Source organism: Danio aesculapii, chromosome 21, assembly GCF_903798145.1.
Source record: "Danio aesculapii chromosome 21, fDanAes4.1, whole genome shotgun sequence".
NCBI lineage: Eukaryota > Metazoa > Chordata > Actinopteri > Cypriniformes > Danionidae > Danio > Danio aesculapii.
This window is the reverse complement of record NC_079455.1, coordinates 13494023-13562867: the sequence shown is the minus strand read 5'-3', so window position 1 is coordinate 13562867 and position 68845 is coordinate 13494023. Positions and strand designations below refer to the sequence as shown.

Below are 68845 nucleotides of genomic sequence, written 5' to 3'. Positions count from 1 at the left end.
GGTGTGCGGGGGTACACCGTGCTGTTGTGGCGGCTGCTGATAATAATTGGGCTGCTGATAATGACTGGGCTGCTGGCAACCACCCTGGGCACCGTTGGCCCATGGCTGACTTCCTTGCTGCTCTCTCTGTTTCTTTCTACAATCCCTCACTCAATGCCAGAGTTTTCCACAATAATTACAATTCTTCACAGTTTTGCCTTAGGCCAGTCCCCTTTATTGGGCTGCCCTCCTCTAGCGTTATCACTTTTCTTTTGTCCTTGTACAAACACACATACAGTATTTTTTCTGCCATCTGGAAACATGCCATCACCCTCTAATGTTCTAATCTTTTCGCAAGCAGCCCTGATAGTCAGGCTGTTTCTGTCACAGAGATGGGTTTTAAGAACATCTCTGCAGCCAGGCAGACAATTATTCAGAAATGTGGACAGGAAAATTGGATTAGCCACTCCCTCATTCAAATCCAATCCTCCCACGCTGACCCACACCTCAGCAAAACGTCTAAAGAAAGTGGGGACCGTCTCACCCTTTTCCTGCTTACAGGAGGTGACATGAGACAGATCACGGTTGGCTGTTCTTTTTTCCACCAAATAATTGGTTAATTGTGTGCGAAAGTCAGCGAGTAGTCTGTCCTGCTTGTCCCTCCAGGGCAGTGAAGCGCACACTCTCGCCCTCTACTTTTGTTTCTTTTTCATGACTGACTTTATCATTCTCATGGTTTAATGTGAGAATTTTGGCAGATATCTCAGCATCATCATAATCTTTGCCCATCTTAGCTTGCAATACAAATCTGTAGTCCGCCCCTATCAACTGGCAATGGCGCGAACTCCTTCAGCGCGCTGGGTGAGGGAGGTACAATGTCAATGCCTTTGGCTTTGGCCACCCAAACAGCAGCTACATTCTTTGGTGGGTCAATTACGGACCCTTCGCCTGGACCTGCGTCCTTGGGTCTACTACAATTATCCTCTTCACACACATTGTCCCTCTGCCATTGTTTAAATGAGGGATAACTCCCCGTGACTGGAGCGACTGGGCTCACTGGCGCTGAGGGTGCACATATCTGCTTTTCAGCTGATGCCTTGCTGGGGCCCAGTTCAGCAGGGGCAGTAGGGGTCGCATAGGGGGTGGAAGGCTGTTAAAGCTGCGTTTCACACCCTCTCTCTCCCTATCTTTACCTGTCGGGGGCTTAGGAACTGTTTTTAACACGGCTTTAGGAACATAGATATTCTTTTTATCATTCCAAATTGAACTCATCTTATACCATGTGCCATAGGCCTCCGTCATATATTTCATATCTCATTCAGAGTCTCCCATACCACCATAAGTCAGGTTAGAGGCAGATTTTAAATAACTGGGGTCGAATGTCCCTTCTCGGGGTAAATTCCGCCACTGGGATTGACCCTCAGTCCATCCTGCTAAATTTGCGATGGATGGTTCAATGTAAAATCCCCATCCACATCTGTTCATCCAATTCATAGGGGTCTCACTGGGCTCAGGCTTTGGATAAGTTTGGCCCATGATTAGAAGACTCACTGGTGATAATTTGTTTTGTCTAGTTTTTTATTAGTCTATATTTGTAAGCGCTTTATCCCACGGTTTTCAGCTACCGTGTGATCTTCCACATACTGTGCAACCCAAATTTAATCGGGTACAAGAACACAATTATGCAGGATAACCCATCATCTACACACTGTGCAACCCAAATTTAATAGGGTACAAGAACACAATTATGTAGGATAAACCATCATCTACACCGTCGTGGTGTAGGATAACACATCCACACAATCACTGTGTGGGATAACCTCTAAATCTACAAAATTCTACAGATAAAACAGGATATATCTATTCAGGCAGTGTGAATAAAATTCTCTTACCTGACCAGATATATCCCGGACGAGCCCCCAGAACTGTAGGAAAATCCGTTTTTTCCTCTGGTCCCTTCACTCTAGTATTTTCTATCACCAGTGAGTGTCTGCATCAAGACCGTCCAAGCTTGGAAAAGATGAGAAGAAAATCAGCTGAGTGGTTCAGTATGATTTTATTCTGACACAAGGGAGGGAAGAGCAATCTTATATACACATTGAGGATCCGCCTGTAGCTGAGCCCTAACACAAAAGAAAATTATCATAGAAGGAGGGAAACAACGATACAAAAACAGCTTACAGCAACCAGAATACGTGAGAATGTGTGCGTGTAGGTATGCGCGCATCTGTGAGCGAGTCAGATAGTGGCGATTTTGCGCACCCCAGATGGGACGGAATGTTCCAGCCACACCGAGATAAGATGAACAGAATATGCATACTCACACACATTTCTGCAGTGAAAAGACACAGTAGAGAGAACAGAAAAACAGGCTGTAAAAACAGTAGAATACACACACATAATAATCAAATCCTTCACCACCTCAGGCTAAACCTGGTCATTATGCGTGATGTTGACAAAGTTCGCTTTCTTAACTCACCCATATCCCAGGCTGGCCTGTTCAGCAACACCGTTGGTGAATTCGCCCAGGAATTCACGCCGGTGATAGAGCAGTCGGAGGGCGATGGGAGATCGAGCCATCCACATCCACTGCTTTTTGCCAAGGACGCTCGCCTGCAGCTTTTCCTCCGCTGCACCAGCCTGTGCCTCCGGCTAAGTGGCTGCGCCGAGCATCGCGCAGGCAACCAGCGTCCCCCGCCCCAGGGTGCCGCTAAGTTCGGTAAACGGACCGCGAAGCGTCCCTGAGACGGGCCATCTGGGGAGGACGGAATTTGCTCTTTCCCCGCTGGAGGGTGGGGCACTTCATTTAACGGCGTGAAAAAAAAAAAAAACGCCATCAAATCCTCAATGAAAGCATTTTTCCCTTCTCTGGATGTGACAGCCCGAACACTGCCAGTCTGCGACGCTATGCCTTCCAGCTCGCAGGATCGCCAATGGCTCATATGAAGCGCGAGAGAACGGTCTCCTGCTCTCCCGTGGGACCCCAGCGCTCGGCTCACGGAGCGCGAGAGAACGGTCTCCTGCTCTCCCGTGGGACCCCAGCGCTCCCCGGGTGAGCCCACTCACTCCACACTGGCCCGCCGCTGGCACGTCAGCGATCGTGCGGGTGGGACCACTTGCGGGGGCTCTGCCTGCCTGGTTAGCGTGGGCCAGCCCATCGCAATGACTCATCCGTGCGATCAGACTCGGCTATGCGATACAGTTCGCGAAACGGCCTCCCAGGTTCACGGGCGTGTATTTCACCAGGGTCAGCCCTGCGTCCGCCCCTGTCTTGCGAGAGGAGATTGCTGTCCTCCTGGCGAAGGATGCAATCGAGCCAGTCCCTCCAGCCGAGATGGAGTGCAGTTTTACAACCCGTACTACATTGTGCCCAAAAAAGAGCGGTGGGCTATAGCCAATCCTAGATCTGCGTGTTTTGAACCACGGCCTTCACAGGCTGCGCTTCAGAATGCTTACGCAGATGCGCATCACCCGATGCGTTCGTCCTTAGGATTGGTTTGCAGCAATAGACCTGAAGGTCGTGTATTTCCATGTCTCCAAAAAAACTGCGGTTTGTGTTCGAAGGTCGAGCATGGCAGCACGGGTCCTCCCCTTCGGGCTTTCTCTGTCTCCATTGGTTTTCACCAAGCTCGCGGGGGGTGCCCTCACGCCCCTTCAGCTCACGGGCTTCTGCATGCTCAATTATCTCGATTACTGGCTGATTTTAGCCCACTCTTGGGAGCAATTGATTATGCACAGAGACAAGGTGCTCTGGCACCTCCGCCTGTTGGGGTTTCAGGTCAACCGAGAAAAGAGCAAGCTGGCCCCCGTGCAGAGCATCTCCTTTCTCGGGTTGAAGCTGGACTCGATCACTTTGGAGGCGCGCCTCTCACGAGAATGCGCCGAGCTAATGCTGAACTGTCTGAGAGAGTTCGACAGGAAAAAGGTGGTCCCCCTGAAATCTTTTTCAGAGGCTCCTGGGGCACATGGCATCCGCAGCCGCGGCCACGCCACTCGGAGTGCTCCAAATGAGACCACTACAGCGTTGGCTTCACGATCGGGTCCCCAGACGCCCATGGCATGCGGGCACACACCGAGTGATAGGTAATAATTAATCAGTACTAATTATAATTAAGTACTGATAGCCAAGTCAGACTACAGAGCATTTTTATTGTTCAAAGGTTCCTGATAGTGGATCTAGATGGGGTCTGAAAAAAAAGTTGACAGTAATAGAAAAAAAGAGTTGACAGTAATACAATAACTTATCATAATCAGATAGAAATAATCATAATCAATCAAAAACATATCTCAAGTATTTTTTACTTTATTGTAGTACTATGTACTGTATGTATTTGTTGTAGTACTATGTGGTATGTATGTACATGAATATTACAGAATAAAAAGTAGGTAAAAGTTCATTTTATTTTACTGCTCTCACAGCCAGGCCAGGTTCTTCTCATTTACACTCACCTGAAACACCCCGCTCACAGTTAAGATTGCCCTCACCTGAATTCTGATAACTAACGCACCTGCACATCACTCCAGCTCCATAAACCCCCTTACCTTCCCTCACTCTTTGTCTGGCCACATCAATAGAGAGAACAAAATTCTCATGGTCGGTGAATCCTTATATGATTAATTATACTTACCTGTCTGTTTCCAGTTTATCCAGTTTTAGTACCCTCACACCAGAAGTTTCTGGGATGAATGTGCACTAATGACTACGACTCCACCAGACCCTGGCCCAGAACCAATGATCTCAGATCAAGGGAGACTCACCAAAGCAGAGCGGCTCTGTCGGCTGAATCGGGGTCTCTGTTTGTATTGAGGAAGAGTGGGCATTTCGGAGTATCATGCTCCATATGTCCTGCACACTCCACGGTGGGTGCAATTCATGTTGTGCAAGAAAACATGCTACCTTTCACCACTGTGACCCTTACTGCACCTAACATCTCTAATGACTCCGGTTCAGCCAGCAATTTATTTTCCAGTGCCCCCTGCCTTCAGATCTGCTGTAAGACCCGGTCATCCAAGAAAAGCTAAAATTTATGCATCAGAAAACCCTTAAATTGTCATCACATCAACAAAATAGTGGATTCCGTTCATCTACGGGTTGGATTATTCCATGAAGAGGATATCAAATTTTGGTTCTGGAGGGGTCCAATGCAGACATCATCTTAGGGCGCTCGTGGCTGGTAAAACAGCTTTTTTTAAAATCTGAAAAATGTGTTTTTCATAAGGAAACCATCCACTTCCTTGGATTTGTTATCTCAGCCTCCGAGGTCAAGAAGGACATGGGGAAAGGTGGAAGCCACAACTGAACACCATCAAGGAACTCCAGTGCTTCCTTGGGTTTGCCAACTTCTTTTGAAAATTTATTAAAAATAACATTAACATCTCCTGACATCTTACCAATCTTTTCCATGGCAAACCTAAGACTCCAGGCTGGACAGAAGAAGCTATGACTTCGTTCAAGACCCTAAAGAAGGCATTTATTCAGGTCCCCTCCTGGTCCACCCTGATCCAGAACTTCCCTTTACAGTTGAGGTGGACACATCCACCACTGGAGTGGGGGCCATCCTATCCCAGCGGCAGGAGGTACAATCCTTACTCCATCCATGTACCTTATTTTCCTGAAAGTTCAGCCTGCCAAATTCTAATTATGATGTGGGTAAGCATGAGCTACTAGCTATCAAGTTTGCCCTCGGACAGTGGAGGCATTGGTTGGAGGGGTCACTGATTCACAGTGTTCACCAATAATAAGAATCCTCAGCATCTATGAGAGGCTCTGCATTTGAATCCACGACAAGCGAGGTGGGCTTTGTTCTTTATGAGATTTAACTTCTCCATATCAGATATTCCAGGTCATAAAAAAACAGAAGCAGATGCCCTTTCCAGGCTACATAGCCCAGAAGAAACCTCAAGTGAACCTGAGCCAATCATCCCTCTGAGTCTAGTTGTAAGTCCCATTGAGTGGGAGACCTCTCCAGTCCCCGAGGAGAACAATCAATCTCGCCATGGTCTCCAGTTCATCACTCCGTTGCAACATGTCCCTCTAATTGACTCACACTCCTCACTGGGCACTGGCCACTGGCCACCCTGGGGCCAATGAGACCTTCACACTCTTAAAAGACCATTTCTGGTGGCTGGGAATGGCACACGACATGAGAAGGTTCGTGCAGGGGTGCAAGGAGTGTGCTATAGCTAAAACTCCGATCGTCTGCCTAAAGGTAAGCTTGTAACCCTGCTAGTCCCGAATTTCCCCTGGTCACATCTAGCAGCCGATTATATGACTGACCTCATAACTTCCGAAGGTAATACATATGTTTTGGTCATCGTAGATTCTTTTTCCCAGTTTTGTAAATTCCCCCTATTCATACCCCACTCACAGTGACCGTAATCAGCAAGATCCCCCTCACCTGAATTCTGATCACTCACGCATTTGCACGATATCCCTGCTCATCACTCTAGCTCCATATATCCCGTCACTCTGTGTCCGGCCTCGTTGTTACAGAGAAGGACAAAATCCTCGCTGTCAGTGAATCCTTATACGATTAGTTATACTTACCTGTCTGTTTCCAGTTTATCTCCAGTGTCTGTGTCTCCCCTCCTTCTAATGTGATTCCCTCCTGGTTGTGTGTTTCCCGATATCCTCTGTGTTCAGTATCCATTATCATTCTCGGGTTCTATTCCATTATCTGGTCCACTGCTCATCCTACCAAGATAAAGACTTTACCTATTTACATCATTCCGGTTCAATTTACATGATTTACATGATTCCTGGTCATGTCCCCCTTCTGTGACAACTGCACCATTAACAGTAACAGTAAATGCAAAGATGCAGAAGATGATCTTGATGACATGTCATCGCTATTGCTGCTATAACATACTAGCGGCAATATACTAAAAAAGCAATACAATCACATGCTAAACCAAAAAGTCTTCTGAAAATACTGCAATGCACATTTACATTAGTTCAGTGACTCATGAAAATCAATGACTCATGAATTTTCATAACTTTTCTGCCTCCAAACACTTGATTCTCCTCTCTTTAGTGATTGATGATCAAGAAAGCTTACTGGCTGTAAATTCTTATTACTGCAACCCAAAAATATGCTGCGCATATTTGTCCATATGTTTGCTACTCTGTTTATTGCGGTTGAGTTTTTGACAATTACATTGTTCTCTGAGGAAGCAGGACCTTCACAAGTGAAGTGAAGCTTGAATGAAGCTTGGCCAAAATTGATCCGCCAGCCTCCACCTCCACAGGGTCCATGCCATCATGAATAAGTCTGTATCAATTGAAGTTGGAAGATTGTCATACACATACACACCTTGTACTATGGCATAGAAAGAGGATCCCCACCTCTTCTCATTGTGTCTGCCAATTCTGTAATGGCCTAAAACAGTCCTTGCAAGTACTTTATGGAGTCTCAAGCAGACACAAGGTTGATCTTCCATTTTAGCAATAGCTGGCTTGTTGTAAGGAAGACTTCTGGATAGCTTCCTGTCTTCTTAATTTCCAGAAGTTCCTTCTCATCTCTGTAAAATCTCTCTCTGGTGCTGGGTGGCACAGCTTGCTATTGTTGATCTAGATTTGTAATTTTGAACTTTATTGATGAGGATGTAGTACTATGGTATGGTTTAATGATATAGACAATTATTTTTTGTTTTAAATATATTTTTAAGTAAAATTACTACAAACTTGAGCAAACATTGCATGTATTTGCATATACAGAGACAGTGACACAACCCTTTTTGTCCTCTTTCCTTGTTGCTCTGTAACCCATTATTGTACGTGACAATAATGAGCAATATTATTGTAGCCCATTATTGTGTCTGTTTATGTTTATTATGTGCCCATTATTAATTTTTATTTTTAGCTTGTACAAAACTAAAAACTAAACTGAGTCAAAACTAATATTCTCTTTTCTTGTAATTTATTTTCTCTTTTCCAGGTAATATGTGTATACAACTTATTTTTAATTAGTTTATATTTGACGTAAACAACTCCCACACAAAAAATATCTGATAAATACTGAAAATAACACGAGTACAGAGCAAACTTTGTACTGTTGTAGTGCTACAGTTTATCTTAGGTAAATATTTGTGTAAAATTTCACATTTCTAAAATACAGTGTTTTTAACTATGTTACTATGTTATCACTTCTTTCTACACCAGAGTTTCACAACCTTTTGTCTAATCTCTTTGGTTTGCAAACCATATACCAAGGGATTCAGTCCTGGTGGTACAATGTGAAACATTATACTAGCTAGTTTCCTGTTGTCAGAGTATTCAGGAAAACGATGAAGGAAAATAAAAACGGCTCCAGTAATAAACATAATTAAGTAAACAGCTAAATGAGTGCTGCAAGTTTTTATCGCTTTGCTGTTGAGTGCTTTGTTCTTGCTGGTAACACATACAGTAGCAATTTTGACATATGTTACAAATATAAATAATGCTGACAGACTGAGTACAATCACAGTATAAACGAGTCCAAAAACATTATTAATAGACACATTTTCACAGGACAGCTTAAACAATGAGGCATTGTCACAGAAAGGATTTTCAATTTTATACCTACAACGAGACAGGCGCAAAGAAAGTCCTACCATAATTGTCACAAAAAGAATGGCCAAGCTCCAAGCAAGTGCTGAGAGTGCAATAACCATTTTATTGGTCATTATTGCTGTATATCTCAGAGGATTACATATAGCCACATATCTGTCAAAGGCCATGATCATCAGTACATAGTGACATGCTGCTGTAAATACATGCACAAAATAAGCTTGAATAGCACATTCCGCATAAGATATGTAACGCTCTGAGGCATCAGTTAAAATATCCTGAAGTAAACGTGGCATTATGACAGTGGTCCCCATTATATCATTCAGTGGCAAGTTACAGAACAAAAAATGCATAGGATCGTGCAGTTTCTTTTCTGTTGAAATTAGAAATATTAGTCCTATGTTTGATACCATTGCAAAGACATAAGCCAAGAGAAACATGATGAAAACAGTTTGTGATGACTGAGGTGTGACTTTCAGTCCCTCCACAAGGAGAATGCTGTTTGTGAATGTCAGATTGTCCATAAGCACAGTACACAGGAGCTTGCTGTAAAAAGAATTGCAAAGTTGTTATTTACATGTTATCATCTACATATCATCATACATTATCACTGATTCACTCATTATTACTGAACCTAGGCATGTAAAGTGGAATGATGTAAAAAATATAGAAAAGAAAAACAGTATATTGCTTAACATATACAGTTTACAAAGTTGGTCTCTACATATAATGGAAATTAGCACCCAACTCTATAACTATTCAGTTCCATGTTATAAATGTAATAACAGCCACTTGCCAAACACTTCATAAAGTCCTCTGTATAATGATCCGATGTTTTAATGTCTGGTTTATATGGAATTCTGTAACACAGTCATCACCACACTGGGGAAAACACAGTATAGCAATTGTTGCTATGAGCAGTAAGCTTACTGATTGTTTTTAGGGACCGAGCACCAAACGGTGCAAGGCCCTATTGGAATTGCTCCGTTTCTTATTATTATTCTTCTCCGGAATGAATTGCAATTTTGAGGGTCTAAACATGCCCGAAAACTCACGAAAATTTGCACAAGCACCAGAAGTGGTGAAAATTTACGTCTGTCATAGGTTTCGGAAGTGAGCGTGGCAAAATGACTCGACAGCGCCACCTAGAAAAAGGAAATGGACAGGCTTCCGAGCTACGAATCACGCACATGCACGAAAATTGGCACACACCTCAAACATGCCAAAACCTACGAAAAAGTCTCTTGGAGCGAAATCTCAAACCCAACAGGAAGTAGGATATTTTTAGCTTCCTGCGGCGAAAAAGTGGCGTTTTTGCCATTTCCAGGCGTTGTATTTTAACGAACTAGAGTTTTCGTCGATTGGCTCGCAAACTTTGACGATTCGCCACGAAACAGGAAGTTGTTATAACTCAGGCATGCATTATCCGATCTGCCTCAAAATTCACACATTTGATAAGAGTCCTGACCTGAACACGTTTACATGCCAATATCCAGTTACAGTTATAGCGCCACCTGCTGGCAACAGTAAAATTGCCTATAACTCAACCACACAATGTTCGATCTGCCTGAAACTTCACATGGTTAATTAAAATCCTCTCCTGAAGACATCTACATACCAATATTGAGTCACAGTCATAGCGCCACCTGCTGGCAACAGTAAAATTATCTATAACTCAACCAAACAAAGTCCGATCTGCCTAAAACTTCACATGGTTGATAAGATTGCTCTCCTGAAGACATCTACATGCCAATATTGAGTCACAGTCATAGCGCCACCTGCTGGCAACAGTAAAATTATCTATAACTCAACCACACAATGTTCGATCTGCCTAAAAACTTCACATGGTTGATTAAAATCCTCTCCTGAAGACATCTACATACCAATATTGAGTCACAGTCATAGCGCCACCTGCTGGCAACAGTAAAATTATCTATAACTCAACCACACAATGTCCGATGTGCCTGAAACTTCACATGGTTGATTAAAATCCTCTCCTGAAGACATCTACATACCAATATTGAGTCAGTCATAGCGCCACCTGCTGACAGAATGTAGTTTGATTTATAACTCAGCCACACAATGTTCGATCTGCCTGAAACTTCACATGGTTGATTAAAATCCACTCCTTAAGACAACTACATGCCAATATTGAGTCACAGTCATAGCGCCACCTGCTGGCAATAGGAAATTACTTATAACTCAGCCAAACAAAGTCCGATCTGCTTGAAAATTCACATGGTTGATAAAATTCCACTCCTGAAGACATCTTCATAAAAATATTGAATCAAAGTCATAGCGCCACCTGCTGACGGGAGCAAGTTTGGCATAAATCTGTGATGTATTGGCCTAAATTATTTGCTGTTCTCTGTCATCCTACGGCCACCGGGCGGCGGTGAGCCCGGGTGCGAGGTCCCTTTCATCGCTGCTTGCAGCTTTAATTTTTTTTATTATTGTAGCAAAACCGGCAGTCCACTAATAATGAAATATATATGTTTTTACAATTTTGCCAGATTCCTTTCCTTCAAAATTTTACAGCAGCAAAAGCAGGACACACAAAAAATCAAATATAAGTCCTATTAAAATGCTATGCAAATCTGCAAAACTAGCTTTTGATGATATGCTTATGTGACCCCGCCGGTCCTACATCACCCAACTTGCTCCGAGCTGGTATCAAACCGGCAACCTTCCGCATGGAAGTTGGGTGCTCTACCAAGGAGGCTAAAGACCATGGCCTTTGGCATCTGTCGCTAGAGCACCTTTAGAGGTCAGAGGAGTAAGGTTTACCTGCACAGCACTTACTTGCTGGCCTCCGTTACACATATCAAGCTGCAAATAAATCAGAAAACCTTTAGGTATAGGGAGAAGGTTTTGGATTATATTTTTGATTTTTCTTCTAGTTGTTCATATTTCAAACATGATACTGTCACTACACCAGCCAGTGTTGGGTAAGCTACTTCGAAACTGCAGTGGGCTAAGCTATTAGTTACTCTACAGGGGTCACCAACACATTGCCTGCGATCATCACATTACTAATATTTTTTGTAGCTATTCTTTTTAAATCACACTTGCATTTGTGTAAATTTGAAAATGCCATTAAGTTAACGCATGCGATTAATTTGAAATATTTAATGCGTAAAAATTTTTTTTACGCAATTAACTTAGTCGCAGTTTTTTTTCCTGTTGTGGTCGACGTGTGTTTAACGTGCAAAGAAATATGGATAAGACCAAGGAAAGACTTTTAGAGGGAAAGTTTCAGTATAAAACAATTATTGTCGCATTACCAAGCTATTCAGCAATTCCTCCAAAGCTTCATGTAATTTTGGGTTTAACTGCAGTTAGGCAGTTTCACTCTCATTCTGCAACATATTGTTCTTGCCCCATGACAATTATTGGATGAGAATATGAAGTAAGGACTGCTGGAAGAGTGTTGTTTTAATGGAATTTGATACCGCATGCTGAATGGAAAGAAAAAACCTTCGCATTTCATGACTCGGGTGTCTGTGATACTTTAAGGTAATCAAAAATTGCTGTTTACACGGTAGACTCTTAATCAGAGTATTGTCTTAATCATATTAAAATCTGAGTATTTGTGTCCATATAAAGGTACTCAGTGAAAGTTCCAGATGATGTCGCAACCTATCACAGACAGTGCATTCCTCTGCATTTAAGGAGATTCCATGAGCCCTCAAATGTGTCATTAAGTTTGACGTGTTTCTCCCTTACACGCAACTTTTGTAAAGCATCTGCTTCACATTGCAGTGTCAGAATCCTTGCTTGTGAAACATAGCCATACTTTAGAACGCTTAGTTTAAGCAAATTTAATGAACGCAATCATGCGTGTTGATGAATCTGAAGGGATGCGATCACCGGGTGCGCTGTACTGTTGTGTGTGTGTGTGTGTGTGTGTGTGTGTGTGTTTCCTAGCAACTAGAACAAATGCCTAACATCAAATACCGGAAACATAGGGGTTTCGGTACCCAACCCTATTTGTGAGAGATTGTTCTCACTCTCAGGTCACATCATTCAAAAGAAAAGGGCCACATTGTCCCCTGATAATGTCAACAGACTGGACTGTCTTAGCAACTGCCTGAATGTAACGGAGGACTAAGCAAAACGGTTTCTACTTTATAATTAATGTTCTCAACTCTCAGCAATACAACTTTTCAATGAGTACAATTGTTTATATTCATTACTTTATTATTATTATTATTATTATTATTATCATTATTATTATTATTATTATTATTATTTTCCAATTACCATATTTGCAATGCATGTATTTTGAAATGTTTTGCAGTCCACTTAGAATCCAGCACAGAAATCATTTTTGTTTTTTTATTGGCATTGATTTGAAATTTGAAGGGCATTTACATGCCTGTGTTTTTATTTCTGTAATAAATATGGCTTTCAAGCCAATAGGCTGAGGATCTTGATGGTTTATTGCAGGTATCTTGCTTACTTGAAGAAATCTGTGTTACAAGTGAAACGAAATCAATAATATTTTGAATTTAATTAGTTTCTTTGTCTTGAGTGTACATTAATTTTACATTTGAATAGCCCAAATTACAAGTTTCAGTCTTTTAATGGTGATTAATTGCGATTAACCCCCCAAAAGCAACGGAAGCCTAATTTAGAGCTACACATTCCTTTTTTTAAGAAAAACAAGGCATTTTCAGATGGGAATGCAAAACTGTGTATAAAGACGAGAATGGATGTAATCTCCACTCTCTTCAATGACCAAATCGGGGCAACTACAGTGGTTAGAAGAGTGTCGGCTATGTTAAAAAGTCTGTAGATTTGCTTATAATTTCAGTAAAATCAAAACTAAAAAACTAGGTGTTACACATTTATAATACTATAGTTATTTATAGTAAAGGGAAATATTTAGAAAACTAAGTTATATTGTAAATACAGAATTTACAACTCTTCATTATTGAATTATGCTACATAATGTAGTATCATTAGTAATGACTATAGTATATTTAACCTTTTTTTACAGTAAACTATATGTAGTAAAAGTACCACAACAAATAAATTTGAGCACTTTCCTAAGATGTGGTTCAAAAACACTATAGTTGTAATGTGAAGTGGACACTGACAACAGGGGTGTGGATCCAAATGCAGGTTTATTAAATGGAATGGTCAGGCAACCAACAGTCAACACAGGAGCAAACAGATGTATACAGGCAATCCAGAGTCGTAGTCAAATAAACAAGCAGATGGTCAAAAGGCAGGCAGCAGACAAGAATAAACAAACAAAAACAAAGCAAGGTTCAAACATGGAAGGCAAGGCAAGGAAAACGCATTGTAATGTTCACAACACGATTGGTGCTACCCAGCCTTTTGTAGTGGTCAGACTTGGCTATGCGATTCAACTGTTCAAATATGGCCTTCCCTTTATGCTTTCCTTGTTTCTGTGTGAAACTCACAGAGGATTTGCGGGCATCTGCATTTTTGTCCATTAATTGGCTTGTTTTTGTGGTGTTTGAATCAGTTGATTATGCACAGGTACCTGGTGCTCTGACACCTTGACCTTGGGCAGAGCATCTCTTATCTTGGGATGGAGCCTGGACTGTTGTCTCCATAATGGAGTGCCTTACCAAGAGCACACTGGGTTGGTGCTGTCCTGTCTGATACAGTTCGGCAGGAAAACAGTGGTCTCAATTAAATTTTTTTCAGAGACTCCTGGGGCATTTGATGTTTGCAGCCGCTATCATGCCGCTCAAATTTTTCATATGAGACCACTTCAGCACTGGCTTCATGGTTGGGTCCTCAGAGGGGCATGGTATGCGGGCATGCACTGGGTGGTTATCACTCCGCTGTGTCGTCACACATTCAGTCCCTGGAAGGACCTTGCCTTCTACGTGCCTCAGTGCCCTTAAAACAAGGGCCCAGTCATGTTATCACTCTGACAAATGCTTCCAGTATGAATTGGGTGGCTGTGTATATCGAGCGTGCAGCTGCAGGTTCATGGAACAGATCTCAGTTGCATTGTCATATCAATTGCCTGGAGCTGTTGCCAGTGTTTCTTGCTTTTTACTGCTTTCTATGGAAACACGTTCTGGTTAGGATGGACTGCACGGCTATGGTAGTGTATATATCAAATATATGGGTGGTATGCTCTCCCGCCGCTTGTCTCAGCTCACTCGTCATCTGCTCCTCTGGAGTCACATGGCTGAAAATTACTGTGTGCCGTTCATATCCTGGGTGAGCTCAACCGTGCTCAACCGTGCTCATGCTCTTTGGAGAATGGAGACTGGCATGGTCCAGCTGATAGGGGCATGCTTAAGAAAATCACAGATCATCCTGTTTGCTTCTTGCGAGTCTGTCTGTTGCCAGTTGCTTTTTTCCCTGCCCCTCAGCATGAATGGGCTGGCTCTCAGCTGGCCCCAGGGCTTGTGCAATTGCATTTTCCCCAGCGAGCCTGCTCACACAGACCCTGTGCAATGTCAGGGAGGATGAGGAGCAGGTATTGCATGTTGTGCCTCCATGGCCCAACGGGACCTGAGTTTCTGAACTTACACTCCTTGGGACAATCCCTGCTTCATGAATTCCCCTGAGGAACCAGTTCCTCTGGCACCCGTGCGGGTTTCTGGAACCCACCTATGGGTGGTTTCTAGATGGAGCACGGAAAACTTGGCACGGTACAGCACGGTGACCTACTGGCATCGGTGGTCAACACCATCACTCACGAGGCTAGAGCACTCTCTATGAGGCATGCCTGCCCTGAAGTGGAATCTATTTGCTGTGTGGTTATATTATCCTTTCTTCAGGATATGCTGGAGCAGAGGCTGTCACCCTCCACACTAAAGGTTTTACGTTGCTGCCATCTCTGCTCTTTAAGACTTGGCAGGTGGCAGCCTACTGAAAAAAACATAACCTCATTATCCGGTTCCTCAAATGTGTGAAGTGGTTAATTCCAACCCCCTTCTAATGCTCTCTTTGGTCTCATTGGTATTGATAAAGAGAGTCAAATATTCGGGCCAGCCTTCTCACATTTTCCTGAGACCCAGGCCCAGCTATTTGTCCAAGGCATGTTCCTACCACGCCCTTGAGAACATGTAGTGAACCTACAAGCGCTGCCTGGGGTGGAGACAGAACCAGCCCTTTCATTGCAGTTCGAGCTCTGTGATTTGATGTGACTGCACTTATTCTGCTCTGTTCATTGAGTTCCCTATCTGGTGAACCTTAGAGACTTGGTAGAGGAGCCAGGTGCTTGGCCAGGTGCAATGTACTGAATGTAATGTTCTGAACTTAAACACTACAAACTGAACTACACTGTTCCTATTTACTGTGACCTTTTATGTGAAGCTGCTTTGACACAATCTACATTGTATAAGCGCTATACAAATAAAGGTGAATTGAATGTCTGGTATGCCCGCTTGGTCTACCAGCTTGCTGAGGATCGGGGCCAGCTATGCATGATTCGCACTGGTGATCCCATATGGGTCAGTCAGCCACAGAGCATTCCCCCTTCTCAGGTGTAACCATGTCTTCCCTACCCACTAACCAGTTCATTATATGTAGCACTCCCCCTGGATAAGGCTAGCCCATCTGCTTATATTGTCATCAGGTCTCCCCAGTGGGTAGCAGGTGGCCTCCACAACATCCCTACTCTTCGTGACTGGCACACTTTCTCAATCTACTGTTGTATTTCTAAAGTCTCTAGTCTACAGTTACCTAGGTAAAAGATAATGTAAGACCACCTAAAAATATCTAAATTATTCCCATATTCAAGGGCTATGACACTGGAAAGTTTCACACTTGGTGATGCTTGTGCACTCACGCATTGCTTGGTAAACTTTTCACCAATTGTGCAATGGGCACAGCTGCTGTGGCATTTTGCTTACACTCCCCCAAAGTGTGTAGACACCACTTTGGAGGGAAACATCCTGGTTTTGTCCGTAACCCACATTCCATGATGAAGGAAACAGAGACATTGACTACATTTACATGGACACCAATAATCAAATTATTTGCCTTAATCTAATTAAGAGAATATTAAGATTAAGGTTTACATGAGTTATTTTTTAAATGTTACTTTCATGATCCCGTTTTACAGTTATAACACATAATTAGATTAAAGTCATTGCGTCACCGTGCTGTCCGCATTTCCTCCAGAGTTTCATGTAATTTCGGGTGTTTCATTATTAATTTGTCAACTTTAACTGTGATTTGGCACTTTCACTTTCATTCGGGCATGCCTCAGGTGACAAACGAGATATTGGATGCAACTATGAACTGCTGGAAGACTTGATTTAATGGAAGTTCATACCGCATGCTGAATGGAAGACTTGATTTAATGGAAGTTCATACCGCATGCTGAATGGAAGAAAAAAAACTGCATTTCATGATGCAGGGGTTTGTGGTCTGCACTGACTCGGTAGGGGCAAAGAGTGTCAAACAGCCGCGTGTGTGTGTGTTTGACTATCCTGTCGCAAACGCGGCAAAAAGCCCTACATGAAGGTAATAGTTCGATTGAGGTGTTTACATGCCTGCAACGCACTTCAATAATGCGACTAAAATTGGCATACTCCACATGTCTTAATACGATTTTTCTTTAGTTCGATTATGACCTTAATCTGATTAATCAAAAATCGCTGTTTACATGGTAGAGTCTTAATCAGAGTATTGTCTTAATCACATTAAAATCGCATTATTGGTGTCCATGTAAACGTAGTCACTGTGTTTTTGTTGCCACAGCAGCTGGGTCTCCATCTGAGAGCTGAGTGTTTAGCAATTCTTCTGAGAAGTCTGGCTTGCTCTCTTGCATGTGCTGGCTATATACTCACTATGAAAAAATAACATGTGGGAGCTGTGCTCTGCCAACTCTTAGGCATTTATTGGCCCACTATATTACTCTACAGAGTGACTGGTCATCTAGTAATCTCCTAAAGTGAATAGACACCATGTCTATTACACCATTATGGAAGTAACCAGGATGTTTTGCAAACACTTTAAACAACTAAGAGGTTTTGAATATCAGCTTACCATGTATTTATTAACTTAAATATATTTTGCAAATATGTATATGAATAGTTCTCAGTTCCTATCCTATAATTAGCTCCAATAATTTTGCATTTGTTTATTAATTGATGCTAAATCTATGTTGTTGTTTTTACTAGCAGTTATGATTAGGAATAGAGCAATAGGCTAGTGTAACTGCATTGTTTTAATAAAGCATTCATGCATTGACCTCACACATATAACCTGTACTATGGCTGCACCTGCCAGGACGTTTTTAGCAAGCCTAGTAAGCTTTATTAGCTTGCCCAGATTTGTCTGATTGTGGTTGGAGCTAAACTATGCAAGATATGCCTCTCCAGGATTGCTTTTGAGCACCCCTAGCACAGCGTGTTCATGATTTTGAAGGCATCATATTCTTATAGCAAAAAGAACACAGAACAAAGGGAGTTTTAACACAAGCCAAAGAGATCATGGATAAATCATGGTACATCACTGCTGTCCATAAATTTAAGTAGTACCACTTCATGAACGCCTTCATGCTCAGAAGGCCAAAAGATGGGACATGTAGAATCAATGACCTAAGACCCTGTAGTCTGGGACTTGTGTGATACTGTACTCCCACCTCACTTCACCTTAGTGTAAATGTAAATAGTGAAAATACATCTAGTAATTGTTGGAGTTGCTGCAAGTCATGGCATAGGCAAGTTCATGACTCTCAGTGTCCAGGTAGGGAGCAATAAAGGAGGAAGAATGGTGGGTCCCAAGAATTGGATTTGGCAACCACTGAATATATTTTGTTGCACCCTATTCATATAAGTAACAAAGATAGCACTGTCTGTTTAACCTTTTACTTAAATGTTCATATTTTTATTGTAAGTAGATTGTTTTGCTTATGGTAAGCCAAAATCAACATATTTTTGGCATTTATTTTCCCCCATGTATTATGTGTATACAACTTATTTTAAATTAATTTAAATTTCATGTAAATAATTATCATACAAATACTGAAACAACAAGAGTACAGAAAAAAGGTGCAAAATGCAGTTACATTACTAGTTTTCTCAGCCATATATTATTTGTTTAATTTTTAACATTCAATAAATCTTTTAACTATGTTATAAAAGTATATAATCAGCTGAAGGACTCACTTTCTACTCCATAATTTCACAACCTTTTGTCTAATCTCCTTGTTTTGCAAACCATATACTAAAGGATTTAATCCTGGTGGTACAACATGGAACATTATACTAGCTAGTTTCCTGTTGTCAGAGTATTCAGGAAAACGGTGAAGCAAAATAAAAGTGACTCCAGAAATTAACATGATTAAGTAAACAGCTAAATGAGTGCTGCAGGTTTTTATGGCTTTGCTGTTGAGGGCTTTGTTCTTGCTGGTTACACATACAGTAGCAATTTTGACATATGTTACAAATATGGATAATGCTGACATAATGAATACAACCACAGTATAAACAAGTCCATAAACATTATTAATTGACACATTTTCACAGGACAGTTTAAACAATGAGGCATTGTCACAGAAAGGGTTTTCAATTTTATACCTACAATGTGACAGACGTATAGTGAGGCCTAACATAATCGTCACCAAAAGAATGGCCAAGCTCCAAGCAATTGCTGAGAGTACAATGACCATTTTATTGGTCATTATAGCTGTATATCTCAGAGGATTACATATAGCTACATATCTGTCAAAGGCCATGATCATCAGTACATAGTGACATGCTGCTGTAAATATATGCACAAAATAAGCTTGAACAACACATTCCACATATGATATAAAACGTTCAGATGTTTCCCTTAAAATGTCCTGAAGTAAACGTGGCATAACAACTGTGGTCCCAATTATATCATTCAGTGGCAAGTTACAGAACAGAAAATGCATAGGCTCATGCAAATTCTTGTCTGTTGATATCAGAAATATAAGCCCAGCATTTGTTATCATTGCAAAGACATAAGCCAAGAGAAACATGATGAAAACAGGTTGTGATGACTGAGGTGTGACTTTCAGTCCCTCGACGAGGAGAATGCTGTTTGTGAATGTCAGGTTGTCCATGAGCACTGTACACAAACTCTTTCAACAGAACAACAAACAGATATTAATTACATATAATCATGTACATATCATACATTATCATTTCTTAAACTGCACATAAGCCTTCCTACTAATGCTAAGTAGAATCCAGCTATATTGAATTTTACTTTAGAAATATAACTGCAGCATCTTGCCTCGCTCTGTGGAATGTCCTCCCTGAAATGATTAGGATAAAACAATTAATGGTCCTTGCCTTTTAACATGTGGTTTATATAGAATATTTAACACTGTCATAACTCAACTGGGGAAAGCCAATTTTTGCATTTGTTGCCATGAGCAGTAAGGCTGTGTGTTTCTAGCAACACATGAGGTTGCTGCCTAATAAGTCTGAAATGTTATTTATAGTTTTTAAAGAAGCAAGTAATGAAAGAATATATAAAGAGAAATAAAATGCCAATTAAAATGATTAGAAAGTCTGTAGCCATAGCCAGAAACACCCTGGAGTTTTGACAGTAGGCTATGCCTAACAGTCTAGGTTTAATGAAAAATGGTACTGAATAGGATGCAAACATTAAAGAAAGATGTATTTTAGATTATATGGATTATACTTCCACGTAAATTGGGTTGAGTTGTTCCTATTTGAATTATATTACTGTTAGTTTGTTGTATGTGTCCATTGATGTACATTCACCAGCAACAACCCACATGGAAAGAACCTATATGAGGATGTATGCGCAGATATGAAACCTATATGCAGTATATATGCACATATATCATAACATATGTGCTGTATATATGTGTATATACGCCACATATAGGCAGAATTGAGGTGCATATATGTGCATATACAGGCCAAATAGGTCTCCTGTATTGCTTCTTCATATCCACATATAAGCCCTTTATGTTCATACATGATATGTCCTATGTAGCTCATATCTCACTTTGGCATCTGTCATGCATGATGCCTTGCCTATAGGTCATATTTTCTATTATCAAGGCAATAACTACATAGATAGCAGAGTAGCATTAATTCACTGTTGAAATTCTATCAGAATCATTATTTTGGTTGAGGTTTAATATTCAGCATTGAATTAAATTATGAATTAACTTTGATAGTTCAATCACTTCCCATTGTTGTAAATACTTACATCGAACCAATGTTGATAATTTACACAATTCTTAACACTGAAAATTATGGAGACCCGGAAGGGACGTAATGGTGGGGAAATAAATTGGTGGAAGAAAAAAAAAAAACTGAGTGATAGGAAAATTCAATTCAATTCAATTCAATTCAATTCAATTCAATTCACCTTTATTTGTATAGCGCTTATACAATGTAGATTGTGTCAAAGCAGCTTCACATAAAAGGTCATAGTAAATAGGAACAGTGTAGTTCAATTTGTAGTGTTTAAGTTCAGTTCAGTTTAGCTCAGTTCAGTGTGGTTTAATAATCACTACTGAGAGTCCAAATATTGAAGAGCAAATCCAACGATGCGCAGCTCTATAGATCCTGAACCATGCAAGCCAGTGGCGACAGCGGAGAGGAAAAAAAAACTTCACTAATGGCGGAAGTGAAGAAAAAAAACCTTGAGAGAAACCAGGCTCAGTTGGGCACGATCATTTTAATTTCTCCGCTGGCCAAACGTCTTGTGCAGAGCTGCAGTCTCAGTGGCGGAGACTGGAAGCTGGCCTCAGCGAAGACTCGTCTGTCTCTGGAGCGTCACAGGAATCAGTCTCATGTTCTCCACTCTTCCATGACCATCACAGTAGCTGCTCAGGATACGGCCTGGTCCAGGATATGGAAACCTTGGGATCATCTCATCGTTGGTCTTGGATTGAATCAGTGACTCTGCATAGTCTGAGGGCCTCGGGAAGAGTATCCCCAATTGGAAATGGAGAATAAAGAAAATAATTAGCGTAGCTGCTGTTCATAGTGTATATCAACAAGATGCAGAACCTGTGTGGAAGCCCGCTAAGTGGTGCACTAAGTGTGTGCTTTACTGAACAGATAGGTCTTTAATCTAGTTTTGAATTGGGAGAGTGTGTCTGAGCCTCGGACGTTATCAGGAAGGCTATTCCAGAGTTTAGGAGCTATAAATGAAAAGGCTCGACCTCCTTTACTTGACTTTGCTATTCTAGGTACTACCAGAAGCCCTAAGTTTTGAGACCTTAAAGAGCAAGTTGGATTGTAGCGAGACAGAAGATTGGTTAGATAAACAGGAGCTAGATTATTTAAAGCTTTATATGTAAGAAGCAATATTTTAAATTCAATATGAAACTTAACAGGCAGCCAGAGTAAGGAGGATAAAATTGGGGTGATGTGATCAGATTTTCTAGACCTGGTAAGAACTCTGGCAGCTGCATTTTGTACTAATTGAAGTTTGTTAATAGAGGATGCTGGGCAGCCAGCAAACAGTGCTGTGGTGGGGAGAGCGTGGCTGAACACCCGAAAGGGGGAGAGTGAGAGTGGAGACACCGGCGGCTGGTCAGTAGCCCAATCAGAAATAATTAATAACACCTGTTTTCTCTAGTGATTGGGTCGGAGAGACGCCTTAAGGGAGCGAGAGAGACCAGTCGAGAGAGAGAGAGAGCGAAGCAACAACCACCTTGAGGAGTTGTTGTTGATGCCCGGAAAAGAAATAAAAATAAAGAAATATTGTTACTACCTTACGCCGACCCTGTCTTCTTCTTCCCTCACAAAGAACCGTACAACAGTGGTGCCGAAACCCGGGAAGAAGAAGAGATCTCGCTGCCAAGATGACCACTCCGTCCACCAGTCCATTTGCGGAAGTGATCCAGGCGCTCGCGGTCCTCCACCGTGAACAGCACCAGGAACTCCTGGATGTCCGGGCTGAGCAGGAAGAGAGATTTAAAGTCCTGGTGGAGGCCCAGCGCGAGGACCGTGAGCTCGTCCGGAGTCTGCTGGACCGGGAGATCCAGCCCGCCGTAACATCAGCCACCCACCCTCCCATAACACTACACAAGATGGGGCCCACAGATGACCCGGAAGTCTTTCTCGACTTATTCGAGAAGATGGCTAAAGCGTGTGGGTGGCAGCGGGCCAATTGGCCGGTACGAGTCATCCCGCTGCTGTCGGGCGAAGCCCAGACCGCCGCACAGCAGCTACCGGCCGAGGATCTCCTGGACTATGCTCACCTGAAGCGAGCCATACTTCAGCCCTTCGTATTTGCCCAGCAGCTCCGTGACGCCTGCCGCAGATGGCTGGTACAGGATGACCGGACCATCGCCCAGGTCGTGGATGCCGTGGTACTGGAGCAGTTCATAGCCCGCCTTCCTTCCCGAACATCGGAATGGGTCCAGTGCCACCGGCCAGACGATCTGGACACGGCCATCCAGCTGGCGGAGGATCACCTGGTAGCGAGGTCCAGGGTCGGCGAAATAACCTCTCTCTCTCTCTCTCCCCCTGTCCCATCTCTGTCTCTCTCTCCTCCCACTCCCAGGCCCAGATCGCGGGGACCGCCCATCCCGGCGCCCAGGAGGCGAACCCCAGGCCCGGACCCTCAGCGCTTCACGCCTCGCTGGGGCGCTTATCGGGATCGGGAGGGGGACGCCCGAACTATGGGCGGGTTTCAGGCCCCGACAGGTCTCTCTCCGGCCCAATCGGTTGGTCCTGCTGGCCCCGGGGGTGTAACGGGAAGGTCTGGGCCGGCGTGTTGGCATTGCGGGGGGGAGGATCATGCCCCAGAGAACTGCTCCGTAATGGAGGTGGGGGCATTGATCCGCCTGCCCGACGCGCCAGCCGTCGCCCCCGGTCGCAATGGGCTGTATCAAATACCAGTGAGTATTAAGGGGGATACCTATCAGGCCTTGGTGGATTCAGGCTGTAACCAAACCTCCATCCACCAATGCTTGGTGCAACGCTCGGCATTGGATAAGAGCCGCACGGTGCAGGTAAGGTGTGTGCACGGAGAGGTAAGACACTATCCGCTAACGGCTATGAAAATTCAATTCAGGGGGAAAAAGCATAATGTGGAGGTAGCGGTTAATCCACACCTCAAACACCCGCTAATCCTGGGGACGAATTGGCCTGATTTTAACAAATTACTGGAAATCTTAAGCGCGGGTGTGTCTTGGAAAAATAAATCGCCGAATAGGGGGCGGGTCGCTCAGCTGGGGGAATCCCAAGTGATGACGTCACGCGCTGACTCAGGGGCAGGGCCGGGAATTTCCCGGTGGAAAGACTTTCCCCTGGAGCAGTCGCGTGACGACACGCTGAGACATGCACTGGAAAGAGTGCAGGTCATTGATGGGAGAATCCTCCAGCCTGATCGACCCCTGTCCTATCCGTATTTTAAGATTATTAATGACAGGGTGTATCGAGTGACCCAAGACACTCAAACAAAGGAAGATACAACCCAATTATTAGTACCAAAGAGCCGCCGGGAAATGCTTTTCCAGGCGGCTCACTCGAATCCCATGGCCGGACATTTAGGTCAAGCGGCCACTCTAAATCGCCTCATGACCCGATTCTTTTGGCCGGGCATTCACGGGGATGTTAGCAGATGGTGCGCTGCATGCCGTGAATGTCAACTGGTGAACCCACCGGCCACATCAAAAGCGCCATTGCGCCCTTTACCAATCATGGAGATCCCCTTCGAGAGAATTGGTATGGATCTCATCGGGCCATTAGAGCGATCCGCACGCGGGCACCGCTTTGCATTAGTCCTAGTGGATTATGCAACGCGATACCCGGAAGCAGTAGCGCTCCGGAACATCTCAGCAAAGAGTGTTGCGGAAGCTCTGTTTAGTCTGATCTCCCGAGTGGGGATCCCCAAGGAGATCCTCACTGATCAAGGCACCGCGTTCATGTCACGCACACTACGCGAACTTTACGGATTATTGGGCATTAAATCGATTCGCACCAGCGTCTATCACCCACAAACAGACGGGCTGGTGGAAAGGTTTAATCGCACGCTTAAATCAATGATCCGTAAATTCGTTCACGAGGACGCGAAAAATTGGGATAAGTGGTTGGAGCCCTTATTATTTGCTGTGCGGGAGGTTCCCCAAGCCTCCACGGGGTTTTCCCCCTTCGAGCTTCTCTACGGCAGACAGCCCCGTGGGGTTTTGGATGTTGTTAGAGAGGTTTGGGAGGACGAGCCTTCACAAAGCAAAAACGAAATTCAATATATCCTGGACCTACGAGCAAAACTCCACACACTGGGGCGGCTCTCTACGGAGAATTTGCTCAAGGCCCAGGAGGAACAACGCAGGCGATATGATAAGGGCACTAAACTACGAAAATTCACAAAGGGAGATAAAGTCCTTGTACTGCTGCCTTCTTCCAGTTCCAAATTACTCGCCAAGTGGCAAGGGCCGTTTGTGGTCACACGACGAGTTGGCGATCTTGATTATGAGGTGGTGCGAACGGACAGGAGGGGAGCACGTCAAATTTATCATATTAATTTATTAAAACTGTGGAGGGAGCCGGAGGAGGTGATGCTGGCGGCACTTGTTACCAGCGAGGATGACCTGGGACCGGAGAGTGTTAGCCGGAATGGGGCAAACACCCTGGTCGCCGGGGGTGACCATCTTTCGCCCGCTCAGCTCACCGATGTCCGGCGCCTCCAAATTGAATTTGCAGACGTGTTCTCCACCCTACCCGGGCGCACTAACTTAATTCAGCACCACATCGAGACCGAACCGGGCGTGGTCGTAAGGACCCGACCGTATCGCTTGCCTGAACACAAAAAAAAGGTGGTTCAGGATGAATTAAGAAAAATGCTGGAAATGGGTGTAGTAGAAGAATCCCGCAGTGACTGGGCCAGCCCGATCGTTTTGGTACCCAAAACAGATGGGTCGGTCCGGTTTTGTGTGGATTATCGCAAATTAAATGCTGTGTCGAAATTCGACGCGTATCCAATGCCGCGGGTTGACGAATTGCTCGACCGGTTAGGCGCTGCTCGCTATTATTCGACATTGGATCTGACAAAAGGCTATTGGCAGATACCCCTAACTCCTTTATCCCGTGAAAAAACGGCCTTCACGACGCCGTTTGGTTTACACCAATTTGTGACGCTTCCGTTCGGGTTGTTCGGGGCACCGGCCACGTTCCAGCGCCTGATGGACAAAATACTGGCCCGTCACTCGGCATATGCCGCTGCCTATCTGGATGATATAATCATATACAGTAATGATTGGCAGCGGCATATGCAACATGTGCGGGCGGTGTTAACGGCGCTGAGGCGGGCCGGGCTTACGGCCAACCCGAGGAAGTGCGCGGTTGGGCGTGTGGAGGTGAGGTATCTGGGCTTCCACTTGGGCCATGGGCAGGTGCAGCCCCAAATTGATAAAACTGCAGCAATTGCAACTTGTCCAAGACCCAAGACCAAAAAGGAGGTAAGACAGTTTTTGGGTCTGGCGGGATATTACAGACGGTTTATACCAAATTATTCGGACCTCGTCAGCCCCCTGACTGATCTTACTAAAAAGGGGGAACCAGATACTGTCCAATGGTCGGAGCAGTGCCAACAGGCCTTCACCGAGGTTAAGGCTGCACTTTGCGGGGGGCCGCTATTGCACGCTCCTAACTTTGCTCTCCCCTTTCTTTTACAAACAGATGCATCTGAACGGGGTCTGGGGGCGGTTCTCTCCCAGGAGGTTGAGGGTGAGGAGCGCCCGGTGCTGTACATCAGCCGGAAACTGTCCAACCGGGAGGCTAGGTACAGCACCATAGAAAGGGAGTGTTTGGCGATACGGTGGGCGGTCCTCACCCTCCGGTATTATCTCCTGGGGCGAGAATTCGTCCTCTGTTCGGACCATGCTCCCCTCCAGTGGCTCCACCGCATGAAGGATACCAACGCGCGGATCACCCGTTGGTATCTCGCTTTACAACCATTTAAATTCAAGGTGGTCCACAGGCCGGGCGCGCAGATGGTCGTGGCTGACTTCCTCTCCCGGGCGGGAGGGGGGGGAGGGGGGCCGCAGGCCGGACGGCTGCCCGGCCTGAGACGGGCGGTGGGGGTATGTGGTGGGGAGAGCGTGGCTGAACACCCGAAAGGGGGAGAGTGAGAGTGGAGACACCGGCGGCTGGTCAGTAGCCCAATCAGAAATAATTAATAACACCTGTTTTCTCTAGTGATTGGGTCGGAGAGACGCCTTAAGGGAGCGAGAGAGACCAGTCGAGAGAGAGAGAGAGCGAAGCAACAACCACCTTGAGGAGTTGTTGTTGATGCCCGGAAAAGAAATAAAAATAAAGAAATATTGTTACTACCTTACGCCGACCCTGTCTTCTTCTTCCCTCACAAAGAACCGTACAACAAGTGCATTACAGTAGTCCAGCCTAGAAGTCATAAAAGCATGGACTAGCTTTTCTGCATCTGAGATGGATAGCATAATTCGTAACTTAGCGATATTTCTCAGATGAAAGAAAGCAGTTTTTGTGACATGGGATATATGATTTTTAAAAGTTAAATTGCTGTCTATTATGACACCCAGATCTTTTATAGTAGAGCTAACGCTAAATTTGTATCCCTCTAATTGTAGGTCGAGTTGTGAGATTTGCTGTGTACAGGATTTAGGCCCAATAAGTAATAATTCTGTTTTGTCTGAGTTTAAGAGAAGATAATTGTTGGTCATCCAGTCTTTAACATCTTTAATACACTCAGTTAGCTAGGACAGATTAGACGTCTCGTCAGGTTTGAGGCACCCCGTATTTTACTGGGCTGATTTGTGAAGGCTGTCCATTAATATTCACAAACTGGTAACGGTCAGCTAAGTGTGACTTAAACCATTGTAGGGCCTGTACCTGGACACCTGTAGACTTTAAGCGATTAATAAGGATACCATGGTCAATGGTGTCAAATGCCGCACTAAGATCGAGTAGAACTAATAGCGAGATGCACCCTTTGTCAGCAGCTAAGAGTAAATTGTTGGTTATTTTCACTAATGCAGTTTCTGTACTGTGATGAGCTCTGAAACCTGACTGAAACACTTCAAAAACATTGTTCGTCTGCAGAAAGGAGCATAATTGAGCAGAAACAACTTTTTCTAGTATTTAATAATAAATAAGCTTATAATAATTATAATAATTATAATTATAATAATAATTTAATAATAAATAGGCCTATAATTAGCTAAGTTGCTGGGGTCCAATTGTGGTTTCTTAATAATAGGTTTAATAACAGCTAACTTGTAAGGATTTGGAACATGGCCTAAAGATAAAGAAGAGTTGATAATGTTAAGAAGAGGTTCTCCTATAACAGGTAGCAATTCTTTCAGTAACTTTGTTGGAATTGGGTCCAATATACACGTAGCTGGTTTAGAGCTATTTATAATTTTGTCTAGCTCTTCCTGTTCTATGATTTTAAAGCACTGTAGGTTATTTATATTCAGTGGCGTGTTTACTGGATCTGAAGTATAAGGCGGTGCAGAAAGTTTAATATCTCCTATTTTCTGTCTAAAGCCTTCTATTTTATCACTGAAAAAATTCATGAAGTCATCACTACTAATTTGCGGTGGAACATTTTGTTCCAAAGATGACCGGTAATTTGTTAATTTAGCGATGGTGTTAAATAAGAATCTAGGATTGTTATGATTATTTTCTATCAGTTTGCGGAGGTGCTCAGCCATGGCAGATTTTAAAGGCCTCCTATAGCTGGACATACTGTCTTTGTACGCAATTTTCAGACTTCTAAATTAGTTTTTTTCCATTTACATTCCAGGGCACGGGTTGCTGTTTTGAGAGCGCGGGTATGACTATTATACCATGGTGTAGTTTTATTCTCTCTAGCCTTTTTTAGTTTGATGGGTGCCACAGTATTTAGAGTGCTAGTAAAGATGGCATCCATACTGCTGGTTACTACATCAAGGTCATTTGCGTTTGCGGGTGCATTTCGAAGTAGAGAAAGATCAGGTAAGTTATTTATACATTCATCTTTGGTGGATGGAACAATAGTTCTACTAGGGCGATATATCGGAGCGGATCTGCTAATTTCAGGTAAACACAGCTTATATAGTAAGAGGTAGTTGTCTGTAATATCATTACTTTGTGGTATAATGTCTACATCAATGACCTCAATTCCATAAGACAGAATTAGATCTAGTGTATGCTTTAGGCGATGGGTTGGACCAATAACATTTTGCTTTATCCCTAGTGAAAGTAGTAAGTCCATAAACGCGAGCCCTAATGTGTCGTTAGCATCATCTATGTGGATGTTAAAGTCTCCTACAATTAGTATTTTATCAGTTTTAACTAATAAGTCAGAAATAAAATCAGAAAACTCTTTTAGAAAATTGACATAGGGTCCTGGGGGTCTATATGTGGTGATTAGAGCAAGAGATAACATAGGTTTTTGCATAGTGTTTGGAAGAACAACATTAAGCGCTAATACTTCAAAGGAGCTAAACATAAGTCCGTTTCTTTGATTAACATTAAGAATATCACTAAAGATTGATGCAACGCCACCACCACGACCAGTTTGACGAGCCTCTCGTTTATATAAGAATCCTGGAGGAGTTGCTTCATTTAAACTAATATAGTCATTTTGTTTCAGCCAGGTTTCAGTGAGACAGAGTGCATTAAATAAGATTGTTATCTGTTATTATTTCATTTATGATAAGCGCTTTAGGTGCTAGTGACCTGATGTTTAGGAGACCAAGCTTCATGAAATTTGTATTTTCACTTTTTAGTGGTTTTTCTGGTTTAATTCTTAATAGATTATTTCTGGAGCACACAGTACGTTTGTTTCTTGATCTAATAATGCGAGGAACAGACACAGTCTCTATGGGGTTAGCTAGGTATGTTTTACTGATATTTATGTGGGACGAATAGGAGTCTGTATGGCTAAATTGTGAATTTTGTGAATTTTTACTTACTAGTCAGATAGAGACAGAGAGTCAATGCAAAGACGCAAACAGACATTTTGCGCTGCTGTTAGCATGAACGAGGTGGAATGAATGACATGATTCACACGTTGAAGCAGAACGAATTCAGAGTTTTGCGCGTTTGACACGCTTAATGTGCAAATCGTTCGAGTTGGAAAATCTGAACTTTAGCGAACATTCGTGTCACATTAACCATTTGGGAGCTTGCTCTAGTATGGGTGTGATTATGACTCAGCACCTATTTTTGGTGTCCTGAGGGGAAATCCTCCTGTTGACACTGGACAATAGTTCATAAAACTGGGCTTGGCTCAGTCTAAAGCACTGCTGAAAACGCTACGGTTACTAAAGTAACCCTTCGTTCCCCGAGGGGGGGAACGGAAATGCTATGTGGAAACTTCCACTATGGGGATTTCGTCAGAATCCAATCATCTGAAAGAGTATAAAAACGGGCCAATGAAATGCCAATGAGTTGGCAGCGTCAGCGTGCACAGCTGGCGTCAATGACAATCAGTCATGCTATAAAGACGCAGCCAGTGCCATGCTCGACATCCTTTTCTAGCTGAAGAGACTTTCACGCTCAACAGCTAAGGGACAATCGTTGTGGCGAAGGAACATAGCATTTCCGTTCCCCCCCTCGGGGAACGAAGGGTTACTTTAGTAACCGTAGCGTTCCCCTTCGGATGGGGAACTCCAATGCTATGTGGAAACTTCCACTATGGGGAAATCTATGGAAAACGCCACAACGAAAGAACCTTACTGCGCCCCTGGCGAAGGGTGTGCCACGCAGTAGAGCAAGCGCACCTACAACGCCCCGAGACACAGTCTTCCAACGTGTCCCCTGGCCCTCACTTACCTGTTCAGAAACGGTTATATTTTTCGGGGAGTCGCAATAACCCAGTAAAAAGGTTTTGATACGACAGTACGTTGGGAAAGCGTTCAGTCCCGATAGGGAGGACGCTGCGGAGCTCACCTGCTACCCAGAGGGGAGACCTGGTGACAATCTATGGACCAGCCCAGAGATGGGGGGGGGGTCCTAGCATAAGGATGGTTAGCGGGGAGGGAAGACACGAGCCTGCCCTAGAAGGGGGGACTATACCGTGGCTGAGTGAACGTATGGGATCGCCAGCGGGGATCACACATAGCAGGCACCTATACCCAGAACGCGGGCTGACCAGCGGGCATGCCGACAACGTAACGGGCCAACACCTGACTCCTCCGCTGAGTCAGGTGCTGGGGGCCTCGGAGGAACTCTGCAGGGTTCGCCAAAGAAATGGGGAACTAAACTGACAAAGCTGAAAAAGCGCACGTATCTCCGGGTTAGGGAGAGTGGCGCAGCAAGCGTGTTTCGACACCTCAACCGAATCGTTTCCTCAATCACCAAGGGTTGCCTAATACCCTTGAGGAAACCGGCTCCACTCGCAGATTGTAACCTTGCAAATGTATTGGGTGTCACCCAACCCGTAGCTCTACAAATGTCTGTCAGAGAGGCGCCGCGTGCTAACGCCCAGGAGGATGCGATGCTTCATAGTGGAGTGCGCTCTCACCCCCGGGGGACACGGCTCACCCTGGCCCAAAGGCGAGGGAGATGGCATCCACTATCCAGTGGGCCAACCTCTGTTTAGATACGGCACTTCCCATCTGCCGACCACTGTAATGGACAAAGAGCTGGTCAGAGGATCTAAGACTCTGAGTGTGGTCCCCATATATTCGCAAAGCGCGAACAGGACACAACAATGAAAGGGCTGGGTCTGCCTCCTCCGTGGGCAGCGCTTGCAGGCTCACTACCTGATTGTTAAAACGACGTGGTAGGAACCTTGGGCACATAGCCGGGCCGGGGTCTCAGGACAACGTGAGAGTAGGCCGGCCCGAATTCTAGGCACGAGTCACTGACCGAAAATGCCTCCAGGTACCTAACCCTCTTAACCGATGCCAACACGACCAGCAGAGCTGTCTTCAAGGACAGAAATCTCAAGGATACTGAGTCGAGTGGTTCGAAGGGATCCCCACGTAGGCTCGTAGCACTACCGCGAGATCTCAAGAGGGTATGAGAGGGGGGCGGGGGAAAACATCCGCCTCGCACCTCTGAGGAACTGGATGATGAGGTTATGCCTCCCCACGGTGCCGCCATCCCCGCATCATGATGAGCGGAGATGGTGGCCACGTAAACCCTCAGTGTGGAGCGCGACAGCCTTCGCTCCACCTGTCCTGAAGGAAAGAAAGCACAACACTGATCTGGCAAGATCGGGGGTCTTCTCGGCGAGAAGCGCACCACTCAGTGAATAGTCTCCACTCCAGGGCGTAGGCATGCCTCGTAGAGGGTGCACTAGCCTGAGTGATGGTATTAACCACCGCCACCGGTAGGTTACCTAAGTCTTCCTCGTCGCGTCTTATGGACCCCACGTGGAGGTTCCACAGAACTAAGCGAGGGTGCCAGATGGTGCCCTGTCCCTGAGAGAGTAGGTCCTCTCTCAAAGGGACTCGCCAGGGGGGGCGTCGCGAGGAGGGAGAGTTCTGATATCCAGGTCCGGTTGGGCCAGGGGCGCAACTAGCAAGACCTGCCCCTCGTCCTCCCTGACCTTGCACAGAAACTGCGCGAGTAGGCTCACTGGGGGGAGTGCATACTTACGCATGACTCGGGGTGGAGTCGCCATTCTCCCGGGGAAGGAGCTGCCGTGAGAGCCCATTGGCCGCACGGTAGAGCCCATCCGCGGTGTGAATAGCAAGCAGCGACTTCAGCCGCGTATGACTCCAGAGGAGCAGACGGCGAGCGAGCTGAGACATGCAGCGGGAGCGTATACCCCCCATCCGGATGGAATGCGCTACCGCGGCCGTGCTGTCCGTCCTGACCAGCACGTGTTGCCCCCTCAGCACCGGTAAAAAGCGGCGCAGAGCGAGAAACACTGCCAACAGCTCTAGGCAGTTGATATGCCAATGCAGCTGGGTTCCCCTCCACAGGTCCGCAGCAGCATGCCCGCTACACACGGCCCCCTCACCCCATACTGGAGGCATCTGCCGAAACGACAGCCTGCCTGGACGCCTGACCTAGGGGCACACTGGCCCGTAGGAAGGAGGGGTCCTTTCCAGGGGGTGCGGGTGCGGTGACACAGCGCAGTGACAGTCACTCGGTGTGTGCCCGCGTGCCATGCGCGTCTGGGGACCCGATCGTGAAGCCAATGCTGTTGTGGTCTCATATGGAGCAATCAGAGCGGCGTGGCCGCGGCTACGGATGCCATATGCCCCAGGAGCCTCTGAAATAATTTCAGGGGGACCACTTTTTTTCCTGTCGAACTCTCTCAGACAGTTCAGCATTACCTCGGCGCACTCTCGTGAGAGGCGCGCCTCCATAGTGATCGAGTCCAGCTCCAACCCGAGAAAGGAGATGCTCTGCACGGGGGCGAGCTTGCTCTTTTCTCGGTTGACCTGAAACCCCAACGGGCGGAGGTGCCGGAGCACCTTGTCTCTGTGCATAATCAATTGCTCCCGAGAGTGGACTAAAAATCAGCCAGTCATCGAAATAATTGAGCGTGCGGATGCCGGCGAGCCGAAGGGGCGCGAGGGCACCCTCCGCGAGGTTGGTGAAAACTCGCGGAGACAGAGAGAGCCCGAAGGGGAGGACCTTGTATTGCCACGCTCGACCTTCAAACGCAAACCGCAGAAACTGCCGGTGGCGTGGAAGTGTGGAGATATGAAAATACGCGTCCTTCAGATCTATTGCTGCAAACCAATCCTGAGGACGAACGCATCGCTTGATGCGCATCTGCGTAAGCATTTCGGAGCGCAGCCAGTGAAGGCAGCGGTTCAAAATGTGCAGATATAGGATTGGCCATAGCCCATCGCTCTTTTTTGGACACGATGAAGTGCGGGCTGTAAAACCCGCGCTCCATCTCGGCTGGAGGGCCGGCTCGATTGCGTCCTTCGCCAGGAGGACAGCAATCTCCTCTCGCAAGACAGGGGCGGACGCAGGACTGACCCTGGTCGCCCGTGAACCTGGGACGCCGTTTCGCGAACTGAATCGCATAGCCGAGTCTGGTCGTATGGATGAGCCATTGCGATGGGCTGGCCCGCGCTAACCAGGCAGGCAGAGCCCCCGCAAATGGTCCCACCCGCACGAACGCTGACGTGCCAGCGGCGGGGCAGCGTGGAGTGAGTGGGCTCATCCGGGGAGCGCTGGGGTCCCACAGGAGAGCAGGAGAGGAGATGTTCTCGTCTCGCACTCAAACTCCAGGAGAGGGGCTGGGAGTGGAGAGAAAGGAGACCGTTCTCTCGCGCTCCATGAGCCATTGGCGAAATGCACCGATCCTGCGAGCTGGAAGGCATAGCGTCCCAGACTGGCAGTGTTCGGGCTGTCACATCCGGAGGAGGGGAAAAGTGCTCTTTCACTGAGGATTTTGATGGCGTTTTTTTTTTTTTTACGCCTTTAAATAACGTGCCCCGCCCTCCAGCGGGGAAAGAGCAAATTCCCTCCTCCCCAGATGGCCCGCCTCAGGGACGCTTCGCGGTCCGTTTTACCGAACTTAGCGGCGCCCTGGGCGGGGGACGCTGGTTGCCTGCGCGATGCTCGGCGCAGCCGCGTGGCCGGAGGCGCAGGCAGGGGCGGCGAAGCAAAGCTGCGGGCGGGCGTCCTCGGCGAAAAAGCAGTGGATGTGGATGGCTCGGCGGGGGGGAGCGGTCATACAATCCCGCCGATAGAGACCTCGCCCATCGCCTCCGACTGCTTTATCACCGGCGTGAATTCCTGGGCGAATTCACCGCCAGTGTCGCCGAACAGACCAGCCTGGGATATGGGTGAGTTAAGAAAGCGAACTTTGTCAACGTCACGCACATCACCAGGTTTAGCCTGAGGTGGCATTCCTGGATCACGGATGTGATCATCGTCCTTCCCAGGGCACACACAGCCGACTTTTTTTTTTTTTTTTTTTGTAAGAGCATAGTCGGTTGCGGTGCGGAGCGCATGCTCAGTCCTGGGTCAGAACCATCCTCGCGCAGCCGGGCCAGCGCCTGCGCTTGGTAGCGCTGGTAGGTGGCCATAGCGTGCACGGTGAGGGGGAAGGCGCACGCAGCACACTGCGTGAGCCTACTGTGCCCATCCAGGAAGAAGGGGATGGGGAGGCTTAGAAGGTCTCGCCTTCATCCTCCACATCCACCCCTCTAATCGGTCCGGCCGCGGGGCTGGGGGATAAACCATCTCCAGAGCCACGGCCGAAGCAGCCTGGGGAAGCACAGCCGCAAAGTCTGCTGCTGGATTCGACGCCGCGCTCAAAGTCCCGGAGGGAGCGAGCGGGTTCGAATCCTCGTCAGACCTTGACAGCCCAACCTCCAAGGATGGTGAGGATGGAAGCGCACGCAGATCGGGCAGAAAAAAGTGCCCTCAGGACTGCGTGAGTTCACTGTGCACTTCCGGGAAGAAGGGGATGGGAGGCTTTGAAGGTCTTGCCTCCTTATATCCTCCACATCACACCCATCTAGTCGGTCCGGCCGCAGGGCTGGGGGATAAACCATCACCAGACCCACGGCCGAAGCAGCCCGAGAAAGCACGGCCATCACGTCTGCTTTTTAGATGCTAACGCCGCGCTCTCCACCCCGGAGGGAGGGAGCGAGCGGGCTCGCATCCTCATCAGACAATGACAGCCCATCCTCCGATGCAGCGATGGACATCTGACCCCCGGTGTCATCAGGTGAGAGAGCGACCATCCAAGGACGGAGCGCTTCTCTTCACCTGAAGCTTGGATGGAGCGCGTGGAGGAGCGAGAGGTCCACGGCCCGGGGGCGGCGGATTTACTCTCACTGAAACCCTCAGATCTGCCCGAGTGCCAACCGCAGTGCGGGGGACAACTGGGGTGGGTGGCTCTTTTGCAAGAGCGAGCCGCGATCTTAACTGCGCAACAGACATGACATCAGTGATGGCATGCACTGCCCGCGAGCACCGCATTAACATGCTGGACCCCCAGACATGAAACGCTGTGCTCGTGCCCATCATCCGGGGATAGGAAATCACAGCATCCAGAAACGCACGGTCGGAGTGACGTCTTGAAAAAGACGCGCTGCACGACCGTGTTGCTCTTTTAGGAAAGCTTTTTTCCTATATACAAACCGCTCTTGGAGGACCGGACCCAAAGGACGCCAGACAAGGGAGAAATACCCAGCTCGACCATCTGCCACTGCGTATACGCGCTCTGGACCGGGAGAAGCTGCTTCTCGATCTCTCTCTGTAGACACAGGTTGGAGATACCCTCAAAGACTCTCTCAGAAGCTTCGTGAAAGGCTCTGAAAGCGAAAGGATGTCGAGCATGGCACTGGCAGCGTCTTTATAGCATGACTGATTGTCATTGATGCCAGCTGTGCACGCTGACGCTGCCAACTCATTGGTATTTCATTGGCCCGTTTTTATACTCTTTCAGATGATTGGATTCTGACGAAATCCCCATAGTGGAAGTTTCCACATAGCATTGGAGTTCCCCATCCGAAGGGGAACTTCTATCATCCAGGTATAGTTTCTGAAGGAGTTTATAAACTGACAGAGCTTGGTGCACATCGTAAAGGATCCAGTAGTCTAAGACACATGCCAAGTAAATCTACAGTTTTTCAGCCATCCCACAGCATATACACAGCTACTCTCTCAATAAAATCCATGTTAGCCATAAGCAATGAGACTAGAGTCAGCGGGCAGACAGAAGCCCTGCCCATAATGCAAATCTGCATCTATTGTGAAGTGAATATGATGTGCGAATGAAGCAATTAAACTCAAAATGTCCTGCTCCTTGCCCAACAGGCGTCGTCCAAGCTCTTTGCCTTGCCAGCCCCAGTCTGGCTCCAGCCAGGCTTGCTGGCTTCAGGCCAAATTGGAAACACCTGGGCTTGCTGCCGGTGTTCCAGACCTGCTGGACCTAACATGGTCTGACTCCTCCAGCTCCACCCTGGTCCCCTGCCATGAATCTTGTTCCTACTGTCCTGCCCTACCAGGGTTTCTGAACATTGTGACCCTTCATACCTTTGCACTCCCTTCCCTTCCTTGATTGTTTTGCTGGGTCTGACCTGGCTACCCTTCATCCCTTCCTGGTTTCTTGTCTATTCACTTTTTTGTCTTGTGTTGTCTGTCACTATTCTTTAATTACAGGGAAATTATCCAGATTTCACTATTCTTTTCGATCAATTCATTTTGTTAGTTTAATAGCATGCATTTGCTTTTCAAATTATTTTCCAAAAGTTTGACTTCTCTTTCTTCAGTCTCCTTAATTGTTTGTTCACAATAATATAGTGATCTCATTCCGTCATTTTCTTTTCAGCGTAGTCCCTTTTTATTAATCCGGGGCGCCACAGTGGAATGAACCGCCAACTTATCCAGCACGTTTTTATGCAGCGGATGCCCTTCCAGCCACAACCCATCTCTGGGACACAACCATACACACTCATACACTATGGACAATTTAGCCTACCCAATTCACCTGTACCGCATGTCTTTGGGGAAACCGGAGCACCCGGAGAAAACCCACGCGAATGCAGGGAGAGCATGCAAACTCCAGACAGAAACGCCAACTGACCCAGCCGAGGCTTGAACCAGCGACCTTCTTGCTGTGAGGCGACAGCATTACCTACTGCACTGCCTCCTTGTTGCTCTGTTATTTATTATTGTACGTTACATTATTGTAGACCATTGTATTGTTTGTTCACTTGTACTTCTTTTATGTTTTTACTGTTTTAAATGACTTCTTTCTTTTTCGCTTGCAGTGAGTCAAAACTCATATTCTCTTTTCTCATTTTTTTTCTCTTTTCCAGGTAATAAGTGTATACAACTTAGATTTAAACTAGATTATATATGAGGTAAACAACTCCCACACAAAAACATCTGATAACTTCTGAAAATAACATGAGTACAGAACAAAGTTTGTACTGTTGTAGTGCTACAGTTTATCTTAGGTAAATATTTATGTAAAATTTCACATTTATAAAATACAATGTTTTTAACAATATCACTATGTTATCATTGACTTCTTTCTACCCCAGAGTTTCACAACCTTTTGTCTAATCTCTTTGGTTTGCAAACCATATACTAAGGGATTCAAACCTGGTGGTACATTGTTAAAACATTATACTAGCTGTTGTCCCGTTGTCAGAGTATTCAGGAAAACGATGAAGGAAAATAAAATAGGCTCCAGTAAGAAACATGATTAAGTAAACAGCTAAATGAGTGCTGCAGGTTTTTATGGCTTCGCTGTTGAGGGCTTTGTTCTTGCTGGTTACACATACAGTAGCAATTTTGACATATGTTACAAATATAGATAATGCTGACAGAGTGCAACTATATTATAAACGAGTCCAAACACATTATTAATAGACACATTTTCACAAGACAGTTTATTGTGCATTGTCACAGAAAGGATTTTCAATTTTATACCTACAACGAGACAGGCGCAAAGAAAGTCCTACCATAATTGTCATGAAAAGAAAGGCCAAGCCCCAAGCAAGTGCTGAGAGTACAATAACCATTTTATTGGTCATTATGTCAGGGAACACAGGCGGACACAAGTGCAGGTTAGAAATAATTTATTATTTCCACCGTTCACAAGCCTCAAAAAAAGAAAAAGCAAAAGACAGCCGGGGTGAGCCAAAAGTGGATACAAACAATAGAGTTTATATGCTGTTACCCGGTAGGGGGCGTGCTGACGGGTGGCCACGTGGGGAATGCGGAAGTGGAGCTTTATAGAGGGAGAGGAAGCCGGCAGTCAGATGAAGCCGGTAGGCTCCATGAAGCTGAAGAAGTCCGGCCTGGGAACAGAGGAGGTTAAGGAGGAGCAATATGCAAAGTGGATGGTTCTGGCGTGGAGCAGCACAACAAGACAGGATAGAAGATCCACGACAGGAGACGAGACGAGACGAGATGTAACGAGAGTGGCTTGGTGTGGGTGCACTCGCAAACAACAATCTAGCACAGGACTACACACAAGAGGGGAATAAATAGGGCAGGAAAGGAATCTCTAATAGAGTGCAGGTGAGTGAAAAATCAATCATAATAGATGGAAAATGGGATAACAAGATGGAGGAGCGATAGGGAGAGCGATCAAAATGAACATTCACGTGCGCTCGCCACATGTAAACAGAAATGGGAGACATACAGCATGATCAGACCAAGGATGTGACTGTACCCCCCCCCCCCCCCTCTACGAACGCCACCAGGCGCCGCATGGTGGTGCCTACCTTGTTGTTGACGGAAAACCTCAACCAGCGCCGGATCCAGAATGTCCCGAGGTGGGACCCAGCTCTTCTCCTCCGAACAACAGCCCTCCCAGTCCACTAAATATTGAAAGCCCCGCTTCTAATGTCCAGTAATTTCCACACAGTGTAAACTGGGGAGCCATCCACTAGACGTGGGGAGGGGGAATAGGGGCAGAGGGAAGAGGATGTGAATACAATACAGGCTTAGCTCTAGACACATGAAAGGTAGGGTGTACCCAACCAAGCGTAGGAGGAAACTTGAGCCGTATCGTCACCGGACTCAAGACCTTGGTGATCCGGTATGGGCAAATGAACCTGGGTGCCAACTTGCGTGAGGCTACCCTAAGAGGCAGGTCCTTGGTAGAAAGCCATACTCTTTGACCACATCTGTAACGAGGAGCAGGAGTCCGGTGATGATCAGCAGCTGCTTCGGTCCGTCTTTTAGCCTGGGCCAAGGCTTTCCTGGCTCTCCTCCAGGTGCGTCAACAACGCTGGACGAAAGCAAGGGCAGACGGAACTGCAGCTTTGGGTTCCTGTGTGGGAAACAAAGGAGGTTGGAACCCTATGCAGCATTGAAAAGGGGACATACCTGTGGCAGATGATGGAAGGGAGTTATGGGCGTACTTGACCCAAGGTAGTTGTTGACACCAAGAGCCAGGATTGTGGGATGTCAGGCAGCGGAGAGTTCGTTCTAAATCCTGGTTTGCTCGCTCGGACTGCCCAATGGTCTGGGGATGAAATCCTGAAGACAGATTTGTAGAGGCCCCGATCTGTCGACAGAATTCCCTCCAAAACTGGGAGACAAACTGAGGGCACCTATCAGAAACCACATTGACCGGAAGACCATGAATCCGGAAAACATGATCAATCACCACTTGAGCAGTCTCCTTGGCTGAAGGGAGTTTGGGAAGGGGAATAAAATGGGCCGCTTTGGAGAAGCGGTCCACCACCGTGAGAATAACAGTGTTTCCTTTAGATTCTGGTAAGCCGGTGACAAAATCAAGGGCCAAATGTGACCAGGGGCGGGATAGGATGGGAAGTGGGTGGAGCAGACCTTATATTCAAGGTTCTTGTGATCCGTCCAGACCAGGAAAGGCTGAGCTGCGCCTTCTAACCAGTGATGCCACTACCCCAGGGCTAACCTGACTGCCAACAATTCCCTATTATCTATGTCGTAATTTCACTCAGAAAGATTCAGGCGATGGGAAAAGATGGCACAAGGGTGCACTTTTCTATCCAGGCATGACCACTGAGATAGGACCGCGCCTACTCCAATGTCCGAAGCATCCACCTTAACAATAAATTGCCATTCCGGATCTGGAATAGACAGGACAGGAGCAGAGATAAAACGGGACTTTAATTTATCCAAGGTCTCCTGAGCATCAACCGTTGTAGCAACCTGGCGGACATGTTGAGTGTATACCTGTAAAGACGGAGAGAATATCAAGATATCATCAAGGTACACAAAGACAAAACGATTAACCATGTCTCTCAACACATCATTAACCAAGGCCTGGAAGACCGCCGGGGCACTGGTCAGACCAAATGTTAAGACCAGGTACTCGAAGTGTCCCATAGGTGTGTTAAAGGCAGTCTTTCACTCATCCCCCTGAAGGTGGCGGCGCAGACGTTCTTCAACCCATAGGGCCATACTGATCAGATCGTCAAAATCTTGAGGAAGGTCGATGGTGGCCAACTCGTCCTGGATTTCCTCTTCAAGCCCCGCACGAAACATGGACCTGCAGGCCCCTTGATTCCAGTCACAGGAAGCCGCCAAGGTCTTAAATTGGATGGCATACTCTATGACTGACCGGCCCGCTTGGCATAAACGAGCCAACTGGTCCGCTGCCTCCTGCCCCTGAGCAGATCTATCGAACAATCTCACCATCTCTAGTCTGGAATCTTCAAATGATGCACAACAGGGAGCTTGAGTTTCCCTAAACTGAGGTTCCCCAATCACGGGCTTTTCCTGCGAGCAGCGTGAGAACGTAGGCCCCCTTAGTTCTTTCAGCTGCATAGGTGTGTGGTTGTAAGGCAAACATCACTGAGCATTGAGAAAGGAAGACTCTACATGAATTGGGGTCCCCCTCGTAAGGCATCAAAACTCTCAGTAGAGGGCGCTGATAAGTCTTCAACAACAGAGACCGGCTCCTGTCATTAGACACAGCCAAAAGGGAGCGCACCGTTCACAGTCCTCAAAAAAGGAGAAAGCAAAAGACAGCCGGGGTGAGTCAAAAGTGGATACAAACAATAGAGTTTATATGCTGTTACCCGGTAGGGGGCGTGCTGATGCGTGGCCGCATGGGGAATGCGGAAGTGGAGCGTTAGAGAGGGAGAGGAAGCCGGCAGTCAGATGAAGCCGGTAGGCTCCATGAAGCTGAAGCAGTCCGGCCTGGGAACAGAGGAGGTTAAGGAGGAGGAATCTGCAAAGTGGATAGTTCTGGCGTGGAGCAGCACAACAAGACAGGATGGAAGAGCAACGACAGGAGACAAGATGAGACAAGAGTAGCTTGGCGTGGGCGCACTCGCAAACAACAATCTAGCACAGGACTACACACGAGGGAAATAAATAGGGCACGAAAGGAATCACTAATAGAGTGCAGGTGGGAGAAAAATCAATCATAATAGATGGAAAATGGGGTAACGAGAGGGAGGAGTGATACGGAGAGTGATCAAAATGAACATTCACGTGCGCTCGCCACATGTAAACAGAAATGGGAGACATACAGCATGATCAGACCAAGGATGTGACACATTATTGCTGTATATCTCAGAGGTTTACATATAGCCACATATCTGTCAAAGGCCATGATCATCAGCACATAGAGACATCCTGCTGTAAATATATGCACAAAATAAGCTTGAATAGCACATTTTGCATAAGATATGTAACGCTCTGAGGCATCAGTTAAAATATCCTGAAATAAACGTGGCATAATGACAGTGGTTCCCATTGTATCATTCAGTGGCAAGTTACAGAACAAAAAAATGCATGGGATTGTGCATATTCTTTTCTGTTGAAATTAGAAATATTAGTCCTATGTTTGATACCATTGCAAAGACATAAGCCAAGAGAAACATGATGAAAACAGTTTGTGATGACTGAGGTGTGACTTTCAGTCCCTCCACGAGGAGAATGCTGTTTGTGAATGTCAGACTGTCCATGAGCACTGTACACAGGAGCTTGCTGTATAAAAAATTGCAAAGTTGTTATTGACATGTTATCATCTACATATCATGATACATTATCACTGATTCACTCATTATTACTGAACCTAGGCATGTAAAGTGGAATGATGTAAAAAAGAAAAACAGTATATTGCTTAACATAAAAGTTTTACTGTATAAAATCGGTCTCTACAGATGAGGCGAATTAGCACCCAACTGTAAAATTATTCAGTTCCATGTTTTAAATGTAATAGCAGCCACTTGCCAAACACTACATAACGTCCTCTGTATAATGATTGGATGTTTTAATGTGTGGTTTAAATAAGGAATTCTGTGACACTGTCATCATCTCACAAGGGAAAACACAGTATATCGTTTGTTGCTAATGAGCAGTAAGCCTACTCATTGTGTTTTTTGTGGCAAAAACTGCAGTCCACTAATAATGAAATATATATATTTTTACAAATTTGCCAGATTTTTCTTTTAATCAAGAAATTAAATACTTTTAAAGCATCAAGCAGGACACACAAAAAGACAAATATAAATCCTATTAAAATGTTATGCAACTTTGCAGTACTCGCTCTTGAAGAAATGCCTATTAAGCTACAAAGGAGTCCGAAAACCTTTAGGTATGGGGGAAGACAGGTTTTGACTTATATTTTTGATTTTCTCTCTAGTTGTTCATATTTCAAACGTGATAATGTCACTACACCAGCCATGTATAGACAGTATGAAACAGTGTCTAGATGTTTTTTGTTTATTGATTTTGCAGGTAAGATAAATTATATTTTATCAAAGTTTATGCTTAAGTCTATGAAAGGATTAATTATACCTGCACCGGTTGGGCTGTAAGGACACTTAAGGCAGAATTCAGTTTCACATTTTACTATTATAATTAAGGACTGCTAGCTAAGTCAGACTACAGAGCATTTCATTGTTCAAAGGTTTCTGACAGTGGATCTAGATGTTACTCAAATAACAATGAGTAAACAGTAATAAAATAACTTATTATAATCAGATAGAAAGAATCATAATCAATCAAAACCATTTCTCAAGTATTTTATACTTTATCCTAGTATTATGTACTGTATGTACTTGTTGTGGTACTATGTGGTATGTATGTACATGAATCTTACAGCATTAAAAGTAGGTAAAAGTTCATTTTATTTTACTGCTCTCACAGCCAGGCCAAGTTCTTCTCATTCACACTCACCTGAAACACCCCACTCACAGTCAAGATTGCCCTCACCTGAATTCTGATAACTCATGCACCTGCACATCACTCCAGCTCCATAAACCTCCTTACCTCACTCTGTGACTGGCCACGTCGCTAGAGAGAAGAACAAAATTTTCATGGTCGGTAAATCCTTATATGATTAATTATACTTACCTGTCTGTTTTCAGTTTATCCAGTTTTAGTACTCTACAGCAGCCAGTCTCTGGGATGAATGTGCACTAATGACAACAACTCCACCAAACCCTGGCCCAGAACCAATGATCTCAGATCAAGGGAGACTCACCAAAGCAGAGCGGCTCTGTCGGCTGAATCGGGGTCTCTGTTTGTATTGTGGAAGAGTGGGGCATTTCCGAGTATCATGCTCCACATGTCCAGCACACTCCACGGTGGGTGCAATTCATGTTGTGCAAGAAAAATTGCTACCTCTCACCACTGTAACACTTACTGCACCTAACATCTCTAATGACTCCGGTTCAGCCAGCATTTTAATCTCCAGTGCCCTCTGCCATCAGATCTGCTGTAAGACCCGGTCATCCAAGAAAAGCTATAATTTACAGTCCATCATCAGAAAACCCTTAAATTGTTATCACATCAACAAAATAGTGGATTCCGTTCATCTACGAATTGGACTATTCCATGAAGAGGATATCAAACTTTGTTTCTGGAGGGGTCCAATGCAGACATCATCTTAGGGCGCTCGTGGCTGGTAAAACACAATCCTGTGCTCTCTTGGAGTAAAGGAAAGATTTTGAAATGGAAAAACACAATTTTTCCGACTGCATTCCTGAATGTCCTGTCAAGAAAATTATTAACTTCATGTCTGTGTTTACTTATTCTCTAGAAAGACTTGTTGATCAGTGCTCTGAGAAGATTCCTCTCTGCTATCAGGAATTCAAATACATTTTCTGCCCCAAGAGAACCACCCAGCTTCCACCTCACAGACCATGGGACTGTGCAATTGACCTGATTGAGGGTTAACCAGTGCCCCACGGACATGTCTACCACTATCTATACCCGAACATAAGGCCATGGAGGAGTACGTAAAAGAGGTTTTATCTCAAGGTTACAGCCACCCTTCTACACCTTCTGCTACACCCAACTTCTTCTTTGTGGCCAAGCAGGATGGGCGCTTTGACCCTGCATCGACTATCGAGCTCCTAATAACATCACAATTAAGAACAGATACCCACTTCTCCTCATCCTAGCAGCACTAGAACCTCTATGTGAAGCTAGCACATTTACTAAACTCGATATCCAAAGTTCTTAGAATCTCATCAGAATACAGTAGATTGACAAGTGGAAGACAGCGTTCATCACCCCTGGTGGCCATTATGAATATCGGGTGATGCCCTATGATACGTATTAGTTAACGCTCCCTCAGTCTTCCAAGAATTCATGAATGAGGTACTTTGTGAGTTTTTGTTTAAATCTGTTCTAGTGTACATTGATGACATCTTGAGCTATACTAGAAGTTTAGCAGAACATCAACAACGTGCCAGATAAGTCCTGTCCTGTCTTTGTGATCACAATCTTTCTTTCTTAAAAGCTGAAAAATGTGTTTTTCATCAGCAAACCATCCACTTCCTTGGATTTGTTATTTCAGCCTCCGAGGTCAAGAAGGACATGGGGAAAGGTGGAAGCCATCTCTTCTTGGCCACAACTGAACACCATCAAGGAACTCCAGTGCTTTCTTGGGTTTGCCAACTTCTTTTGGAAGTTTATCAAAAATTACATTAACATCTCCTGTCATCTTACAATCTTCTCCATGGCAAACCTAAGACTCTATGCTGGACAGAAGAAGTTATGACTTTGTTCAAGACCCTAAAGAAGGCATTTATTCAGGTCCCCTCCTGGTCCACCTTGATCCAGAACCTCCCTTTACAGTTGAGGTGGATGCATTCACCACTGGAGTGGGGGCCATCCTATCCCAGCGGCAGGAGGTACCATCCTGACTCCATCCATGTACCTTATTTTCCTGAAAGTTCAGCCTGCCAAAGTCTAATTATGATGTGGGTAACTATGAGCTCCTAGCTATCAAGCTTGCCCTCGGACAGTGCAGGCATTGGTTGGAGGGGTCCAAACATTGATTCCAGTGTTCACCAATCATAAGAATCCCCAGTATCTATGAGAGGCTCTGCATTTGAATCCACAACAAGCAAGGTGGGCTCTGTTCTTTATAAGAGTTAAATTCTCCATATCATATATTCCAGGTCATTAAAAAAGAAGCAGATGCCCAGTAAATGCAAAGATGCAGAAGATGATCTTGATGACATGTCATCGCTATTGCTGCTCAAGTTGATCAACATACTAGCGGCAAATACTAAAAAAGTAATACAATCACATGCTAAACCAAAGAGTCTTCTGTAAATACTGCAATGCACATTTACATTATTTTAGTAACTCATGAAAATCAATGGCTCATGAATTGTCATAACTGTTCTCCCTCCAAACACTTGATTCTCCACTCTTTAGTGACTGATCATCAAGAAAGCTTACTGGCTGTAAATTCTTATTACTGCAACCCAAAAATATGCTGCGTGAATTCATCCATATGTTTGCTACTCTGTTTATTGCGGTTGAGTCTTTGACAATTATACTGTTCTCTGAGGAAGCAGGACCTTCACTTCAAGTGAAATGAAGCTTGAATGAAGCTTGGCCAAAATTGATCCTCCAGCCTCCACCTCCACAGGGTCCATGCCATCATGAAAAAGTCTGTATCAATTAAAGTTGGAAGATTGTCGTACACATACACACCTTGTACTATGGCATAGAAAGAGGATCCCCACCTCTTCTCATTGTGTCTGCCAATTTAAGTCTGTAATGGCCTAAAACAGTCCTTGCAAGTACTGTAAAATAGTGATTTATGAAGTCTCAAGCAGACACAAGGTTGATCTTCCATTTTAGCAATAGCTGGCTTGTTGTAAGGAAGACTTCTGGATAGCTTGCTGTCTTCTTAATTTCTAGAAGTTCCTTCTCATCTCTGTAAAATCTCTCTCTGGTGCTGGGTGGCACAGCTTGCTATTGTTGATCTAGATTTGTAATTTAGAACTTAATTGATGAGGATGTAGTACTATGGTATGGTTTAATTATATAGGCAATTATTATTTTTTAAAATATATTTTTAAGTTGAAGCAGGAAATGATCCCTGGTTTCTACAAACTTGATCAGACATTGCATGTGTGTGCATATACAAAGACTGTGACACAACCCTTTTTATCCTCTTTCCTTGTTGCTCTGTAACCCATTATTGTATGTGACAATAATGAGTAATATTATTGTAGCCCATTATTGTGTCTGTTGGTTCACTTATGTTTTTACTGTTTAAAATGACTTTTTTTTAGCTTGTACAAAACTAAAAACTAAAATGAGTCAAAACTAATATTCTCTTTTCTTGTAATTTATTTTCTCTTTTCCAGGTAATATGTGTATACAACTTATTTTTTAATTAGTTTATATTTGACGTAAACAACTCCCACACAAAAAATATCTGATAAATACTGAAAATAACACGAGTACAGAACAAACTTTGTACTGTTGTAGTGCTACAGTTTATCTTAGGTAAATATTTGTGTAAAATTTCACATTTCTAAAATACAATGTTTTTAACTATGTTACTATGTTATCACTTCTTTCTACACCAGAGTTTCACAACCTTTTGTCTAATCTCTTTGGTTTGCAAACCATATACCAAGGGATTCAGTCCTGGTGGTACAATGTGAAACATTATACTAGCTAGTTTCCTGTTGTCAGAGTATTCAGGAAAACGATGAAGGAAAATAAAAACGGCTCCAGTAATAAACATAATTAAGTAAACAGCTAAATGAGTGCTGCAAGTTTTTATCGCTTTGCTGTTGAGTGCTTTGTTCTTGCTGGTTATACATACAGTAGCAATTTTGACATATGTTACAAATATAGATAATGCTGACAGACTGAGTGCAACTATAGTATAAACTAGTCCAAACACATTATTAATAGACACATTTTCACAGGACAGCTTAAACAATGAGGGATTGTCACAGAAAGGATTTTCAATTTTATACCTACAACGAGACAGGCGCAAAGAAAGTCCTACCATAATTGTCACAAAAAGAATGGCCAAGCCCCAAGCAAGTGCTGAGAGTGCAATAACCATTTTATTGGTCATTATTGCTGTATATCTCAGAGGATTACATATAGCTACATATCTGTCAAAGGCCATGATCATCAGCACATAGTGACATGCTCCTGTAAATACATGCACAAAATAAGCTTGAATAGCACATTCTGCATAAGATATGTAACGCTCTGAGGCTTCAGTTAAAATATCCTGAAGTAAACGTGGCATTATGACAGTGGTCCCCATTATATCATTTAGTGGCAAGTTACAGAACAAAAAATGCATAGGATCGTGCAGATTCTTTTCTGTTGAAATTAGAAATATTAGTCCTATGTTTGATACCATTGCAAAGACATAAGCCAAGAGAAACATGATGAAAACAGGTTGTGATGACTGAGGTGTGACTTTCAGTCCCTCCAAAAAAAGAATGCTGTTTGTGAATGTCAGATTGTCCATGAGCACTGTACACAGGAGCTTGCTGTAAAAAGAATTGCAAAGTTGTTATTTACATGTTATCATCTACATATCATCATACATTATCACTCATTCACTCATTATTACTGAACCTAGACATGTTAAGTAGAATGATGTAAAAAATATAGAAAAACAGCAAATTGCTTAACATATAGGTTTTACAAAGTTGGTCTCTACATATAATGGAAATTAGCACCCAACTCTATAACTATTCAGTTCCATGTTATAAATGTAATAGCAGCCACTTGCCAAACACTACATAAAGTCCTCTGTATAATGATCGGATGTTTTAATGTCTGGTTTATAAGGAATTCTGTAACACAGTCATCACCACACTGGGGAAAACACAGTATAGCGTTTGTTGCTATGAGCAGTAAGCTTACTGATTGTTTTTTTTTTTATTATTGTGGCAAAACCAGCAGTCCATTAATAATGAAATATATATGTTTTTACAAGTTTGCCAGATTCCTTTCCTTCAAAATTTTACAGCAGCAAAAACAGGACACACAAAAAACAAATATAAGTCCTATTAAAATGCTATGCAACTCTGCAAAACTAGCTTTTGATGATATGCATATGTGACCCCGCCAGTCCTACGTCACCCAACCAGTGACCTTCCGCATGGGAGTTGGGTGCTCTACCAAGGAGGCCAAAGACCATGGTCTCTAGCATCTGTCGCTAGAGCACCTTTAGAGGTCAGAGGAGTGAGGTTTACATGCACAGCACTTACTAGCTGGCCTCTGTTACACTCACGCCACGAAACCTCACTCCCATCCAGGTCACGGCACCAATGTGAGCCCGCCGGTCCTACGTCACCCAACCCGCTCCGAGCTGGTATTGAACTGGCAACCTTCCACATGGGAGTTGGGTGCTCTACCCTGGAGGCTAAAGACCATGGCCTCTAGCATCTGTCACTAGAGCACCTTTAGAGGTCAGAGGAGTGAGGTTTACCTGCACAGCACTTACTAGTTGGCCTCCGTTACACATATCAAGCTGCAAATAAATCAGAACACCTTTAGGTATAGGGAGAAGGTTTTGGATTATATTTTTGATTTTTCTTCTAGTTGTTCATATTTCAAATATGATAATGTCACTACACCAGCCAGTGTTGGGTAAGCTACTTAGAAACTGCAGTGGGCTAAGCTATTAGTTACTCTACAGGGGTCACCAGCACGTTGCCTGCGAGCATCACATGAGTTGCCCGCAGGCCTGTTCTAAAAATAGCTCAAAATAGCACCACTTACCAGTAAGCTGCAACTAATATTTTTTGTAGCTATTCTTTTTAAATCACACTTGCATTTGTGTAAATTTGAAAATGCCATTAAGTTAAGGCATGTGATTAATTTGAATTATTTAATGCGTTAAAAAACTTTTACGCAATTAACTTAGTTGCAGTTTTTTTTCCTGTTGTGGTCGATGTGTGTTCAATGTGCAAAGAAATATGGATAAGACCAAGGAAGGACTTTTAGAAAGAAAGTTTCAGTATAAAACAATTATTGTCGCATTACCAAGCTATTCAGCAATTCCTCCAAAGCTTCATGTAATTTCGGGTTTAACTGCAGTTCGGCAGTTTCACTCTCATTCTGCAACATATTGTTCTTGCCCCATGACAATTATTGGATGAGAATATGAAGTAAGGACTGCTGGAAGAGTGTTGTTTTAATGTAATTTGATACCGCATGCTGAATGGAAAGAAAAAACTTCGTGACTCGGGTGTCTGTGATACTTTAAGGTAATCAAAAATTGCTGTTTACACGGTAGACTCTTAATCAGAGTATTGTCTTAATCATATTAAAATTGGAGTATTAGTGTCCATATAAAGGTACTCAGTGAAAGTTCCAGATGATGTCGCAACCTATCACAGACAGTGCATTCCTCTGCCTTTAAGGAGATTCCATGAGCCCTCAAAAGTTTGACGTGTTACACGCAACTTTTGTAAAGCATCTGCTTCACCTTGCTGTGTCAGAATCCTTGCTTGTGAAATATAGCCATACTTTAGAATGCTTAGTTTTAGCAAATTTAATGAACGTGAATGTGCGTGTTGATGAATCTGAAGGGAGGCGCTCACCAGGTGCACTGTACTGCACACGTTGTACTGCACACGTTGTCTAACCACCCTGGTGTCTAGAATCCAGCACTTCTCAAACGAGATAGGCTTCTTCGCCCTTGATTGTAATCGGTGGGGGGGTCCTCTGTTCCGATCCCTCCTCGGCCTCCACCTCTCGTGGACCACCCGCGGGTTTGAGTAATGACATGTGAAAAGTGGGAAAAATACGAAAATGATTAGGCAAAGCCAACCTGAGTGACACAGGAGGGATCTGTCGTACAATTTTGAATGGCCCTACATACCTGGGACTGAGTTTGCAGCAAGGTAACTTCAATCGGAGGTCTCATGCAGATAACCAAACCTATTGCCCTGGTTGATAAGTGGGTCCGGAACGACGATGGCGATTGGCCTGAATTTCTCTTCTCCTGACTGCTCACATTAGATGTGTGTGAGCCTGATTCCAAACCTCCTCACTGTGTTGTAACCAGTCTGTGACAGCAGGTAACTCTGTAGGTTCTCCCGACCAGGGGAACAAAGGTGGTTGATGCCCGAGAGGTGAACTGGGAACCACGATTGGTTACATAATATTCTGGTAAGCTAAAGATCCGAAACACTTGGTTACATAATGCTTCAGCGGTCTCAAAGGCAGTGGGTAGTTTGGGCAATGGAATCAAACGACACGCCTTGGAGAACCTACTGTCAAAATTACTGTATTGTTCTGTGATACGGGGAGATTGGTGATGAAGTCTACTGCAATGTGAGACCATGGACGTTGAGGAGTGGGCAGGGGTTGTAATAGGCCAGCAGGTGTTTGATGTGATGCCTTGGTTATTTGGCAGATATTACAGTTTTGAATGTATGTGATCACGTCCTTGGAGAGAGTGGGCCACCAGAACCAGGATGTGACTAATTCCAGAGTTGCTGTGATAACCAGATGACCTGAACTCGGAGTGTCGTGAATGTGGGTCAGTAATCGTGGACGTATATCGACAGGTAATAAGGTAAGATTTGCAGGACAATTAGGAGGAGGTGGTTCTTCTTGGTTGGCCTCCTGAATTTCGGTGAGAATATCCCCCTGTACCATGGCGAGCAGTAGTTTTGTGGAAAGGACTGTTTCATCACTTGGTGCTAACCTGTCATCTGTTAGCCTAGAGAGAGTGTCCAACTTACAATTTTTGCTTCCTGGCCTGTAGGTAACTACAAAGTTGAATCAGGTGAAAAATAGAGCCCAGCGAGCCTTCCTTGGAGTTAGCCATTTGGCAGAGCGAAGGTATTCTAAATTCTTGTGATCGGTAAGGATTGTGAACTGATGAGTTGCTCCTTCCAGCCAATGTCGCCATTCTTCCAGAGCCAATTTCATTGCTAATAGTTCGCGATTACCCACATCATAATTTCAACATGCACTGGTCAGTTTACGAGAGAAGAATGCACAGGGATACATTTCAGGTAGTTTGCCCTGGTGTTGGGATAACACCGCCCCTACTCCTGAGCTGGACACATCTACTTCCACAAAGAAGGGTAGATCCGGGTTGGGATGACAGAATGGGTGCTGTGGTGAATCGGTATTTGAGCTCGGAGAAGACGTGCTTTACTTCGGGAGACCATGATAGTTTAACTGTACTTCGTTTCATCATGGCTTATAACGGGGCTGCTACGGAGCCTCTGATGAAGCGTCGGTAGAAATTTGCGAAACACAAAAACCGATTCTTTCAGGGTTTTGGGTAATGGCCATTGTTGTACTGCCTGCACTTTAGCGTCATCCATAGTAATTCCCTCTGCACTGATTATGTAGCCCAGAAAAGCGATTTGGGTTTGATAAAACTTATATTTTTCCAGCTTTGCGTATAACTTGTGTTGGATCATTCGCTGTAACACCTGACATACGTGCATGATGTGTTCCTCTATGGTGTTGGAGTAAATGAGGATGTCGTCGATGTAGATGATAACCCATTGATCCAGCATATCACGAAAGACATCATTCATGAATGATTGGAATACAGAAGGACAGTTGGCTAGGCCGAAGGGCATTACCGTCGTCTCGTAGTGCCCCCTAGTGGTGGAGAACGCTGTTTTCCACTCGTCTCCAGCACGGATCCGGATGAGATTGCAGATCCTAAATCTATCAAAGCAGTGGTGGGATAACTACTCTCGCCATCCTTCCAGATCGCTGTTGCCCATTCCAATGCTCATTCTGTTAATAGATTGCATACAAATGCCACTTGACTGGTATCAGTGGGATATAGTGCATGTTGTTGATTGACAAATAGTTCGCATTGTAATAGAAACCTCTTGTAGCAGGAAGGTGTTCCATCAAATTTTTCTGGGAAGGCTAATCGAGGACTTACGGTAACTGGAGCACTGGGAGCGGTCTGTAGTGTGGGAGCCGTCACTGACGCAGAAGAGGAAGCTGCCGGGTTGGGTGCAAGAAGCTGTTGCATGGCCTTCACCAATTCCTCAGTGAGAGAAGTTAATCGTGTCAGCTGCTAATGATGGGTTGCTAGTTGAGTGGCTTAAGGGGGTAATTGCTAAAGCTGCTGGATCCTGTTAGTGGCGAAGTCTTCTGTTGTGATGAGTCAGAAGCCATTGGATCCATTAGCAAGCTTTATTAGCACAATCACACAAATGTAACAAACAGAGAGACAAACCAGGAATCAGTTTGTGGAACAGGCAGAGTTCGGGGCAGGCAGAGAACATTTGCAGTCAATGAAGGAGGCTAGAGTACAGTACACAGATCAGGCAGGAATGGGATGGAAAAATGCTTGGTAATGACAGCTGGGCAAATCAAGACTTTTCAAGAGGTTTTTTATGAAGAGAGCTGATGAGAGACACCTGTGCTGCAGTCAGTGACAGGCAGAAGGGCTTATGGGAATTTGAGTCCGAGAGCCCATTTAGAATTCAGGTGAAGGCTCCCTCTGGTGGTGGTGCATAAGAGGGGTAGCCACGCTTTCATTTACAACACCTACCTACAAATCATTGTTGACAACTATTGTGAGAAATTATTGACATGATCAGTGTCTTCACATAGATGAATATCATTAATTATTAACAATAATATATAATTAAAAGTAAATTGAGCAAATATGTTATTTGCCCTTCACATTATTCGGTATCCAAAAAGTAGCTCTCAGTTTCAAAAAGGTTGGTGACCCCTGCTCTACATAAAGTGTAGCTTAACTACAGTAAAAGCTACCCCCTGGAAAATGTAGCAATTTAAGCTAAAAGCTACATCTAAGCTATTTTTTTACAATCCAGTTCAGACATATCTTAGTGATAAATAAAACTGCCAATGAAACATATGAGGCATAATTGTTCAGTTCAGTTATTTACTGCAATTAACATGCTGATTCAAACAAAACAAAAAAATTACACATTTATAATACTATAATTATTTATAGTAAAGGGAAATATTTAGGAAACTGATTTTTATTGTAAATACAGAATTTACAACTCTTCATTATTGAATTATGCTACATAATGTAGTATCATTAGTAATGACTATAGTATATTTAACCTTTATTACAGTTAACTATATGTAGTAAAAGTACCACAACAAATAAATTTTAGCACTTCCCTAAGATGTGGTTCAAAAACACTATAGTTGTAATGTGAAGTGGACGCTGACAATAGGGGTGCGGATCCAAACGTAGGTTTATTAAATAGAATGGTCAGGTAAGCAACAGTCAACACAGGAGCAAACAGATGTATACAGGCAATTCAGAGTCATAGTCAAATAAACAGGCAGATGGTCAAAAGGTAGGCAGCAGACAAGAATAAACAAACAAAACAAAGCAAGGTTCAAACACAGAAGGCAAGGCAAGGAAAACACATTTTAATGTTCACAACATAATTGGTGCTACCCAGCCTGTTGTAGTGGTCAGACTTGGCTATGCGATTCAATTGTTCAAATATGGCCTCTTGAATCAGTTTATAATTGATTATGCACAGGTACCTGGTGCTCTGGCACCTTGACCTTGGGCAGAGCATCTCTTATCTTGGGATGGAGCCTGGACTGTTGTCTCCATTATGGAGTGCCTTACCAAGAGCACACTGGGTTGGTGCTGACCTTTCTGATACAGTTCGGCAGGAAAACAGTGGTCTCAATTAAGTTTTTTCAGAGGCTCCTGGGGTATATGATGTTTGCAGGCGCTATCATGCTGCTCAGATTTTTCATATGAGACCACTTCAGCACTGGCTTCATGGTTGGGTCCTCAGAGGGGCATGGTATGTGGGTGGTTATCACTCCGCTGTGTCGTCACACCTTCAGTCCCTGGAAGGACCTTGCCTTCTACGCGCCTCAGTACCCTTAAAACAGGGGCCCAGTCATGTTATCACTCTGACAAATGGTTCCAGTACGAGTTGGGTGGCTGTGTGTATCGAGCATGCAGCTGCAGGTTCGTGGAACAGATGCTCAGTTGCATTGTCATATCAATTTCCTGGAGCTGTTGCCAGTGTTTTTTGCTGTTTACTGCTTTCTATGGTAGTATATATATCAAATATATGGGTGGTATGCTCTCCCGCCGCATGTCTCAGCTCACTCGTCATCTGCTCCGCTGGAGTCACATGGCTGAGAATTACTGTGTGCCATTCATATCCTGGGTGAGCTCAACCGTGCCAGCCGAAGCACACTCATGCTCATGCTCTTTGGAGAATGGAGACTGGCATGGTCCAGCTGATAGGGGCATACTTCAGAGAATCACAGATCATCCTGTTTGCTTCTTGCCAGTTCGTCCATTGCCAGTTGCTTTTTTCCCTGCCCCTCAGCATGAATGGGCTGGCTCTCAGCTGGCCCCAGGGCTTGTGCAATTGCATTTTCCCCAGCGAACCTGCTCACACAGACCCTGTGCAAGGTCAGGGAAGATGAGGAGCAGGTATTGCATGTTGTGCCTCCATGGCCTAATGGGACCTGAGTTTCTGAACTTACGCTCCTTGGGACAATCCCTGCTTCATGAATTCCCCAGAGGAAGCACTTCTTCTGGCACCCGTGCGGGTTTATGGAACCCACCTTCAGGAACAGGGCAATAGGCTAAAGTAACTGCATTGTTTTAATAAAGCATTTATGCATTGACCTCACACATATACTCTGTACTATGGCTGCACCTGCCAGGACATTTTTAGCAAGCCTAGTAAGCTTTATTAGCTTGCCCAGATTTGTCTGATTGTGGTTGGAGCTAAACTATGCAAGATATGGCCCTCCAGGATTGTATTTGAGCACCCCTAGCATTGTGTGTTCATGATTTTGAAGGCATCATCTTCTTATAGCAAAAAGAACATGGAACAATGGGAGTTTTAACACAAGGCAAAGAGACCATGGATACATCATGGTACATCACTGCTGTCCATAAATTTAAGTAGTACTACTTTATGAATGCCTTCATGCTCAGAATGCCAAAAGATGGGACATGTAGAATCAATGACCTAAGACCCTGTAGTCTGGGACATGTGTGATACTGTACTCTCACGTCACTTCACCTTAGTGTAAATTTAAATAATGAAAATAGATCTAGTAACTGTTGGAGTTGCTGCAGGTCATGGCATAGGCAAGTTCATGACTCTCAGTGTTCAGGTAGGGAGCAATAAAGGAGGAGGAGTGGTGGGTCCCAAGAATTAAATTTAGCAACCACTGAATATATTTTGTTGCACCCTATTCATTTAAGTAACAAAGATAGCACTGTCTGTTTAACCTTTTACTTAAATGTTCATATTTTTATTGTAAGTAGATTGTTTTGCTTATGGTAAGCCAAAATCAACATATTTTTGGCATTTATTTTCCCCCATGTATTATGTGGATACAACTTATTTTAAATTAATTTAAGTTTCATGTAAATAATTATCATACAAATACTGAAACAACAAGAGTATAGAAAAATGTGCAAAATGCAGTTACATTACTAGTTTTCTCAGCCATATATTATTTGTTTAATTCTTCACATTCAATAAATCTTTTAACTATGTTATAAAAGTATATAATCAGTGGAAGGACTCACTTCTTTCTACTCCATAATTTCACAACCTTTTGTCTAATCTCTTTGTTTTGTAAACCATATACTAAAGGATTTAATCCTGGTGGTACAACATGAAACATTATACTAGCTAGTTTCCTGTTGTCAGAGTATTCAGGAAAACGGTGAAGGAAAATAAAAGTGGCTCCAGAAATTAACATGATTAAGTAAACAGCTAAATGAGTGCTGCAGGTTTTTATGGCTTTGCTGTTGAGGGCTTTGTTCTTGCTGGTTACACATACAGTAGCAATTTTGACATATGTTACAAATATAGATAATGCTGACATAATGAATACAACCACAGTATAAACAAGTCCAAAAACATTATTAATTGACACATTTTCACAGGACAGTTTAAACAATGAGGCATTGTCACAGAAAGGGTTTTCAATTTTATACCTACAATGTGACAGACGTATTGTGAGGCCTAACATAATCGTCACCAAAAGAATGGCCAAGCTCCAAGCAATTGCTGAGAGTACAATAACCATTTTATTGGTCATTATAGCTGTATATCTCAGAGGATTACATATAGCTACATATCTGTCAAAGGCCATGATCATCAGTACATAGTGACATGCTACGGTAAATATATGCACAAAATAAGCTTGAACAACACATTCCACATATGATATAAAACGTTCAGAAGTTTCCCTTAAAATATCCTGAAGTAAACGTGGCATAACAACTGTGGTCCCAATTATATCATTCAGTGGCAAGTTACAGAACAGAAAATGCATAGGCTCATGCAGATTCTTGTCTGTTGATATCAGAAATATAAGTCCAGCATTTGTTATCATTGCAAAGACATAAGCCAAGAGAAACATGATGAAAACAGGTTGTGATGACTGAGGTGTGACTTTCAGTCCCTCGACGAGGAGAATGCTGTTTGTAAATGTCAGGTTGTCCATGAGCACTGTACACAAACTTTTTCAACAGAACAACAAACAGATATTAATTACATATAATCATGTACATATCATACATTATCATTTCTTAAACTGCATATAAGCCTTCCTACTAATGCTAAGTAGAATCCAGCAATATTGAATTTTACTTTAGAAATATAACTGCAGCATCTTGCCTCGCTCTGTGGAATGTCCTCCCTGAAATGATTAGGATAAAACAATTAATGGTCCTTGCCTTTTATCATGTGGTTTATATAGAATATTTGACACTGTCATAAACCAACTGGGGAAAGCCAATTTTTGCATTTGTTGCCATGAGCAGTAAGGCTGTGTGTTTCTAGCAACACATGAGGTTGCTGCCTAATAAGTCTGAAGTGAAGTTTAGTTATAAACAAATTTCGAGAGGATCACATGCTTATGATTGCTAGCGGCTGGATCTGCATTATCCAATTCTCAGTGCACCAATCAGACGACTCCTAAGCTACTACAAATACCCTGGGTTACGTACCACCGATATCTTCGTTTTGAAGACAGTTGTGCTCCGAATCAACTGCTACTGCTACAACAACAACAACAACAACAACAACAACAACAACAACAACAAAAACAACAACAACAACTTCAAAACGACTACATCTCCAACTATACTCCAACAACAACAACAACATCAAAACCTTCCACTTCAAGTGCCTCACACAACGCATCCGCTGTGTCTCCAAACTAATCCTCCAGCAAGATCACAGTCAAAATTTGACCACCGTCCACGAACTCCGCTCAAACTCTCAAGACGCCGGCGATTAAGCCATTGCAATAAATAACTCACTGCTCTCCTAGCGGTGCACCTGCAGTAACGTATATCGCATGCTTTAAGGGGAAGCCTCGCAAAAAATAACAACTTCCCTACAAAGACTAAACATCTATAAAGCTTTTGAAAGACAAGACTCGCGTGACTAGAGAAATTTCAACCAATAACTCACCTTTCAAGCCTCCTGCCCGTCCACAGATCCATAACATTCCAAAGTAATTCGACTGCAAAGATCCAGGCAATCTAGTCCCTAAGCTTTGGTCCGCAGCATGTTCGTGCATAGAGAAACATGACAGAATGCGCTGTTATCATCCAATCTAGTCATGGAGCGCAGCTGTCTCCTACACATTAACACTAGTATTTCTGGTCAACAAAATGGCCGCCGATCTTTTGATTGACACCCCATTGAGCCAATAGCTGAAAGAAGACTTGTCACCATCCAATGAGCTCCCAACTCGAGAAGGTCCCGCCCTCTCTCTTGACAATTTATGAATGAACTCGGCTACAAAGACCTTGTGAATTATAGGCTTCTGATTTTATAGCATTGAGCTTCCAAACGTAATGTTAATGGATTAAAGTAAAGCCTATAACAACATTCCATTCACACAGTTTCTTCTAAGTGGTGACTTTATAGTTCAGAGTTTGATGTTGGCAGTTGATTATATTTATTATAAATAAATAGATAAAAAATAAATAAATAAATAAATAAATAAAATAAAAATAAAATAAAATAAATAAATAAATAAATAAAGAATTTTTACTTAACCAGCTAAATTCAACACATCTAGCACAGAAGTTAAATCGTAATGTGACTCATATGTCCATACACAAAGTGACATGCAAGTTTATAATAACAATTCAGTTGAATCTGAAATGGCAAAGGAACAACTTCATGCTTGATAAATAGGAGGAGGACATTTCTGACAATAGATCTTCAAGAGGTATCTGTCTTCAAGAAGTACTTCCAGGACCACCAGACAAGCCACACCCCATATCCTCAGCTCTCCATCCATCTGCCATCCCCTGGGGGGACGAATGACCACCCCTACCATCCTTGCACTTCATGTCAACGAGGCTATCATACCATGCATTAACAAAGGCGCTTGAATTCACAGTTACCCATGCCCTTATTAAGATGCCTCGCATGGATATCAGCTAAAACAAATTATTATGTCTGGCGTACATGTATCATGTTGTCAAGATTTCATTTCTGATTCTCTTTGGTTTCTCGTTTCAGAGATCATGACTGCCGGCCCCAGAAGCTGACCCTCATCCAACTTATTACAATCCACATCCATTCCAAATACATTCACATTCCATGCAAAGGATACATTTCCACTAACCCAGCCCACACCACGATGCCATAATTACACTAGCCCCTTTTAGTTTTAAGATGTTCTGAACTAACATCAAAAGTCAATCCCAAAATCCACCTCACCACATCTGATCTAACTTTGCTGGATGAAGAAACTCCATCTTTCTTCATTAAGCAAAGCAAATAGCTCAATTTCATAAAGGACGTTCTGGATACTTCCTCCATATCCCCTCCCCCACACACCCATTCCAAACCCTCCAAGCATTCTTACATAACAGTAGAGCAATACCCTCTCAGGGAAGACCAGCTGATCCTCTCCAGCCGAATTCCACCCACACGCATTTCTAGGTATAAGCACGACTCTGCCTTTTCCCCCTTTCCTGCCTATTCCCCCTCCTACTAACATAGGCGCTCCTTCACTGCCCTTCCCACTTTTTACTTCCTTTAACTTTCCCTCCAAACTTGAACTATTCCATACTCCTATTCACTCCCATTCACCACAGCTCCCACCCATTTAGGGAGCAAACAGAGTTTCAATTGCTGCAGCAGAGACGCTCTAAACAAGCTCATATACACCTTAATTTCCAATACCACTATCATGACACTCCCACGTACTCATACAGCAGCAATACTTCTACAGGTGCGCACATTACCTCCATATTGACCCACCGCACCTCTGCAGCAGCATAGATGCTCCGCTGAGCTACACTTACCCATAGCACCACCGCAACTGTAGTGAAGCTCTAGCTAAGCCCTTATTTACCTTCATCTCTACATATCACTACGGACAGTATTTACATTCCAGTGGGAACACTTATAACTCCAATACCGACCACCACTGCACCTCTGCAACCGCAGACGCACCCCGCTGAGCTACACTCACCCATAGCAAACCAGCAACTGCGGTGACGCTCTAGCTGAGCCCCTGTTTACTCTCATCTGTACACATCACTACTGACAGCATTTAGCATTCCTGTAGGAGCACTCCTAACACTCCAATATTGACTACCACTGCACCTTCGCAACAGAAGAGACGCTCTGCCGAGCCTTATTCTCCCTCTGCACTACCGTTGCAGCAGTGACGCTCTACCTGAGCTCACACACATCTCCATTTAGCCATTCACCACCAACACACTCCCCAGCACTACAACATCAGTTAAAACACCTCTGCGGAAGTGCACTTGCCTTCCAATTTTGACTTCCATGACACATTTGCAACAGCAGAGAAGCTCCGCTGAGCTTCCTTTCCCCTCCTCACCACTGCCGCAGCAGTGACGCTATGCCTGAGCTCACATACACCTGCATCTAACATACCACTACTGACACACTCCCCAGCACTGCCACAGCAGTTAAATTGCCTCCACGGAAGAGTACTTGCCTTCCAATACCGACTTCCACTGCACCTTTGCAACAGCAGAGAAGCTCAACTGAGCTTCTTTTCCCCTCTGCACCACTGCCGCAGCAGTGACGCTCTGCCTGAGCTCACACCTCAAGAAAACCCAGCTGGCCCTAACCAGCTAACACAATACTCCAGAACAAGGACTCGAGCATGACCTTCTGTATGTGTGCGTATGTTTGTATATGGATGTATGTGTATGTGCGTGTGGGTATATATATGTATATGTATGCGTGTGTATATATGTATGCATGTATGCGTATATATATGTACGTGTGTGTGTGTGTGTGTGTGTGTATGTATACATGTATAAGTTTGCGTATGTGTATGTATGTGTTTTTATGTATGCGTGTATTCATGCGCGTGCTTGTGTATGTGCATGTGTGTGTCATGCTTGCACGCGTGTGCATGTGCATTTGTGTGTGTCGTGTATGCACGCGTGCATATGATGTGCATGTGCATATGTACGTGTATGTACATACCTACCTTTCTGTTTCCAAGCTTTGCTTGGAGGTATATGCAGATATATCCCTTCTCCTTTTCTTCCTTCCGGCGTCGAGATCCTCCGCCCCCCTCTTTTTATCCATCTCTTTTCAGCGAATTACTCCGCTACTCTTTCTCTTCCCATAGGCCCTCAATCCTCAGCTCTAACTCCCGTAGGAGTCACTAAAAACGAGCTTCGACTCCCGCAGAAGTCTCGCCCCGGCCACCTTCTACAGTAGCCTCCACCGCCCCCTTTCTTCCCTAGACTACAGTAGGAGAAATGCCCACATCAGCTCTGACCCCCGCAGGGGTCGCCTCGAGCTTCGACTCCCGCAGGAGTCAATCACTGCCCCTATATATATATTCACATATGTGTATATATATTTTACATTTATACTCTCCTTTTCTTCTTTCCGGCGTCGAGATCCTCCGCCTGACAATTATTTGCCCTTTCTCTACTTCCTTACTGCGTTGAGTGCTTCCGCTACCTTTCTACCCCTTCTTTTATCTCCTCCCTTATCTCCTTATATGTCAATTCCCCCAATAATTTCCTCCTTCCTGCGGCAATTTTCTCCGCTAACTGTTTTCTTTTAGCATTGATTCTGCTACTTTTTTACTTCCGCTTAGGCCCTCAATCCCCAGCTCTAACTCCCGCAGGAGTGATTAAAATGAGCTTCAACTCCCGCAGGAGGTGGCCCAACTCACACCCTCACATGCAGGAGTCTTCACCGCCCCTCTCATTCTTCCGCTTGGACTCCCGCAGGAGTCTTCTTTCCTTTGCTCCCGCAGGAGCCTCCCTTTCTAAAATATCAATATATCCAGCAGCCGCACTGTTACATCTGCATTTTGGGGGGTTCTTAAATACGAGGCTGCTGTCCCGAGCTATATATGGCATTTTGGGGAGTTCTCGAGATCTACCTGAGCTCAAACTCCCCTCTCGCCTTGCAAAGGGAGGGAGCCCCGGGCTCGAGGATCTTATGAGCTCAGGGCTCTCTCCCGGGACAGCATGCAAAACAAGCTTATAATTAATCATCAGCTAAGTGTGAACTCTTGAAGTGAAGTTTAGTTAAAAACAAATTTCGAGAGGATCATGTGCTTATGATTGCTAGTGGCTGGATCCGCATTATCCAATTCTCAATGCATCAGACGAATCCTAAGCTACTACAAATACCCTGGGTTATGTACCACCGCTATCTTCGTTTTGAAGAATCCCCCATCCACCCCTACTCCTCCTTCTTCCTATATGGTTGACACGGTGGCCCAGTGCTTAGCACTGTTGCCTCATAGCAAGAATGTCTCTGGTTCTAGGCTTTACCAAACCAGCAGACATTTCTGTGCGGAGTTTGCATTTTCTCCCTGTGCTCACGTGGGTTTCCCCTGGGTTCCCTGATTTCCTCCCACCGTCCAAAAAACATGTAACATAAGTTAATTGACTAATCCAAACCGGCACTATAGACATGCTCCTAGTAAATGGTTATCTCTCAAGAGCAATCACTGGCTGTTCATTGGTTATTACAGCGGGGGAGTTCTCGAGATCTACCAGAGCTCAAACTCCCCTCTCGCCTTGCAACGGAAGGGAGCCCCGGGCTCGAGGATCTTATGAGCTCAGGGCTCTCTCCTGGGACAGCATGCCAAACAAGCTTATAATTAATCATCAGCTAAGTGTTAACTTTTGAAATGTTATTTATAGAGTTTTTAAAGAAGCAAAGTAATGAAAGAATATATAAAGAGAAATATAATGCCTATTAAAATTATTAGAAAGTCTGTAGCCATAGCCAGAAACACCCTGGAGTTTTGACAGTAGGCTATGCCTAACAGTCTAGGTTAATGAAAAATGGTACTGAATAGGATGCAAACATTAAAGAATGATGTATTTTAGATTATATGGATTATACTTCCACGTAAATTGAGTTGTTCCTATTTGAATTATATTACAGTTAGTTTGTTGTATGTGCCCATTGATGTACATTCACCAGCAACAACCCATATGGAAAGAACCTATATGAGGATGTATGTGCATATATGAAACCAATATGCAGTATATATGCACATATATCATAACATATGTGCTGTATATATGTGTATATACGCCACATATAGGCAGAATTGAGTTGCATACTGTATATGTGCATATACAGGCCAAATAGGTCTCCTGTATCGCTTCTTCATATCCACTAATTCACTGCTGAAATTCTATCAGAATCATTATTTTGGTTGAGGTTTAATATTCAGCATTGAATTAAACTATGAATTAACTTTGATAGTTCAATCACTTCCCATTGTTGTAAATACTTACATCGAACCAATGTTGATAATTTACACATTTCTTAACACTGAAAATTATGGAGGCCCGGAAGGGACGTAACGGTGGGGAAATAAATTGGTGGAAGAAAAAAAAACTGGGTGGGAGAAGAAAAAAAACTCAGTGATAGGAAAACATATTCTTAATGTTGTTGTGTTCCCTCGCAAAGATTTTGCATTATCTCGCAGAGATGTTTTGCGTTCTCTCGCAAAACTGTTTCTCCACAAACACTTCCTGTTCACTTCATTCATGTAAACCCTCCCGTTTTTGCCAAAATTCTCTTGTATTTTACCATTCTATCCCATTTTCTTTCCATTAAAGCTGTGCGTCCATCGTCTCCTTTCATATGCAACCTCTGAACCAGTAAATGCATGTATAAGCGCTGGCTGACAGATGCGCTCCGTACAATAAACTGATCCCAGATCTGCTTCTGAACACACCATTTAAAGTAACACCTGTTTCGTTATTAATTTGTCAACTTTAACTGTGGTTTGGCACTTTCACTTTCATTCGGGCATGCCCCCCGTGACAAACGAGATATTGGATGCAACTATGACTTGATTTAATGGAAGTTCATACCGCATGCTGAATGGAAGAAAAAAAAACTGCATTTCACGATGCAGGGGTTTGTGGTCTGCACTGACTCGGTAGGTGCAAAAAGTGTCAAACAGCCGTGTGTGTGTGTGTGTATGTGTGTGTTTTTGACTATCCTGTCGAAAAACATGGCGAAAAGCCCTACATGACAGTAATAGTTCGATTAAGGTGTTTACATGCCTGTAACACACTTCAATAATGCAACTAAAATTGGCATACTCCACATGTCTTAATTCGATTTCTCATTAGTTAGATTATGACCTTAATCTGATTAAATTCATAAAAAAATCGCTGTTTACATGGTAGACTCTTAATCAGAGTATTGTCTTAATCGCATTAAAATTGAATTATTGGTGTCCATGTAAACGTAGTCACTGTGTTTTTGTTGCCACAGCAGCTGGGTCTCTATCTGAGTGCTGAGTGTTCAGCGATTCTTCTGAGAAGTCTGGCTTGCTCTCTTGCATGTGCTGGCTATATACTCACTATGAAAAAATAACATGTGGGAGCTGTGCTCTGCCAACTCTTAGGCATTCATTGGCCCATTATATTACTCTACAGAGTGACTGGTCATCTAGTAATCTCCCAAAGTGAATAGACACCATGTCTATTACACCATTATGGAAGTAACCAGGATGTTTTGCAAGCACTTTAAACAACTAAGAGGTTTTAAATATTAGCATACCATGTATTTATTAACTTAAATATATTTAGCAAATCTGTAAATGAATAGTTCTCAGTTCCTATCCTTGAAACCGGCCAGCAATAAAATAAATGTTTAAAGTTAATTTTCACAGGAATACTATAGTAACCCCAACCTTGTGCAGTGTTCCTGTTCCTGTTATTTTACTGAAAATCTCTAAACTAACCTACCCTACCACATAGGCAGACATCCTCTGAATCATAACCTGTAACTGTGATTAAAATGGTTGCCTCCTTGTTCCATGTGGAATGCAAAATATGTATTTAGTTGTGCATTGTATTCACATATGTCATCTAAAACAGTTCAAAACTTGATAAGGGGAGCTTCCTTCATCAGTTTCAAAGCGTTTTTAAGCTCGTGATCCTGTGATGTCTGTTATTGCTAGACTACCATCAGCTATTCTTTCATACCGGATGTGGAAAGCATTGCATTAGGAACCAATTCACTTTTGCTTTCATTTTAATAGTTTAATAGAAAGCACCTCCAACAAGTTCCCACACTCCACAGTCAGAATTCAAAATATTTCACATTTTGCAGATGTTTATTAATTACTACTAAATCTATGTTGTTGTTTTTACTAGCATTTATTATTAGGAATAGAGCAATAGGCTAAATTAAATGCATTGTTTTAATAAAGCTGCATTGACCTCACACATATACTCTGTACTATGGCTGCACCTGCCAGGACATTTTTTGCAAGCCTAGTAAGCTTTATTAGCTTGCCCAGATTTGTCTGATTGTGGTTGGAGCTAAACTATGCAAGATATGCCTCTCCAGGATTGTGTTTGAGCACCCCTAGCATTGTGTGTTCATGATTTTGAAGGCATCATCTTCTTATAGCAAAAAGAACACGGAACAATGGGAGTTTTAACACAAGGCAAAGAGATCATGGATAAATCATGGTAAATCACTGCTGTCAATAAATTTAAGTAGTACTACTTCATGAATGCCTTCATGCTCAGAAGGCCAAAAGATGGGACATGTAGAATCAATGACCTAAGACCCTGTAGTCTGGGACATGTGTGATACTGTACTCTCACCTCACTTCACCTTAGTGTAAATTTAAATAGTGAAAATAGATCTAGTAATTGTTGAATTTGCTGCAGGTCATGGCATAGGCAAGCTCATGACTCTCAGTGTTCAGGTAGGGAGCAATAAAGGAGGAAGAGTGGTGGGTCCCAAGAATTGGATTTGGCAACCACTGAATATATTTTGTTGCACCCTATTCATATAAGTAACAAAGATAGCACTGTCTGTTTAACCTTTTACTTAAATGTTCATATTTTTATTGTAAGTAGATTGTTTTGCTTATGGTAAGCCAAAATCAACATATTTTTGGCATTTATTTTCCCCCATGTATTATGTGTATACAACTTATTTTGAATTAATTTAAGTTTCATGTAAATAATTATCATACAAATACTGAAACAACAAGAGTACAGAAAAAAGGTGCAAAATGCAGTTACATTACTAGTTTTCTCAGCCATATATTATTTGTTTAATTCTTCACATTCAATAAATCTTTTAACTATGTTATAAAAGTATATAATCAGCTGAAGGACTCACTTTCTACTCCATAATTTCCCTACCTTTTGTCTAATCTCTTTGTTTTGTAAACCATATACTAAAGGATTTAATCCTGGTGGTACAACATGAAACATTATACTAGCTAGTTTCCTGTTGTCAGAGTATTCAGGAAAACGGTGAAGCAAAATAAAAGTGACTCCAGAAATTAACATGATTAAGTAAACAGCTAAATGAGTGCTGCAGGTTTTTATGGCTTTGCTGTTGAGGGCTTTGTTCTTGCTGGTAACACATACAGTAGCAATTTTGACATATGTTACAAATATAGATAATGCTGACATAATGAATACAACCACAGTATAAACAAGTCCATAAACATTATTAATTGACACATTTTCACAGGACAGTTTAAACAATGAGGCATTGTCACAGAAAGGGTTTTCAATTTTATACCTACAATGTGACAGACGTATAGTGAGGCCTAACATAATCGTCACCAAAAGAATGGCCAAGCTCCAAGCAATTGCTGAGAGTACAATAACCATTTTATTGGTCATTATAGCTGTATATCTCAGAGGATTACATATAGCTACATATCTGTCAAAGGCCATGATCATCAGTACATAGTGACATGCTGCTGTAAATACATGCACAAAATAAGCTTGAACAACACATTCCACATATGATATAAAACGTTCAGAAGTTTCCCTTAAAATGTCCTGAAGTAAACGTGGCATAACAACTGTGGTCCCAATTATATCATTCAGTGGCAAGTTACAGAACAGAAAATGCATAGGCTCATGCAAATTCTTGTCTGTTGATATCAGAAATATAAGCCCAGCATTTGTTATCATTGCAAAGACATAAGCTAAGAGAAACATGATGAAAACAGGTTGTGATGACTGAGGTGTGACTTTCAGTCCCTCGACGAGGAGAATGCTGTTTGTGAATGTCAGGTTGTCCATGAGCACTGTACACAAACTCTTTCAACAGAACAACAAACAGATATTAATTACATATAATCATGAACATATCATACATTATCATTTCTTAAACTGCACATAAGCCTTCCTACTAATGCTAAGTAGAATCCAGCTATATTGAATTTTACTTTAGAAATATAACTGCAGCATCTTGCCTCGCTCTGTGGAATGTCCTCCCTGAAATGATTAGGATAAAACAATTAATGGTCCTTGCCTTTTAACATGTGGTTTATATAGAATCTTTGACACTGTCATAACTCAACTGGGGAAAGCCAATTTTTGCATTCGTTGCCATGAGCAATAAGGCTGTGTGTTTCTAGCAACACATGAGGTTGCTGCCTAATAAGTCTGAAATGTTATTTTTAGTTTTTAAAGAAGCAAGTAATGAAAGAATATATAAAGAGAAATAAAATGCCAATTAAAATGATTAGAAAGTCTGTAGCCATAGCCAGAAACACCCTGGAGTTTTGACAGTAGGCTATGCCTAACAGTCTAGGTTAATGAAAAATGGTACTGAATAGGATGCAAACATTAAAGAAAGATGTATTTTAGATTATATGGATTATACTTCCACGTAAATTGGGTTGAGTTGTTCCTATTTGAATTATATTACAGTTAGTTTGTTGTATGTGCCCATTGATGTACATTCACCAGCAACAACCCATATGGAAAGAACCTATATGAGGATGTATGTGCATATATGAAACCAATATGCAGTATATATGCACATATATCATAACATATGTGCTGTATATATGTGTATATACGCCACATACAGGCAGAATTGAGTTGCATACTGTATATGTGCATATACAGGCCAAATAGGTCTCCTGTATCGCTTCTTCATATCCACATATAAGCCCTTTATGTTCATACATGTTATGTCTCCTATACAGCTCATATCTCACTTTGGCAACTGTCATGCATGATGGCTTGCCTATAGGTCATATTTTCTATTAATAAGGCAATAACTACCCAGATAGCAGAGTAGCATTAATTCACTGTTGAAATTCTATCAGAATCATTATTTAGGTTGAGGTTTAATATTCAGCATTGAATTAAATTATGAATTAACATTGATAGTTCAATCACTTCCCATTGTTGTAAATACTTACATCGAACCAATGTTGATAATTTACACAATTCTTAACACTGAAAATTATGGTGACCCGGAAGGGACGTAATGGTGGCGAAATAAATTGGTGGAAGAGAAAAAAAAACTGAGTGATAGGAAAACATATTCTTAATGTTGTTGCGTTCCCTCGGAAAGATTTTGCGTTATCTCGCAGAGATGTTTTGCGTTCTCTCGCAAAACTGTTTCTCCACAAACACTTCCTGTTCACTTCATTCATGTAAACCCTCCCGTTTTTGCCAAAATTCTCCTGTATTTTACCATTCTATCCCACATTCTTTCCATTAAAGCTGTGTGTCCATCGTCTCCTTTCATATGCAACCTCTGAACCAGTAAATGCATGTATAAGCGCTGGCTGACAGATGCGCTCCGTACAATAAACTGATCCCAGATCAGCTTCTTGATCAGTGATAATTCAATAATTTTCCTATTACAAAAGTGTTCCTCTTAAAATGTTTAGGTACTAATATATACTTTTAAGGTACCAATATGGACCCTTCAAGTACAAACGTGTACTTTTTGAAAAGGTACCACCCTAGTGACAGCTCGTGTACCTTTATTTCTGAGAGTGTACCAGCCACTTGACCCAGTCTTAACTTCTGGTTTCACAGCGCACTAAACTAAGGCCCAATCCCAATTCTTTTAGCCCTTCCCCTTTCACTTCCCCTTACCCCTACCCCTACCCCTTGTTTTGCGTGTTCCCGTGAAGGAATAGGGGTGTCCCAATTCTCGCTTGAAGGCATAGGACTAAGGGAAAGGGGTAAATACCCCTTTGAATGAAGATTTTTCATGACCACACTTGAAACCAAGGTGTAATCAAATCTCCCAGAATACACCAGCTACAACGGCAGGATTTTGCTGAACCCGGAAGTAAGGAGATCCAAAAATTAATATATTTTGTCATTATTGCTGACTTTTACAACAAACAAGCACACGTTTTAATATATTCATAACCGCATTCGTGTTTTACCATCATGCTTTAAAAAAACCTGCTAAAATAAAAAAATTATGAATTTCTTGATCTATAATCCATAATAATAACTCCTGTATAGCAGTCCCACAACATTCAGACACTCGAT

General features: G+C 43.5%; 5 protein-coding genes and 1 pseudogene across 5 annotated transcripts; all 6 read right to left on the bottom strand.

Moving 5' to 3' along the window:
- Positions 1-8121: 8121 nt before the first annotated feature.
- LOC130214754 (olfactory receptor 52E8-like) lies at positions 8122-9051 on the bottom strand. Its single transcript, XM_056446568.1, has one exon. The coding sequence runs from the start codon at positions 9049-9051 to the stop codon at positions 8122-8124; it is 930 nt and encodes a 309-aa protein (XP_056302543.1).
- Positions 9052-18641: 9590 nt separating this feature from the next.
- Positions 18642-19568, bottom strand: LOC130214764 (olfactory receptor 146-like). Its single transcript, XM_056446579.1, has one exon. It carries the CDS (start codon positions 19566-19568, stop codon positions 18642-18644), a length of 927 nt encoding a protein of 308 aa, XP_056302554.1.
- Positions 19569-37363: 17795 nt separating this feature from the next.
- On the bottom strand, positions 37364-41768 carry LOC130214524 (olfactory receptor 52E8-like; annotated as a pseudogene).
- A 4862-nt stretch (positions 41769-46630) lies between these two features.
- Positions 46631-47560, bottom strand: LOC130214525 (olfactory receptor 146-like). The gene has a single exon (XM_056446272.1). It carries the CDS (start codon positions 47558-47560, stop codon positions 46631-46633), a length of 930 nt encoding a protein of 309 aa, XP_056302247.1.
- Positions 47561-55605: 8045 nt separating this feature from the next.
- Positions 55606-56535, bottom strand: LOC130214731 (olfactory receptor 146-like). The gene has a single exon (XM_056446540.1). It carries the CDS (start codon positions 56533-56535, stop codon positions 55606-55608), a length of 930 nt encoding a protein of 309 aa, XP_056302515.1.
- A 9154-nt stretch (positions 56536-65689) lies between these two features.
- On the bottom strand, positions 65690-66616 carry LOC130214694 (olfactory receptor 146-like). The gene has a single exon (XM_056446496.1). The coding sequence runs from the start codon at positions 66614-66616 to the stop codon at positions 65690-65692; it is 927 nt and encodes a 308-aa protein (XP_056302471.1).
- Positions 66617-68845: the final 2229 nt, after the last annotated feature.

Coding starts and splice junctions, on each gene's coding strand:
- LOC130214754 (XM_056446568.1), bottom strand. CDS start 9,051: ATGGACAATCTGACATTCACAAACAGCATTCTCCTTGTGGAGGGACTG.
- LOC130214764 (XM_056446579.1), bottom strand. CDS start 19,568: ATGGACAACCTGACATTCACAAACAGCATTCTCCTCGTCGAGGGACTG.
- LOC130214525 (XM_056446272.1), bottom strand. CDS start 47,560: ATGGACAATCTGACATTCACAAACAGCATTCTTTTTTTGGAGGGACTG.
- LOC130214731 (XM_056446540.1), bottom strand. CDS start 56,535: ATGGACAACCTGACATTTACAAACAGCATTCTCCTCGTCGAGGGACTG.
- LOC130214694 (XM_056446496.1), bottom strand. CDS start 66,616: ATGGACAACCTGACATTCACAAACAGCATTCTCCTCGTCGAGGGACTG.